The following is a 67,599-nucleotide window of genomic DNA, read 5'->3' as shown; positions in this document are numbered from 1 at the left end:
TTCCCCTGGGCCTAGGCCTCGGTTGAGGCCTCCTTGGAGAGGAGGTTGCTTGCAGGGGCTTTCTCCACACTGCAAGGAGCTGGAGCTCAGAGGGACTCGTCAGAGGGAAGGCACCAGCAAGGGGCTGGATGCTCAAGACCTCTTTAGCCCAGCAGCCTCAGGGCAGCAGGGAGAGCAAGAGCCCACTGTGCCCCTAGGTCGGCTCTTGCCCCTTCCCACAGAGGCGGCCAGCCCCGCATCTGCCTGACAGACTCTGGCTCCCCCGAGCTTTCTGCCGGTGCAGGGGGCGGGATCAGACCTGTGTATGTGGTTCTGCCTTGGCCTGGGAGTTTGGACCCCGGCCTGGCCCCCAGGCTCAGGGGCGAGGGACCGGAGAGAGCACCTCCCCGAAGCGCTTTTCTCCCGGGCTTGGGAGCATTGTGCGCGGCTGACGGGAAGAGCGGGCGAGAGTGCTTGCAAACCGGCCTTTGGAGGCAGCCGCGTAGGTCTTCCAGGGGGAGAGTGCCGTCTGTGCTCAGTGGCCCCACAGTCCAGGGGCAGGACCCAGCAGGGCCCCTGTCCCTGGCCAGCTTTGCCCAGACCTTCCTGTCCTCCGGGGGGGGTACTGCCCCACCAAGGGGCAGGCTGCGGGGACTGGGTCGAGACATGCCCAGGCGCCTCCCCAGGCTCATCCCCGCTGGTGCCTTTCCCCTGGGCCTAGGCCTCGGTTGAGGCCTCCTTCGAAAGGAGGTTGCTGGCAGGGGCTGTCTCCACACTACCAGCAGCTGGAGCTGAGAGGGCCTCGTCAGAGGGAAGGCACCAGCAAGGGGCTGGATGCCCAACCCCTCTTGGGCCCAGCAGCCTCAGGGCAGCAAGGAGAGCAAGAGGGCCTCTGTGACCCTAGGTCGGCTCTTGCCCCTTCCCACAGAGGCGACCAGCCAAGCAGCTGCCTGACAGACTCTGGCTCCCCCGAGCTCCCTGCCGGTGCAGGGGGCAGGAACAGACCTGTGCATGTGGTTCTGCCTTGGCCTGGTAGTGTGGACCCCCGCCCTGGCCCCCAGGCTCAGGGGCAAGGGACCGGAGAGAACACCACCCCGAAGCGCTTTTCTCCCGGGCTTGGGAGCATTGTGCGCGGCTGGCGGGAAGAGCGGGCGAGAGTGCTTGCAAACCGGCCTTTGGAGGCAGCCGGGGTGGTCTTCCAGCGGGAGAGGGCCGGTTTTGCTCAGAGGTGCCACAGGCCAGGGGCAGGACCCAGCATGGCCCCTGCCCCTGGACAGCCTTGCCCAGACCTTCCTGGCCTCCGTGGGGGGGGGAGTACTGCCCCGCCAAGGGTCAGGCTGCGGGGACTGGATACAGACATGCCCGGGCGCCCCCCCAGTCTCATCCTCGCTGGTGCCTTGCTCCTGGTCCTAGGCCTCGATTGAAGCCTCCTTGGAGAGGAGGTTGGTGGCGGGGGCTGTCTACCCACTGCAAGGAGCTGGAGCTCAGAGGGCCTCGTCAGAAGGAAGGCACCAGCAAGGGATTGGATGCCGAAGGCCTCTTGGGCCCAGCAGCCTCAGAGCAGCAGGTAGAACAAGAGGCCCACTGTGCCCCTAGGTCGGATCTTGCCCCTTACCACAGAGGCGGCCAGCAGAGCAGCTGCCTGACAGACTCTGGCTCCCCCGAGCTCTCTGCCGGTGCAGGGGGCAGGAACAGACCTGTGCATGTGGTTCTGCCTTGGCCTGGGAGTGTGGACGCCCGGCCTGGCCCCCAGGCTCAGGGGCAAGGGCCCGGAGAGAGCACCACCCCGAAGCGCTTTTCTCCCGGGCTTGGAAGCATTGTGCGCAGCTGGCAGGAACAGCAGGCGAGAGTGCTTGCAAACCGGCCTTTGGAGGCAGCCGGGGAGGTCTTCCAACGGGAGAGGGCCGGCTGTGCTCAGAGGCCCCACAGGCCAGGGGCAGGACCCAGCAGGGCCCCTGCCCCTGGCCAGCCTTGCCCAGACCTTCCTGGCCTCCGGGGTGGGGGAGTTACTGCCCCACCAAGGTGCAGGCTGCGGGGACTGGGTCAAGTCATGCCCAGTTGCCACCCCTGGCTCATCCACGCAGGTGCCTTTCCCCTGGGCCTAGGCCTCGGTTGAGGCCTCCTGGGAGAGGAGGTTGCTGGCAGGGGCTCTCTCCACACAGCAAGGAGCTGGAGCTCAGAGGGCCTCGTCAGAGGGAAGGCACCAGCAAGGGGCTGGATGCCCAAGATCTCTTGGGCCCAGCAGCCTCAGGGCAGCAAGGAGAGCAAGAGGGCCACTGTGACCCTAGGTCGGCTCTTGCCCCTTCCCACAGAGGCGGCCAGCCCAGCAGCTGCCTGACAGACTCTGGCTCCTCCGAGCTTTCAGCCGGTGTAGGTGGCATGAACAGACCTGTGCATGTGGTTCTGCCTTGGCCTGGGAGTTTGGACCCCGGCCTGGCCCCCAGGCTCAGGGGCAAGGGCCCGGAGAGAGCAAGACCCCGAAGTGCTTTTCTGCTGGGCTTGGGAACATTGTGCGCCGCTGGCGGGAACAGCGGACGAGAGGGCTTGCAAACTGGCCTTTGGAGGCAGCCGGGGAGGTCTTCCAGCGGGAGAGGGCCGGTTGTGCTCAGAGGACCCACAGGCCAGTGGCAGGACCAGCAGGGCCCCTGCCCCTGGCCAGCCGTGCCCAGATATTCCTGGCCTCCGGGGGGGAGGGGGGATACAGCCCCACCAAGGGGCAGGCTGCGGGGAATGGGTCCAGACATGACCAGGCACCTCCCCAGTCTCATCCCCGCTGGTGACTTTCCCCTGGGCCTAGGCCTCGGTTGAGGCCTCCTTGGAGAGGAGGTTGCTGGCAGGGGCTTTCTCCACACTGCAAGGAGCTAGAGCTCAGAGGGGTTCGTCTGAGGAAAGGCACCAGCAAGGGGCTGGATGCCCAAGACCTCTTGGGCCCAGCAGCCTCAGGGCAGCAGGGAGAGCAATAGGCCCACTGTGCCCCTAGGTTGGCTCTTGCCCTTTCCCAAAGAGGCGACCATCCCATCCACTGCCTGACAGACTCTGGCTCCCCCGAGTTCTCCGCCGGTGCAGGGGGCAGGAACAGACCTGTGCATGTGATTCTGCCTTGGCCTGGGAGTGTGGACCCCCGGCCTGGCCCCCAGGCTCAGGGGCAAGGGCCCGGAGAGAGCACCACCCCGAAGCGCTTTTCTCCCGGGTTTGGGAGCATTGTGCGTGGCTGGCGGGAACAGCGAGCGAGAGTGCTTACAAACTGGCCTTTGGAGGAAGCCGGGAGGTCTTCCAGCGGGAGAGTGCCGGCTGTGCTCAGAGGCCCCACAGTCCAGGGGCAGGACCGAGCAGGGCCCCTACTCCTGGCCAGCCTTGCCCAGGAGTTCCTGGCCTCCGGGGGAGTGGTACTGCCCCACCAAGTTGCAGGCTGCGGGGAGTGGGTCCAGACATGCCCGGGTGCCTCCCCAGGCTCATCCCCGCTGGTGCCTTTCCCCTGGGCCTAGGCCTCGGTTGAGGCCTCCTTGGAGAGGAGGATGCTGGCAGTGGCTGTCTCCACACTGCAAGGAGCTGGAGATCAGAGGGCCTCGTCAGAGGGAAGGCACCAGCAAGGGGCTGGATGCCCAAGACCTCTTGGTCCTAGCAGCCTCAAGGCAGCAGGGAGAGCAAGAGGCCCACTGTGACACTAGGTCGCCTCTTGCCCGGTCCCACAGAGGCGGCCAGCCCAGCAGCTGCCTGACAGTCTCTGGCTCCCCCAAGCTCCCTTCCGGTGCAGAGGGCAGGAACAGACATGTGCATGTGGTTCTGCAGTGGCCTGGGAGTGTGGACCCCCGGCCTGGTCCCCAGGCTCATGGGCAAGGGCCCGGAGAGAGCACCACCCAGAAGCACTTTTCTCCCGGGCTTGGGAGCATTGTGAGCGCTGGCGGGAACAGCGGGCGAGAGTGCTTGCAAACCGGCCTTTGGAGGCAGCCGGGGAGGTCTTCCAGCGGGAGAGGGCCGGCTGTGCTCAGAGGCTCCACAGGGTAGGGGCAGGACCCAGCAGGGCCCCTGCCCCTGGCCAGCCTCGCCCAGACCTTCCTGGCCTCCGGGGAGATGGTACTGCCCCACCAAGTGGCAGGCTGCTGGGACTGGGTCGAGACATGCCCTGGCGCCTCCCCAGGCTCATCATTGCTGGTGCCTTTCCCCTGGGCCTAGGCCTCGGTTGAGGCCTCCTTGGAGAGGAGGTTGCTTGCAGGGGCTTTCTCCACACTGCAAGGAGCTGGAGCTCAGAGGGACTCGTCAGAGGGAAGGCACCAGCAAGGGGCTGGATGCTCAAGACCTCTTTAGCCCAGCAGCCTCAGGGCAGCAGGGAGAGCAAGAGCCCACTGTGCCCCTAGGTCGGCTCTTGCCCCTTCCCACAGAGGCGGCCAGCCCCGCATCTGCCTGACAGACTCTGGCTCCCCCGAGCTTTCTGCCGGTGCAGGGGGCGGGATCAGACCTGTGTATGTGGTTCTGCCTTGGCCTGGGAGTTTGGACCCCGGCCTGGCCCCCAGGCTCAGGGGCGAGGGACCGGAGAGAGCACCTCCCCGAAGCGCTTTTCTCCCGGGCTTGGGAGCATTGTGCGCGGCTGACGGGAAGAGCGGGCGAGAGTGCTTGCAAACCGGCCTTTGGAGGCAGCCGCGTAGGTCTTCCAGGGGGAGAGTGCCGTCTGTGCTCAGTGGCCCCACAGTCCATGGGCAGGACCCAGCAGGGCCCCTGTCCCTGGCCAGCTTTGCCCAGACCTTCCTGTCCTCCGGGGGGGTACTGCCCCACCAAGGGGCAGGCTGCGGGGACTGGGTCGAGACATGCCCAGGCGCCTCCCCAGGCTCATCCCCGCTGGTGCCTTTCCCCTGGGCCTAGGCCTCGGTTGAGGCCTCCTTCGAAAGGAGGTTGCTGGCAGGGGCTGTCTCCACACTACCAGCAGCTGGAGCTGAGAGGGCCTCGTCAGAGGGAAGGCACCAGCAAGGGGCTGGATGCCCAACCCCTCTTGGGCCCAGCAGCCTCAGGGCAGCAAGGAGAGCAAGAGGGCCTCTGTGACCCTAGGTCGGCTCTTGCCCCTTCCCACAGAGGCGACCAGCCAAGCAGCTGCCTGACAGACTCTGGCTCCCCCGAGCTCCCTGCCGGTGCAGGGGGCAGGAACAGACCTGTGCATGTGGTTCTGCCTTGGCCTGGTAGTGTGGACCCCCGCCCTGGCCCCCAGGCTCAGGGGCAAGGGACCGGAGAGAACACCACCCCGAAGCGCTTTTCTCCCGGGCTTGGGAGCATTGTGCGCGGCTGGCGGGAAGAGCGGGCGAGAGTGCTTGCAAACCGGCCTTTGGAGGCAGCCGGGGTGGTCTTCCAGCGGGAGAGGGCCGGTTTTGCTCAGAGGTGCCACAAGCCAGGGGCAGGACCCAGCATGGCCCCTGCCCCTGGACAGCCTTGCCCAGACCTTCCTGGCCTCCGTGGGGGGGGGAGTACTGCCCCGCCAAGGGTCAGGCTGCGGGGACTGGATACAGACATGCCCGGGCGCCCCCCCAGTCTCATCCTCGCTGGTGCCTTTCTCCTGGTCCTAGGCCTCGATTGAAGCCTCCTTGGAGAGGAGGTTGGTGGCGGGGGCTGTCTACCCACTGCAAGGAGCTGGAGCTCAGAGGGCCTCGTCAGAAGGAAGGCACCAGCAAGGGATTGGATGCCGAAGGCCTCTTGGGCCCAGCAGCCTCAGAGCAGCAGGTAGAACAAGAGGCCCACTGTGCCCCTAGGTCGGATCTTGCCCCTTACCACAGAGGCGGCCAGCAGAGCAGCTGCCTGACAGACTCTGGCTCCCCCGAGCTCTCTGCCGGTGCAGGGGGCAGGAACAGACCTGTGCATGTGGTTCTGCCTTGGCCTGGGAGTGTGGACGCCCGGCCTGGCCCCCAGGCTCAGGGGCAAGGGCCCGGAGAGAGCACCACCCCGAAGCGCTTTTCTCCCGGGCTTGGAAGCATTGTGCGCAGCTGGCAGGAACAGCAGGCGAGAGTGCTTGCAAACCGGCCTTTGGAGGCAGCCGGGGAGGTCTTCCAACGGGAGAGGGCCGGCTGTGCTCAGAGGCCCCACAGGCCAGGGGCAGGACCCAGCAGGGCCCCTGCCCCTGGCCAGCCTTGCCCAGACCTTCCTGGCCTCCGGGGTGGGGGAGTTACTGCCCCACCAAGGTGCAGGCTGCGGGGACTGGGTCAAGTCATGCCCAGTTGCCACCCCTGGCTCATCCACGCAGGTGCCTTTCCCCTGGGCCTAGGCCTCGGTTGAGGCCTCCTGGGAGAGGAGGTTGCTGGCAGGGGCTCTCTCCACACAGCAAGGAGCTGGAGCTCAGAGGGCCTCGTCAGAGGGAAGGCACCAGCAAGGGGCTGGATGCCCAAGATCTCTTGGGCCCAGCAGCCTCAGGGCAGCAAGGAGAGCAAGAGGGCCACTGTGACCCTAGGTCGGCTCTTGCCCCTTCCCACAGAGGCGGCCAGCCCAGCAGCTGCCTGACAGACTCTGGCTCCTCCGAGCTTTCAGCCGGTGTAGGTGGCATGAACAGACCTGTGCATGTGGTTCTGCCTTGGCCTGGGAGTTTGGACCCCGGCCTGGCCCCCAGGCTCAGGGGCAAGGGCCCGGAGAGAGCAAGACCCCGAAGTGCTTTTCTGCTGGGCTTGGGAACATTGTGCGCCGCTGGCGGGAACAGCGGACGAGAGGGCTTGCAAACTGGCCTTTGGAGGCAGCCGGGGAGGTCTTCCAGCGGGAGAGGGCCGGTTGTGCTCAGAGGACCCACAGGCCAGTGGCAGGACCAGCAGGGCCCCTGCCCCTGGCCAGCCGTGCCCAGATATTCCTGGCCTCCGGGGGGGAGGGGGGATACAGCCCCACCAAGGGGCAGGCTGCGGGGAATGGGTCCAGACATGACCAGGCACCTCCCCAGTCTCATCCCCGCTGGTGACTTTCCCCTGGGCCTAGGCCTCGGTTGAGGCCTCCTTGGAGAGGAGGTTGCTGGCAGGGGCTTTCTCCACACTGCAAGGAGCTAGAGCTCAGAGGGGTTCGTCTGAGGAAAGGCACCAGCAAGGGGCTGGATGCCCAAGACCTCTTGGGCCCAGCAGCCTCAGGGCAGCAGGGAGAGCAATAGGCCCACTGTGCCCCTAGGTTGGCTCTTGCCCTTTCCCAAAGAGGCGACCATCCCATCCACTGCCTGACAGACTCTGGCTCCCCCGAGTTCTCCGCCGGTGCAGGGGGCAGGAACAGACCTGTGCATGTGATTCTGCCTTGGCCTGGGAGTGTGGACCCCCGGCCTGGCCCCCAGGCTCAGGGGCAAGGGCCCGGAGAGAGCACCACCCCGAAGCGCTTTTCTCCCGGGTTTGGGAGCATTGTGCGTGGCTGGCGGGAACAGCGAGCGAGAGTGCTTACAAACTGGCCTTTGGAGGAAGCCGGGAGGTCTTCCAGCGGGAGAGTGCCGGCTGTGCTCAGAGGCCCCACAGTCCAGGGGCAGGACCGAGCAGGGCCCCTACTCCTGGCCAGCCTTGCCCAGGAGTTCCTGGCCTCCGGGGGAGTGGTACTGCCCCACCAAGTTGCAGGCTGCGGGGAGTGGGTCCAGACATGCCCGGGTGCCTCCCCAGGCTCATCCCCGCTGGTGCCTTTCCCCTGGGCCTAGGCCTCGGTTGAGGCCTCCTTGGAGAGGAGGATGCTGGCAGGGGCTGTATCCACACTGCAAGGAGCTGGAGATCAGAGGGCCTCGTCAGAGGGAAGGCACCAGCAAGGGGCTGGATGCCCAAGACCTCTTGGTCCTAGCAGCCTCAAGGCAGCAGGGAGAGCAAGAGGCCCACTGTGACACTAGGTCGCCTCTTGCCCGGTCCCACAGAGGCGGCCAGCCCAGCAGCTGCCTGACAGTCTCTGGCTCCCCCAAGCTCCCTTCCGGTGCAGAGGGCAGGAACAGACATGTGCATGTGGTTCTGCAGTGGCCTGGGAGTGTGGACCCCCGGCCTGGTCCCCAGGCTCATGGGCAAGGGCCCGGAGAGAGCACCACCCAGAAGCACTTTTCTCCCGGGCTTGGGAGCATTGTGAGCGGCTGGCGGGAACAGCGGGCGAGAGTGCTTGCAAACCGGCCTTTGGAGGCAGCCGGGGAGGTCTTCCAGCGGGAGAGGGCCGGCTGTGCTCAGAGGCTCCACAGGGTAGGGGCAGGACCCAGCAGGGCCTCTGCCCCTGGCCAGCCTCGCCCAGACCTTCCTGGCCTCCGGGGAGATGGTACTGCCCCACCAAGTGGCAGGCTGCTGGGACTGGGTCGAGACATGCCCTGGCGCCTCCCCAGGCTCATCCTTGCTGGTGCCTTTCCCCTGGGCCTAGGCCTCGGTTGAGGCCTCCTTGGAGAGGAGGTTGCTTGCAGGGGCTTTCTCCACACTGCAAGGAGCTGGAGCTCAGAGGGACTCGTCAGAGGGAAGGCACCAGCAAGGGGCTGGATGCTCAAGACCTCTTTAGCCCAGCAGCCTCAGGGCAGCAGGGAGAGCAAGAGCCCACTGTGCCCCTAGGTCAGCTCTTGCCCCTTCCCACAGAGGCGGCCAGCCCCGCATCTGCCTGACAGACTCTGGCTCCCCCGAGCTTTCTGCCGGTGCAGGGGGCGGGATCAGACCTGTGTATGTGGTTCTGCCTTGGCCTGGGAGTTTGGACCCCGGCCTGGCCCCCAGGCTCAGGGGCGAGGGACCGGAGAGAGCACCTCCCCGAAGCGCTTTTCTCCCGGGCTTGGGAGCATTGTGCGCGGCTGACGGGAAGAGCGGGCGAGAGTGCTTGCAAACCGGCCTTTGGAGGCAGCCGCGTAGGTCTTCCAGGGGGAGAGTGCCGGCTGTGCTCAGTGGCCCCACAGTCCAGGGGCAGGACCCAGCAGGGCCCCTGTCCCTGGCCAGCTTTGCCCAGACCTTCCTGTCCTCCGGGGGGGTACTGCCCCACCAAGGGGCAGGCTGCGGGGACTGGGTCGAGACATGCCCAGGCGCCTCCCCAGGCTCATCCCCGCTGGTGCCTTTCCCCTGGGCCTAGGCCTCGGTTGAGGCCTCCTTCGAAAGGAGGTTGCTGGCAGGGGCTGTCTCCACACTACCAGCAGCTGGAGCTGAGAGGGCCTCGTCAGAGGGAAGGCACCAGCAAGGGGCTGGATGCCCAACCCCTCTTGGGCCCAGCAGCCTCAGGGCAGCAAGGAGAGCAAGAGGGCCTCTGTGACCCTAGGTCGGCTCTTGCCCCTTCCCACAGAGGCGACCAGCCAAGCAGCTGCCTGACAGACTCTGGCTCCCCCGAGCTCCCTGCCGGTGCAGGGGGCAGGAACAGACCTGTGCATGTGGTTCTGCCTTGGCCTGGTAGTGTGGACCCCCGCCCTGGCCCCCAGGCTCAGGGGCAAGGGACCGGAGAGAACACCACCCCGAAGCGCTTTTCTCCCGGGCTTGGGAGCATTGTGCGCGGCTGGCGGGAAGAGCGGGCGAGAGTGCTTGCAAACCGGCCTTTGGAGGCAGCCGGGGAGGTCTTCCAGCGGGAGAGGGCCGGTTTTGCTCAGAGGTCCCACAGGCCAGGGGCAGGACCCAGCATGGCCCCTGCCCCTGGACAGCCTTGCCCAGACCTTCCTGGCCTCCGTGGGGGGGGGGAGTACTGCCCCGCCAAGGGTCAGGCTGCGGGGACTGGATACAGACATGCCCGGGCGCCCCCCCAGTCTCATCCTCGCTGGTGCCTTTCTCCTGGGCCTAGGCCTCGATTGAAGCCTCCTTGGAGAGGAGGTTGGTGGCGGGGGCTGTCTACCCACTGCAAGGAGCTGGAGCTCAGAGGGCCTCGTCAGAAGGAAGGCACCAGCAAGGGATTGGATGCCGAAGGCCTCTTGGGCCCAGCAGCCTCAGAGCAGCAGGTAGAACAAGAGGCCCACTGTGCCCCTAGGTCGGATCTTGCCCCTTACCACAGAGGCGGCCAGCAGAGCAGCTGCCTGACAGACTCTGGCTCCCCCGAGCTCTCTGCCGGTGCAGGGGGCAGGAACAGACCTGTGCATGTGGTTCTGCCTTGGCCTGGGAGTGTGGACGCCCGGCCTGGCCCCCAGGCTCAGGGGCAAGGGCCCGGAGAGAGCACCACCCCGAAGCGCTTTTCTCCCGGGCTTGGAAGCATTGTGCGCAGCTGGCAGGAACAGCAGGCGAGAGTGCTTGCAAACCGGCCTTTGGAGGCAGCCGGGGAGGTCTTCCAACGGGAGAGGGCCGGCTGTGCTCAGAGGCCCCACAGGCCAGGGGCAGGACCCAGCAGGGCCCCTGCCCCTGGCCAGCCTTGCCCAGACCTTCCTGGCCTCCGGGGTGGGGGAGTTACTGCCCCACCAAGGTGCAGGCTGCGGGGACTGGGTCAAGACATGCCCAGTTGCCACCCCTGGCTCATCCACGCAGGTGCCTTTCCCCTGGGCCTAGGCCTCGGTTGAGGCCTCCTGGGAGAGGAGGTTGCTGGCAGGGGCTCTCTCCACACAGCAAGGAGCTGGAGCTCAGAGGGCCTCGTCAGAGGGAAGGCACCAGCAAGGGGCTGGATGCCCAAGATCTCTTGGGCCCAGCAGCCTCAGGGCAGCAAGGAGAGCAAGAGGGCCACTGTGACCCTAGGTCGGCTCTTGCCCCTTCCCACAGAGGCGGCCAGCCCAGCAGCTGCCTGACAGACTCTGGCTCCTCCGAGCTTTCAGCCGGTGTAGGTGGCATGAACAGACCTGTGCATGTGGTTCTGCCTTGGCCTGGGAGTTTGGACCCCGGCCTGGCCCCCAGGCTCAGGGGCAAGGGCCCGGAGAGAGCAAGACCCCGAAGTGCTTTTCTCCTGGGCTTGGGAACATTGTGCGCCGCTGGCGGGAACAGCGGACGAGAGGGCTTGCAAACTGGCCTTTGGAGGCAGCCGGGGAGGTCTTCCAGCGGGAGAGGGCCGGTTGTGCTCAGAGGACCCACAGGCCAGTGGCAGGACCAGCAGGGCCCCTGCCCCTGGCCAGCCGTGCCCAGATATTCCTGGCCTCCGGGGGGGAGGGGGGATACAGCCCCACCAAGGGGCAGGCTGCGGGGAATGGGTCCAGACATGACCAGGCACCTCCCCAGTCTCATCCCCGCTGGTGACTTTCCCCTGGGCCTAGGCCTCGGTTGAGGCCTCCTTGGAGAGGAGGTTGCTGGCAGGGGCTTTCTCCACACTGCAAGGAGCTAGAGCTCAGAGGGGTTCGTCTGAGGAAAGGCACCAGCAAGGGGCTGGATGCCCAAGACCTCTTGGGCCCAGCAGCCTCAGGGCAGCAGGGAGAGCAATAGGCCCACTGTGCCCCTAGGTCGGCTCTTGCCCTTTCCCAAAGAGGCGACCATCCCATCCACTGCCTGACAGACTCTGGCTCCCCCGAGTTCTCCGCCGGTGCAGGGGGCAGGAACAGACCTGTGCATGTGATTCTGCCTTGGCCTGGGAGTGTGGACCCCCGGCCTGGCCCCCAGGCTCAGGGGCAAGGGCCCGGAGAGAGCACCACCCCGAAGCGCTTTTCTCCCGGGTTTGGGAGCATTGTGCGCGGCTGGCGGGAACAGCGAGCGAGAGTGCTTACAAACTGGCCTTTGGAGGAAGCCGGGAGGTCTTCCAGCGGGAGAGTGCCGGCTGTGCTCAGAGGCCCCACAGTCCAGGGGCAGGACCGAGCAGGGCCCCTACTCCTGGCCAGCCTTGCCCAGGAGTTCCTGGCCTCCGGGGGAGTGGTACTGCCCCACCAAGTTGCAGGCTGCGGGGAGTGGGTCCAGACATGCCCGGGTGCCTCCCCAGGCTCATCCCCGCTGGTGCCTTTCCCCTGGGCCTAGGCCTCGGTTGAGGCCTCCTTGGAGAGGAGGATGCTGGCAGGGGCTGTCTCCACACTGCAAGGAGCTGGAGATCAGAGGGCCTCGTCAGAGGGAAGGCACCAGCAAGGGGCTGGATGCCCAAGACCTCTTGGTCCTAGCAGCCTCAAGGCAGCAGGGAGAGCAAGAGGCCCACTGTGACACTAGGTCGCCTCTTGCCCGGTCCCACAGAGGCGGCCAGCCCAGCAGCTGCCTGACAGTCTCTGGCTCCCCCAAGCTCCCTTCCGGTGCAGAGGGTAGGAACAGACATGTGCATGTGGTTCTGCAGTGGCCTGGGAGTGTGGACCCCCGGCCTGGTCCCCAGGCTCATGGGCAAGGGCCCGGAGAGAGCACCACCCAGAAGCACTTTTCTCCCGTGCTTGGGAGCATTGTGAGCGGCTGGCGGGAACAGCGGGCGAGAGTGCTTGCAAACCGGCCTTTGGAGGCAGCCGGGGAGGTCTTCCAGCGGGAGAGGGCCGGCTGTGCTCAGAGGCTCCACAGGGTAGGGGCAGGACTCAGCAGGGCCTCTGCCCCTGGCCAGCCTCGCCCAGACCTTCCTGGCCTCCGGGGAGATCGTACTGCCCCACCAAGTGGCAGGCTGCTGGGACTGGGTGGAGACATGCCCTGGCGCCTCCCCAGGCTCATCCTTGCTGGTGCCTTTCCCCAGGGCCTAGGCCTCGGTTGAGGCCTCCTTGGAGAGGAGGTTGCTTGCAGGGGCTTTCTCCACACTGCAAGGAGCTGGAGCTCAGAGGGACTCGTCAGAGGGAAGGCACCAGCAAGGGGCTGGATGCTCAAGACCTCTTTAGCCCAGCAGCCTCAGGGCAGCAGGGAGAGCAAGAGCCCACTGTGCCCCTAGGTCGGCTCTTGCCCCTTCCCACAGAGGCGGCCAGCCCCGCATCTGCCTGACAGACTCTGGCTCCCCCGAGCTTTCTGCCGGTGCAGGGGGCGGGATCAGACCTGTGTATGTGGTTCTGCCTTGGCCTGGGAGTTTGGACCCCGGCCTGGCCCCCAGGCTCAGGGGCGAGGGACCGGAGAGAGCACCTCCCCGAAGCGCTTTTCTCCCGGGCTTGGGAGCATTGTGCGCGGCTGACGGGAAGAGCGGGCGAGAGTGCTTGCAAACCGGCCTTTGGAGGCAGCCGCGTAGGTCTTCCAGGGGGAGAGTGCCGGCTGTGCTCAGTGGCCCCACAGTCCAGGGGCAGGACCCAGCAGGGCCCCTGTCCCTGGCCAGCTTTGCCCAGACCTTCCTGTCCTCCGGGGGGGTACTGCCCCACCAAGGGGCAGGCTGAGGGGACTGGGTCGAGACATGCCCAGGCGCCTCCCCAGGCTCATCCCCGCTGGTGCCTTTCCCCTGGGCCTAGGCCTCGGTTGAGGCCTCCTTCGAAAGGAGGTTGCTGGCAGGGGCTGTCTCCACACTACCAGCAGCTGGAGCTGAGAGGGCCTCGTCAGAGGGAAGGCACCAGCAAGGGGCTGGATGCCCAACCCCTCTTGGGCCCAGCAGCCTCAGGGCAGCAAGGAGAGCAAGAGGGCCTCTGTGACCCTAGGTCGGCTCTTGCCCCTTCCCACAGAGGCGACCAGCCAAGCAGCTGCCTGACAGACTCTGGCTCCCCCGAGCTCCCTGCCGGTGCAGGGGGCAGGAACAGACCTGTGCATGTGGTTCTGCCTTGGCCTGGTAGTGTGGACCCCCGCCCTGGCCCCCAGGCTCAGGGGCAAGGAACCGGAGAGAACACCACCCCGAAGCGCTTTTCTCCCGGGCTTGGGAGCATTGTGCGCGGCTGGCGGGAAGAGCGGGCGAGAGTGCTTGCAAACCGGCCTTTGGAGGCAGCCGGGGAGGTCTTCCAGCGGGAGAGGGCCGGTTTTGCTCAGAGGTCCCACAGGCCAGGGGCAGGACCCAGCATGGCCCCTGCCCCTGGACAGCCTTGCCCAGACCTTCCTGGCCTCCGTGGGGGGGGGAGTACTGCCCCGCCAAGGGTCAGGCTGCGGGGACTGGATACAGACATGCCCGGGCGCCCCCCCAGTCTCATCCTCGCTGGTGCCTTTCTCCTGGGCCTAGGCCTCGATTGAAGCCTCCTTGGAGAGGAGGTTGGTGGCGGGGGCTGTCTACCCACTGCAAGGAGCTGGAGCTCAGAGGGCCTCGTCAGAAGGAAGGCACCAGCAAGGGATTGGATGCCGAAGGCCTCTTGGGCCCAGCAGCCTCAGAGCAGCAGGTAGAACAAGAGGCCCACTGTGCCCCTAGGTCGGATCTTGCCCCTTACCACAGAGGCGGCCAGCAGAGCAGCTGCCTGACAGACTCTGGCTCCCCCGAGCTCTCTGCCGGTGCAGGGGGCAGGAACAGACCTGTGCATGTGGTTCTGCCTTGGCCTGGGAGTGTGGACGCCCGGCCTGGCCCCCAGGCTCAGGGGCAAGGGCCCGGAGAGAGCACCACCCCGAAGCGCTTTTCTCCCGGGCTTGGAAGCATTGTGCGCAGCTGGCAGGAACAGCAGGCGAGAGTGCTTGCAAACCGGCCTTTGGAGGCAGCCGGGGAGGTCTTCCAACGGGAGAGGGCCGGCTGTGCTCAGAGGCCCCACAGGCCAGGGGCAGGACCCAGCAGGGCCCCTGCCCCTGGCCAGCCTTGCCCAGACCTTCCTGGCCTCCGGGGTGGGGGAGTTACTGCCCCACCAAGGTGCAGGCTGCGGGGACTGGGTCAAGACATGCCCAGTTGCCACCCCTGGCTCATCCACGCAGGTGCCTTTCCCCTGGGCCTAGGCCTCGGTTGAGGCCTCCTGGGAGAGGAGGTTGCTGGCAGGGGCTCTCTCCACACAGCAAGGAGCTGGAGCTCAGAGGGCCTCGTCAGAGGGAAGGCACCAGCAAGGGGCTGGATGCCCAACCCCTCTTGGGCCCAGCAGCCTCAGGGCAGCAAGGAGAGCAAGAGGGCCACTGTGACCCTAGGTCGGCTCTTGCCCCTTCCCACAGAGGCGGCCAGCCCAGCAGCTGCCTGACAGACTCTGGCTCCTCCGAGCTTTCAGCCGGTGTAGGTGGCATGAACAGACCTGTGCATGTGGTTCTGCCTTGGCCTGGGAGTTTGGACCCCGGCCTGGCCCCCAGGCTCAGGGGCAAGGGCCCGGAGAGAGCAAGACCCCGAAGTGCTTTTCTCCTGGGCTTGGGAACATTGTGCGCCGCTGGCGGGAACAGCGGACGAGAGGGCTTGCAAACTGGCCTTTGGAGGCAGCCGGGGAGGTCTTCCAGCGGGAGAGGGCCGGTTGTGCTCAGAGGACCCACAGGCCATTGGCAGGACCAGCAGGGCCCCTGCCCCTGGCCAGCCGTGCCCAGATATTCCTGGCCTCCGGGGGGGAGGGGGGATACAGCCCCACCAAGGGGCAGGCTGCGGGGAATGGGTCCAGACATGACCAGGCACCTCCCCAGTCTCATCCCCGCTGGTGACTTTCCCCTGGGCCTAGGCCTCGGTTGAGCCCTCCTTGGAGAGGAGGTTGCTGGCAGGGGCTTTCTCCACACTGCAAGGAGCTAGAGCTCAGAGGGGTTCGTCTGAGGAAAGGCACCTGCAAGGGGCTGGATGCCCAAGACCTCTTGGGCCCAGCAGCCTCAGGGCAGCAGGGAGAGCAATAGGCCCACTGTGCCCCTAGGTCAGCTCTTGCCCTTTCCCAAAGAGGCGACCATCCCATCCACTGCCTGACAGACTCTGGCTCCCCCGAGTTCTCCGCCGGTGCAGGGGGCAGGAACAGACCTGTGCATGTGATTCTGCCTTGGCCTGGGAGTGTGGACCCCCGGCCTGGCCCCCAGGCTCAGGGGCAAGGGCCCGGAGAGAGCACCACCCCGAAGCGCTTTTCTCCCGGGTTTGGGAGCATTGTGCGCGGCTGGCGGGAACAGCGAGCGAGAGTGCTTACAAACTGGCCTTTGGAGGAAGCCGGGAGGTCTTCCAGCGGGAGAGTGCCGGCTGTGCTCAGAGGCCCCACAGTCCAGGGGCAGGACCGAGCAGGGCCCCTACTCCTGGCCAGCCTTGCCCAGGAGTTCCTGGCCTCTGGGGGAGTGGTACTGCCCCACCAAGTTGCAGGCTGCGGGGAGTGGGTCCAGACATGCCCGGGTGCCTCCCCAGGCTCATCCCCGCTGGTGCCTTTCCCCTGGGCCTAGGCCTCGGTTGAGGCCTCCTTGGAGAGGAGGATGCTGGCAGGGGCTGTCTCCACACTGCAAGGAGCTGGAGATCAGAGGGCCTCGTCAGAGGGAAGGCACCAGCAAGGGGCTGGATGCCCAAGACCTCTTGGTCCTAGCAGCCTCAAGGCAGCAGGGAGAGCAAGAGGCCCACTGTGACACTAGGTCGCCTCTTGCCCGGTCCCACAGAGGCGGCCAGCCCAGCAGCTGCCTGACAGTCTCTGGCTCCCCCAAGCTCCCTTCCGATGCAGAGGGCAGGAACAGACATGTGCATGTGGTTCTGCAGTGGCCTGGGAGTGTGGACCCCCGGCCTGGTCCCCAGGCTCAGGGGCAAGGGCCCGGAGAGAGCACCACCCCGAAGCAGTTTTCTCCCGGGCTTGGGAGCATTGTGAGCGGCTGGCGGGAACAGCGGGCGAGAGTGATTGCAAACCGGCCTTTGGAGGCCGCCGGGGAGGTCTTCCAGCGGGAGAGGGCCGGCTGTGCTGAGAGGCTCCACAGGGTAGGGGCAGGACCCAGCAGGGCCCCTGCCCCTGGCCAGCCTCGCCCAGACCTTCCTGGCCTCCGGGGAGATGGTACTGCCCCACCAAGTGGCAGGCTGCTGGGACTGGGTCGAGACATGCCCTGGCGCCTCCCCAGGCTCATCCTTGCTGGTGCCTTTCCCCTGGGCCTAGGCCTCGGTTGAGCTTGCAGGGGCTTTCTCCACACTGCAAGGAGCTGGAGCTCAGAGGGACTCGTCAGAGGGAAGGCACCAGCAAGGGGCTGGATGCTCAAGACCTCTTTAGCCCAGCAGCCTCAGGGCAGCAGGGAGAGCAAGAGCCCACTGTGCCCCTAGGTCGGCTCTTGCCCCTTCCCACAGAGGCGGCCAGCCCCGCATCTGCCTGACAGACTCTGGCTCCCCCGAGCTTTCTGCCGGTGCAGGGGGCGGGATCAGACCTGTGTATGTGGTTCTGCCTTGGCCTGGGAGTTTGGACCCCGGCCTGGCCCCCAGGCTCAGGGGCGAGGGACCGCAGAGAGCACCTCCCCGAAGCGCTTTTCTCCCGTGCTTGGGAGCATTGTGCGCGGCTGACGTGAAGAGCGTGCGAGAGTGCTTGCAAACCGGCCTTTGGAGGCAGCCGCGTAGGTCTTCCAGGGGGAGAGTGCCGGCTGTGCTCAGTGGCCCCACAGTCCAGGGGCAGGACCCAGCAGGGCCCCTGCCCCTGGCCAGCTTTGCCCAGACCTTCCTGTCCTCCGGGGGGGTACTGCCCCACCAAGGGGCAGGCTGCGGGGACTGGGTCGAGACATGCCCAGGCGCCTCCCCAGGCTCATCCCCGCTGGTGCCTTTCCCCTGGGCCTAGGCCTCGGTTGAGGCCTCCTTCGAAAGGAGGTTGCTGGCAGGGGCTGTCTCCACACTACCAGCAGCTGGAGCTGAGAGGGCCTCGTCAGAGGGAAGGCACCAGCAAGGGGCTGGATGCCCAACCCCTCTTGGGCCCAGCAGCCTCAGGGCAGCAAGGAGAGCAAGAGGGCCTCTGTGACCCTAGGTCGGCTCTTGCCCCTTCCCACAGAGGCGACCAGCCAAGCAGCTGCCTGACAGACTCTGGCTCCCCCGAGCTCCCTGCCGGTGCAGGGGGCAGGAACAGACCTGTGCATGTGGTTCTGCCTTGGCCTGGTAGTGTGGACCCCCGCCCTGGCCCCCAGGCTCAGGGGCAAGGGACCGGAGAGAACACCACCCCGAAGCGCTTTTCTCCCGGGCTTGGGAGCATTGTGCGCGGCTGGCGGGAAGAGCGGGCGAGAGTGCTTGCAAACCGGCCTTTGGAGGCAGCCGGGGAGGTCTTCCAGCGGGAGAGGGCCGGTTTTGCTCAGAGGTCCCACAGGCCAGGGGCAGGACCCAGCATGGCCCCTGCCCCTGGACAGCCTTGCCCAGACCTTCCTGGCCTCCGTGGGGGGGGGGGGAGTAATGCCCAACCAAGGGTCAGGCTGCGGGGACTGGATACAGACATGCCCGGGCGCCCCCCCAGTCTCATCCTCGCTGGTGCCTTTCCCCTGGGCCTAGGCCTCGATTGAAGCCTCCTTGGAGAGGAGGTTGGTGGCGGGGGCTGTCTACCCACTGCAAGGAGCTGGAGCTCAGAGGGCCTCGTCAGAAGGAAGGCACCAGCAAGGGGTTGGATGCCGAAGGCCTCTTGGGCCCAGCAGCCTCAGAGCAGCAGGTAGAACAAGAGGCCCACTGTGCCCCTAGGTCGGATCTTGCCCCTTACCACAGAGGCGGCCAGCAGAGCAGCTGCCTGACAGACTCTGGCTCCCCCGAGCTCTCTGCCGGTGCAGGGGGCAGGAACAGACCTGTGCATGTGGTTCTGCCTTGGCCTGGGAGTGTGGACGCCCGGCCTGGCCCCCAGGCTCAGGGGCAAGGGCCCGGAGAGAGCACCACCCCGAAGCGCTTTTCTCCCGGGCTTGGGAGCATTGTGAGCGCTGGCGGGAACAGCGGGCGAGAGTGCTTGCAAACCGGCCTTTGGAGGCAGCCGGGGAGGTCTTCCAGCGGGAGAGGGCCGGCTGTGCTCAGAGGCTCCACAGGGGAGGGGCAGGACCCAGCAGGGCCTCTGCCCCTGGCCAGCCTCGCCCAGACCTTCCTGGCCTCCGGGGAGATGGTACTGCCCCACCAAGTGGCAGGCTGCTGGGACTGGGTCGAGACATGCCCTGGCGCCTCCCCAGGCTCATCCTTGCTGGTGCCGTTCCCCTGGGCCTAGGCCTCGGCTGAGGCCTCCTTGGAGAGGAGGTTGCTTGCAGGGGCTTTCTCCACACTGCAAGGAGCTGGAGCTCAGAGGGACTCGTCAGAGGGAAGGCACCAGCAAGGGGCTGGATGCTCAAGACCTCTTTAGCCCAGCAGCCTCAGGGCAGCAGGGAGAGCAAGAGCCCACTGTGCCCCTAGGTCGGCTCTTGCCCCTTCCCACAGAGGCGGCCAGCCCCGCATCTGCCTGACAGACTCTGGCTCCCCCGAGCTTTCTGTCGGTGCAGGGGGCGGGATCAGACCTGTGTATGTGGTTCTGCCTTGGCCTGGGAGTTTGGACCCCGGCCTGGCCCCCAGGCTCAGGGGCGAGGGACCGGAGAGAGCACCTCCCTGAAGCGCTTTTCTCCCGGGCTTGGGAGCATTGTGCGCGGCTGACGGGAAGAGCGGGCGAGAGTGCTTGCAAACCGGCCTTTGGAGCCAGCCGCGTAGGTCTTCCAGTGGGAGAGTGCCGGCTGTGCTCAGTGGCCCCACAGTCCAGGGGCAGGACCCAGCAGGGCCCCTGCCCCTGGCCAGCTTTGCCCAGACCTTCCTGTCCTCCGGGGGGGTACTGCCCCACCAAGGGGCAGGCTGCGGGGACTGGGTCGAGACATGCCCAGGCGCCTCCCCAGGCTCATCCCCGCTGGTGCCTTTCCCCTGGGCCTAGGCCTCGGTTGAGGCCTCCTTCGAAAGGAGGTTGCTGGCAGGGGCTGTCTCCACACTACCAGCAGCTGGAGCTGAGAGGGCCTTGTCAGAGGGAAGGCACCAGCAAGGGGCTGGATGCCCAACCCCTCTTGGGCCCAGCAGCCTCAGGGCAGCAAGGAGAGCAAGAGGGCCTCTGTGACCCTAGGTCCGCTCTTGCCCCTTCCCACACAGGCGAACATCCCATCATCTGCCTGACAGACTCTGGCTCGCCCGAGTTCTCTGCGGCTGCAGGGGGCAGGAACAGTCCTGAGCATGTGATTCTGCTTTGGCCTGGGAGTGTGGACCCCCGGCCTGGTCCCCAGGCTCAGGGGCAAGGGCCCGGAGAGAGCACCACCCTGAAGCGGTTTTTTCCCGGGCTTGGAAGCATTGTGCGCGGCTGCCGGGAACAGCGGGCGAGAGTGCTTGCAAACTGGCCTTTGAGGCAGCTGGGAGGTCTTCCAGCGGGAGAGTGCCGGCTGTTCTCAGAGACCCCACAGTCCAGGGGCAGGACCAAGCAGGGCCCCTGCCCCTGGCCAGCCTTGACCAGACGTTCCTGGCCTCCGGGGGGGTACTGCCCCATCAAGGGGCATGCAGCGGGGACTGGGTCGAGACATGCCCGGGCGCCTCCCCAGGCTCATCCCCGCTGGTGCCTTTCCCCTGGGCCTAGGCCTCGGTTGAGGCCTCCTTGGAGAGGAGGTTGCTTGCAGGGGCTCTCTCCACACGACAAGCAGCTGGAGCTCAGAGGGCCTCGTCAGACAGAAGGCACCAGCAAGGGGCTGGATGCCCAGACCTCTTGGGCCCAGCAACCTCAGGGCAGCAAGACGAGCAAGACGGCCAGTGTAACCCTAGGTCGGCTCTTGCCCCTTCCCTCAGAGGCGACCAGCCAAGCAGTTGCCTGAGAGACTCTGGCTCCCCCGAGCTCCCTGCCGGTGCAGGGGGCAGGAACAGACCTGTGCATGTGGTTCTGCCTTGGCCTGGTAGTGTGGACCCCCGCCCTGGCCCCCAGGCTCAGGGGCAAGGGACCGGAGAGAACACCACCCCGAAGCGCTTTTCTCCCGGGCTTGGGAGCATTGTGCGCGGCTGGCGGGAAGAGCGGGCGAGAGTGCTTGCAAACCGGCCTTTGGAGGCAGCCGGGGAAGTCTTCCAGCGGGAGAGGGCCGGTTTTGCTCAGAGGTCCCACAGGCCAGGGGCAGGACCCAGCATGGCCCCTGCCCCTGGACAGCCTTGCCCAGACCTTCCTGGCCTCCGTGGGGGGGGGGAGTACTGCCCCGCCAAGGGTCAGGCTGCGGGGACTGGATACAGACATGCCCGGGCGCCCCCCCAGTCTCATCCTCGCTGGTGCCTTTCCCCTGGGCCTAGGCCTCGATTGAAGCCTCCTTGGAGAGGAGGTTGGTGGCGGGGGCTGTCTACCCACTGCAAGGAGCTGGAGCTCAGAGGGCCTCGTCAGAAGGAAGGCACCAGCAAGGGGTTGGATGCCGAAGGCCTCTTGGGCCCAGCAGCCTCAGAGCAGCAGGTAGAACAAGAGGCCCACTGTGCCCCTAGGTCGGATCTTGCCCTTACCACAGAGGCGGCCAGCAGAGCAGCTGCCTGACAGACTCTGGCTCCCCCGAGCTCTCTGCCGGTGCAGGGGGCAGGAACAGACCTGTGCATGTGGTTCTGCCTTGGCCTGGGAGTGTGGACGCCCGGCTTGGCCCCCAGGCTCAGGGGCAAGGGCCCGGAGAGAGCACCACCCCGAAGCGCTTTTCTCCCGGGCTTGGGAGCATTGTGAGCGCTGGCGGGAACAGCGGGCGAGAGTGCTTGCAAACCGGCCTTTGGAGGCAGCCGGGGAGGTCTTCCAGCGGGAGAGGGCCGGCTGTGCTCAGAGGCTCCACAGGGTAGGGGCAGGACCCAGCAGGGCCTCTGCCCCTGGCCAGCCTCGCCCAGACCTTCCTGGCCTCCGGGGAGATGGTACTGCCCCACCAAGTGGCAGGCTGCTGGGACTGGGTCGAGACATGCCCAGGCGCCTCCCCAGGCTCATCCCCGCTGGTGCCTTTCCCCTGGGCCTAGGCCTCGGTTGAGGCCTCCTTCGAAAGGAGGTTGCTGGCAGGGGCTGTCTCCACACTACCAGCAGCTGGAGCTGAGAGGGCCTCGTCAGAGGGAAGGCACCAGCAAGGGGCTGGATGCCCAACCCCTCTTGGGCCCAGCAGCCTCAGGGCAGCAAGGAGAGCAAGAGGGCCTCTGTGACCCTAGGTCCGCTCTTGCCCCTTCCCACACAGGCGAACATCCCATCATCTGCCTGACAGACTCTGGCTCGCCCGAGTTCTCTGCGGCTGCAGGGGGCAGGAACAGTCCTGAGCATGTGATTCTGCTTTGGCCTGGGAGTGTGGACCCCCGGCCTGGTCCCCAGGCTCAGGGGCAAGGGCCCGGAGAGAGCACCACCCTGAAGCGGTTTTTTCCCGGGCTTGGAAGCATTGTGCGCGGCTGCCGGGAACAGCGGGCGAGAGTGCTTGCAAACTGGCCTTTGAGGCAGCTGGGAGGTCTTCCAGCGGGAGAGTGCCGGCTGTTCTCAGAGACCCCACAGTCCAGGGGCAGGACCAAGCAGGGCCCCTGCCCCTGGCCAGCCTTGACCAGACGTTCCTGGCCTCCGGGGGGGTACTGCCCCATCAAGGGGCATGCAGCGGGGACTGGGTCGAGACATGCCCGGGCGCCTCCCCAGGCTCATCCCCGCTGGTGCCTTTCCCCTGGGCCTAGGCCTCGGTTGAGGCCTCCTTGGAGAGGAGGTTGCTTGCAGGGGCTCTCTCCACACGACAAGCAGCTGGAGCTCAGAGGGCCTCGTCAGACAGAAGGCACCAGCAAGGGGCTGGATGCCCAGACCTCTTGGGCCCAGCAACCTCAGGGCAGCAAGACGAGCAAGACGGCCAGTGTAACCCTAGGTCGGCTCTTGCCCCTTCCCTCAGAGGCGAGCAGCCAAGCAGCTGCCTGAGAGACTCTGGCTCCCCCGAGCTCCCTGCCGGTGCAGGGGGCAGGAACAGACCTGTGCATGTGGTTCTGCCTTGGCCTGGTAGTGTGGACCCCCGCCCTGGCCCCCAGGCTCAGGGGCAAGGGACCGGAGAGAACACCACCCCGAAGCGCTTTTCTCCCGGGCTTGGGAGCATTGTGCGCGGCTGGCGAGAAGAGCGGGCGAGAGTGCTTGCAAACCGGCCTTTGGAGGCAGCCGGGGAGGTCTTCCAGCGGGAGAGGGCCGGTTTTGCTCAGAGGTCCCACAGGCCAGGGGCAGGACCCAGCATGGCCCCTGCCCCTGGACAGCCTTGCCCAGACCTTCCTGGCCTCCGTGGGGGGGGGGAGTACTGCCCCGCCAAGGGTCAGGCTGCGGGGACTGGATACAGACATGCCCGGGCGCCCCCCCAGTCTCATCCTCGCTGGTGCCTTTCCCCTGGGCCTAGGCCTCGATTGAAGCCTCCTTGGAGAGGAGGTTGGTGGCGGGGGCTGTCTACCCACTGCAAGGAGCTGGAGCTCAGAGGGCCTCGTCAGAAGGAAGGCACCAGCAAGGGGTTGGATGCCGAAGGCCTCTTGGGCCCAGCAGCCTCAGAGCAGCAGGTAGAACAAGAGGCCCACTGTGCCCCTAGGTCGGATCTTGCCCTTACCACAGAGGCGGCCAGCAGAGCAGCTGCCTGACAGACTCTGGCTCCCCCGAGCTCTCTGCCGGTGCAGGGGGCAGGAACAGACCTGTGCATGTGGTTCTGCCTTGGCCTGGGAGTGTGGACGCCCGGCCTGGCCCCCAGGCTCAGGGGCAAGGGCCCGGAGAGAGCACCACCCCGAAGCGCTTTTCTCCCGGGCTTGGGAGCATTGTGAGCGCTGGCGGGAACAGCGGGCGAGAGTGCTTGCAAACCGGCCTTTGGAGGCAGCCGGGGAGGTCTTCCAGCGGGAGAGGGCCGGCTGTGCTCAGAGGCTCCACAGGGTAGGGGCAGGACCCAGCAGGGCCTCTGCCCCTGGCCAGCCTCGCCCAGACCTTCCTGGCCTCCGGGGAGATGGTACTGCCCCACCAAGTGGCAGGCTGCTGGGACTGGGTCGAGACATGCCCTGGCGCCTCCCCAGGCTCATCCTTGCTGTTGCCGTTCCCCTGGGCCTAGGCCTCGGCTGAGGCCTCCTTGGAGAGGAGGTTGCTTGCAGGGGCTTTCTCCACACTGCAAGGAGCTGGAGCTCAGAGGGACTCGTCAGAGGGAAGGCACCAGCAAGGGGCTGGATGCTCAAGACCTCTTTAGCCCAGCAGCCTCAGGGCAGCAGGGAGAGCAAGAGCCCACTGTGCCCCTAGGTCGGCTCTTGCCCCTTCCCACAGAGGCGGCCAGCCCCGCATCTGCCTGACAGACTCTGGCTCCCCCGAGCTTTCTGTCGGTGCAGGGGGCGGGATCAGACCTGTGTATGTGGTTCTGCCTTGGCCTGGGAGTTTGGACCCCGGCCTGGCCCCCAGGCTCAGGGGCGAGGGACCGGAGAGAGCACCTCCCTGAAGCGCTTTTCTCCCGGGCTTGGGAGCATTGTGCGCGGCTGACGGGAAGAGCGGGCGAGAGTGCTTGCAAACCGGCCTTTGGAGCCAGCCGCGTAGGTCTTCCAGTGGGAGAGTGCCGGCTGTGCTCAGTGGCCCCACAGTCCAGGGGCAGGACCCAGCAGGGCCCCTGTCCCTGGCCAGCTTTGCCCAGACCTTCCTGTCCTCCGGGGGGGTACTGCCCCACCAAGGGGCAGGCTGCGGGGACTGGGTCGAGACATGCCCAGGCGCCTCCCCAGGCTCATCCCCGCTGGTGCCTTTCCCCTGGGCCTAGGCCTCGGTTGAGGCCTCCTTCGAAAGGAGGTTGCTGGCAGGGGCTGTCTCCACACTACCAGCAGCTGGAGCTGAGAGGGCCTCGTCAGAGGGAAGGCACCAGCAAGGGGCTGGATGCCCAACCCCTCTTGGGCCCAGCAGCCTCAGGGCAGCAAGGAGAGCAAGAGGGCCTCTGTGACCCTAGGTCCGCTCTTGCCCCTTCCCACACAGGCGAACATCCCATCATCTGCCTGACAGACTCTGGCTCGCCCGAGTTCTCTGCGGCTGCAGGGGGCAGGAACAGACCTGAGCATGTGATTCTGCTTTGGCCTGGGAGTGTGGACCCCCGGCCTGGTCCCCAGGCTCAGGGGCAAGGGCCCGGAGAGAGCACCACCCTGAAGCGGTTTTTTCCCGGGCTTGGAAGCATTGTGCGCGGCTGCCGGGAACAGCGGGCGAGAGTGCTTGCAAACTGGCCTTTGAGGCAGCTGGGAGGTCTTCCAGCGGGAGAGTGCCGGCTGTTCTCAGAGACCCCACAGTCCAGGGGCAGGACCAAGCAGGGCCCCTGCCCCTGGCCAGCCTTGACCAGACCTTCCTGGCCTCCGGGGGGGTACTGCCCCATCAAGGGGCATGCAGCGGGGACTGGGTCGAGACATGCCCGGGCGCCTCCCCAGGCTCATCCCCGCTGGTGCCTTTCCCCTGGGCCTAGGCCTCGGTTGAGGCCTCCTTGGAGAGGAGGTTGCTTGCAGGGGCTCTCTCCACACTACAAGCAGCTGGAGCTCAGAGGGCCTCGTCAGACAGAAGGCACCAGCAAGGGGCTGGATGCCCAGACCTCTTGGGCCCAGCAACCTCAGGGCAGCAAGACGAGCAAGACGGCCAGTGTAACCCTAGGTCGGCTCTTGCCCCTTCCCTCAGAGGCGGCCTACCCAGCAGCTGCCTGACAGACTCTGGCTCCCCCGAGCTCTCTGCCATTGCAGGGGGCAGGAAAAGACCTGTGCATGTGGTTCTGCCTTCGCCTGGGAGTGTGGACCCCTGGCCTGGCCCCCAGGCTCAGGGGCAAGGGCCCGGAGAAAGCAACACCCCGAAGCGCTTTTCTCCCGGGCTTGGGAGCATTGTGCGCGGCTGACGGGAAGAGCGGGCGAGAGTGCTTGCAAACCGGCCTTTGGAGGCAGCCGGGTAGGTCTTCCAGTGGGAGAGTGCCAGCTGTGCTCAGTGGCCCCACAGTCCAGGGGCAGGACCCAGCAGGGCCCCTGCCCCTGGCCAGCTTTGCCCAGACCTTCCTGTCCTCCCGGGGGGTACTGACCCACCAAGGGGCAGGCTGCGGGGACTGGGTCGAGACATGCCCAGGCGCCTCCCCAGGCTCATCCCCGCTGGTGCCTTTCCCCTGGGCCTAGGCCTCGGTTGAGGCCTCCTTCGAAAGGAGGTTGCTGGCAGGGGCTGTCTCCACACTACCAGCAGCTGGAGCTGAGAGGGCCTCGTCAGAGGGAAGGCACCAGCAAGGGGCTGGATGCCCAACCCCTCTTGGGCCCAGCAGCCTCAGGGCAGCAAGGAGAGCAAGAGGGCCTCTGTGACCCTAGGTCCGCTCTTGCCCCTTCCCACACAGGCGAACATCCCATCATCTGCCTGACAGACTCTGGCTCGCCCGAGTTCTCTGCGGCTGCAGGGGGCAGGAACAGACCTGAGCATGTGATTCTGCTTTGGCCTGGGAGTGTGGACCCCCGGCCTGGTCCCCAGGCTCAGGGGCAAGGGCCCGGAGAGAGCACCACCCTGAAGTGGTTTTTTCCCGGGCTTGGGAGCATTGTGCGCGGCTGCCGGGAACAGCGGGCGAGAGTGCTTGCAAACTGGCCTTTGAGGCAGCTGGGAGGTCTTCCAGCGGGAGAGTGCCGGCTGTTCTCAGAGACCCCACAGTCCAGGGGCAGGACCAAGCAGGGCCCCTGCCCCTGGCCAGCCTTGACCAGACCTTCCTGGCCTCCGGGGGGGTACTGCCCCATCAAGGGGCATGCAGCGGGGACTGGGTCGAGACATGCCCGGGCGCCTCCCCAGGCTCATCCCCGCTGGTGCCTTTCCCCTGGGCCTAGGCCTCGGTTGAGGCCTCCTTGGAGAGGAGGTTGCTTGCAGGGGCTCTCTCCACACTACAAGCAGCTGGAGCTCAGAGGGCCTCGTCAGACAGAAGGCACCAGCAAGGGGCTGGATGCCCAGACCTCTTGGGCCCAGCAACCTCAGGGCAGCAAGACGAGCAAGACGGCCAGTGTAACCCTAGGTCGGCTCTTGCCCCTTCCCTCAGAGGCGGCCTACCCAGCAGCTGCCTGACAGACTCTGGCTCCCCCGAGCTCTCTGCCATTGCAGGGGGCAGGAAAAGACCTGTGCATGTGGTTCTGCCTTCGCCTGGGAGTGTGGACCCCTGGCCTGGCCCCCAGGCTCAGGGGCAAGGGCCCGGAGAAAGCAACACCCCGAAGCGCTTTTCTCCCGGGCTTGGGAGCATTGTGCGCGGCTGACGGGAAGAGCGGGCGAGAGTGCTTGCAAACCGGCCTTTGGAGGCAGCCGGGTAGGTCTTCCAGTGGGAGAGTGCCGGCTGTGCTCAGTGGCCCCACAGTCCAGGGGCAGGACCCAGCAGGGCCCCTGCCCCTGGCCAGCTTTGCCCAGACCTTCCTGTCCTCCCGGGGGGTACTGACCCACCAAGGGGCAGGCTGCGGGGACTGGGTCGAGACATGCCCAGGCGCCTCCCCAGGCTCATCCCCGCTGGTGCCTTTCCCCTGGGCCTAGGCCTCGGTTGAGGCCTCCTTCGAAAGGAGGTTGCTGGCAGGGGCTGTCTCCACACTACCAGCAGCTGGAGCTGAGAGGGCCTCGTCAGAGGGAAGGCACCAGAAAGGGGCTGGATGCCCAACCCCTCTTGGGCCCAGCAGCCTCAGGGCAGCAAGGAGAGCAAGAGGGCCTCTGTGACCCTAGGTCGGCTCTTGCCCCTTCCCACAGAGGCGACCAGCCAAGCAGCTGCCTGACAGACTCTGGCTCCCCCGAGCTCCCTGCCGGTGCAGGGGGCAGGAACAGACCTGTGCATGTGGTTCTGCCTTGGCCTGGTAGTGTGGACCCCCGCCCTGGCCCCCAGGCTCAGGGGCAAGGGACCGGAGAGAACACCACCCCGAAGCGCTTTTCTCCCGGGCTTGGGAGCATTGTGCGCGGCTGGCGGGAAGAGCGGGCGAGAGTGCTTGCAAACCGGCCTTTGGAGGCAGCCGGGGAGGTCTTCCAGCGGGAGAGGGCCGGTTTTGCTCAGAGGTCCCACAGGCCAGGGGCAGGACCCAGCATGGCCCCTGCCCCTGGACAGCCTTGCCCAGACCTTCCTGGCCTCCGTGGGGGGGGGAGTACTGCCCCGCCAAGGGTCAGGCTGCGGGGACTGGATACAGACATGCCCGGGCGCCCCCCCAGTCTCATCCTCGCTGGTGCCTTTCCCCTGGGCCTAGGCCTCGATTGAAGCCTCCTTGGAGAGGAGGTTGGTGGCGGGGGCTGTCTACCCACTGCAAGGAGCTGGAGCTCAGAGGGCCTCGTCAGAAGGAAGGCACCAGCAAGGGGTTGGATGCCGAAGGCCTCTTGGGCCCAGCAGCCTCAGAGCAGCAGGTAGAACAAGAGGCCCACTGTGCCCCTAGGTCGGATCTTGCCCCTTACCACAGAGGCGGCCAGCAGAGCAGCTGCCTGACAGACTCTGGCTCCCCCGAGCTCTCTGCCGGTGCAGGGGGCAGGAACAGACCTGTGCATGTGGTTCTGCCTTGGCCTGGGAGTGTGGACGCCCGGCCTGGCCCCCAGGCTCAGGGGCAAGGGCCCGGAGAGAGCACCACCCCGAAGCGCTTTTCTCCCGGGCTTGGAAGCATTGTGCGCAGCTGGCAGGAACAGCAGGCGAGAGTGCTTGCAAACCGGCCTTTGGAGGCAGCCGGGGAGGTCTTCCAACGGGAGAGGGCCGGCTGTGCTCAGAGGCCCCACAGGCCAGGGGCAGGACCCAGCAGGGCCCCTGCCCCTGGCCAGCCTTGCCCAGACCTTCCTGGCCTCCGGGGTGGGGGAGTTACTGCCCCACCAAGGTGCAGGCTGCGGGGACTGGGTCAAGACATGCCCAGTTGCCACCCCTGGCTCATCCACGCAGGTGCCTTTCCCCTGGGCCTAGGCCTCGGTTGAGGCCTCCTGGGAGAGGAGGTTGCTGGCAGGGGCTCTCTCCACACAGCAAGGAGCTGGAGCTCAGAGGGCCTCGTCAGAGGGAAGGCACCAGCAAGGGGCTGGATGCCCAAGATCTCTTGGGCCCAGCAGCCTCAGGGCAGCAAGGAGAGCAAGAGGGCCACTGTGACCCTAGGTCGGCTCTTGCCCCTTCCCACAGAGGCGGCCAGCCCAGCAGCTGCCTGACAGACTCTGGCTCCTCCGAGCTTTCAGCCGGTGTAGGTGGCATGAACAGACCTGTGCATGTGGTTCTGCCTTGGCCTGGGAGTTTGGACCCCGGCCTGGCCCCCAGGCTCAGGGGCAAGGGCCCGGAGAGAGCAAGACCCCGAAGTGCTTTTCTCCTGGGCTTGGGAACATTGTGCGCCGCTGGCGGGAACAGCGGACGAGAGGGCTTGCAAACTGGCCTTTGGAGGCAGCCGGGGAGGTCTTCCAGCGGGAGAGGGCCGGTTGTGCTCAGAGGACCCACAGGCCAGTGGCAGGACCAGCAGGGCCCCTGCCCCTGGCCAGCCGTGCCCAGATATTCCTGGCCTCCGGGGGGGAGGGGGGATACAGCCCCACCAAGGGGCAGGCTGCGGGGAATGGGTCCAGACATGACCAGGCACCTCCCCAGTCTCATCCCCGCTGGTGACTTTCCCCTGGGCCTAGGCCTCGGTTGAGGCCTCCTTGGAGAGGAGGTTGCTGGCAGGGGCTTTCTCCACACTGCAAGGAGCTAGAGCTCAGAGGGGTTCGTCTGAGGAAAGGCACCAGCAAGGGGCTGGATGCCCAAGACCTCTTGGGCCCAGCAGCCGCAGGGCAGCAGGGAGAGCAATAGGCCCACTGTGCCCCTAGGTCGGCTCTTGCCCTTTCCCAAAGTAGCGACCATCCCATCCACTGCCTGACAGACTCTGGCTCCCCCGAGTTCTCCGCCGGTGCAGGGGGCAGGAACAGACCTGTGCATGTGATTCTGCCTTGGCCTGGGAGTGTGGACCCCCGGCCTGGCCCCCAGGCTCAGGGGCAAGGGCCCGGAGAGAGCACCACCCCGAAGCGCTTTTCTCCCGGGTTTGGGAGCATTGTGCGCGGCTGGCGGGAACAGCGAGCGAGAGTGCTTACAAACTGGCCTTTGGAGGAAGCCGGGAGGTCTTCCAGCGGGAGAGTGCCGGCTGTGCTCAGAGGCCCCACAGTCCAGGGGCAGGACCGAGCAGGGCCCCTACTCCTGGCCAGCCTTGCCCAGGAGTTCCTGGCCTCCGGGGGAGTGGTACTGCCCCACCAAGTTGCAGGCTGCGGGGAGTGGGTCCAGACATGCCCGGGTGCCTCCCCAGGCTCATCCCCGCTGGTGCCTTTCCCCTGGGCCTAGGCCTCGGTTGAGGCCTCCTTGGAGAGGAGGATGCTGGCAGGGGCTGTCTCCACACTGCAAGGAGCTGGAGATCAGAGGGCCTCGTCAGAGGGAAAGCACCAGCAAGGGGCTGGATGCCCAAGACCTCTTGGTCCTAGCAGCCTCAAGGCAGCAGGGAAAGCAAGAGGCCCACTGTGACACTAGGTCGCCTCTTGCCCGGTCCCACAGAGGCGGCCAGCCCAGCAGCTGCCTGACAGTCTCTGGCTCCCCCAAGCTCCCTTCCGGTGCAGAGGGCAGGAACAGACATGTGCATGTGGTTCTGCAGTGGCCTGGGAGTGTGGACCCCCGGCCTGGTCCCCAGGCTCAGGGGCAAGGGCCCGGAGAGAGCACCACCCCGAAGCACTTTTCTCCCGGGCTTGGGAGCATTGTGAGCGGCTGGCGGGAACAGCGGGCGAGAGTGCTTGCAAACCGGCCTTTGGAGGCAGCCGGGGAGGTCTTCCAGCGGGAGAGGCCCGGCTGTGCTCAGAGGCTCCACAGGGTAGGGGCAGGACCCAGCAGGGCCTCTGCCCCTGGCCAGCCTCGCCCAGACCTTCCTGGCCTCCGGGGAGATGGTACTGCCCCACCAAGTGGCAGGCTGCTGGGACTGGGTCGAGACATGCCCTGGCGCCTCCCCAGGCTCATCCTTGCTGGTGCCTTTCCCCTGGGCCTAGGCCTCGGTTGAGGCCTCCTTGGAGAGGAGGTTGCTTGCAGGGGCTTTCTCCACACTGCAAGGAGCTGGAGCTCAGAGGGACTCGTCAGAGGGAAGGCACCAGCAAGGGGCTGGATGCTCAAGACCTCTTTAGCCCAGCAGCCTCAGGGCAGCAGGGAGAGCAAGAGCCCATTGTGCCACTAGGTCGGCTCTTGCCCTTCCCACAGAGGCGGCCAGCCCCGCATCTGCCTGACAGACTCTGGCTCCCCCGAGCTTTCTGCCGGTGCAGGGGACGGGATCAGACCTGTGTATGTGGTTCTGCCTTGGCCTGGGAGTTTGGACCCCGGCCTGGCCCCCAGGCTCAGGGGCGAGGGACCGGAGAGAGCACCTCCCCGAAGCGCTTTTCTCCCGGGCTTGGGAGCATTGTGCGCGGCTGACGGGAAGAGCGGGCGAGAGTGCTTGCAAACCGGCCTTTGGAGGCAGCCGCGTAGGTCTTCCAGTGGGAGAGTGCCGGCTGTGCTCTGAGACCCCACAGGCCAGGGGCAGGACCCAGCAGGGCCCCTGCCCCTGGCCAGCCTTGCCCAGACCTTCCTGGCCTCCGGGGGGGTACTGCCCCTCCAAGGGGCAGGCTGCGGGGACTGGGTCGAGACATGCCCAGGCGCCTCCCCAGGCTCATCCCCGCTGGTGCCTTTCCCCTGGGCCTAGGCCTCGGTTGAGGCCTCCTTCGAAAGGAGGTTGCTGGCAGAGGCTGTCTCCACACTACCAGCAGCTGGAGCTGAGAGGGCCTCGTCAGAGGGAAGGCACCAGCAAGGGGCTGGATGCCCAACCCCTCTTGGGTCCAGCAGCCTCAGGGCAGCAAGGAGAGCAAGAGGGCCTCTGTGACCCTAGGTCGGCTCTTACCCCTTCCCACAGAGGCGACCAACCAAGCAGCTGCCTGACAGACTCTGGCTCCCCCGAGCTCCCTGCCGGTGCAGGGGGCAGGAACAGACCTGTGCATGTGGTTCTGCCTTGGCCTGGTAGTGTGGACCCCCGCCCTGGCCCCCAGGCTCAGGGGCAAGGGACCGGAGAGAACACCACCCCGAAGCGCTTTTCTCCCGGGCTTGGGAGCATTGTGCGCGGCTGGCGGGAAGAGCGGGCGAGAGTGCTTGCAAACCGGCCTTTGCAGGCAGCCGGGGAGGTCTTCCAGCGGGAGAGGGCCGGTTTTGCTCAGAGGTCCCACAGGCCAGGGGCAGGACCCAGCATGGCCCCTGCCCCTGGACAGCCTTGCCCAGACCTTCCTGGCCTCCGTGGGGGGGGGAGGACTGCCCCGCCAAGGGTCAGGCTGCGGGGACTGGATACAGACATGCCCGGGCGCCCCCCCAGTCTCATCCTCGCTGGTGCCTTTCCCCTGGGCCTAGGCCTCGATTGAAGCCTCCTTGGAGAGGAGGTTGGTGGCGGGGGCTGTCTACCCACTGCAATGAGCTGGAGCTCAGAGGGCCTCGTCAGAAGGAAGGCACCAGCAGGGGTTTGGATGCCGAAGGCCTCTTGGGCCCAGCAGCCTCAGAGCAGCAGGTAGAACAAGAGGCCCACTGTGCCCATAGGTCAGGTCTTGCCCCTTACCACAGAGGCGGCCAGCAGAGCAGCTGCCTGACAGACTCTGGCTCCCCCGAGCTCTCTGCCGGTGCAGGGGGCAGGAACAGACCTGTGCATGTGGTTCTGCCTTGGCCTGGGAGTGTGGACGCCCGGCCTGGCCCCCAGGCTCAGGGGCAAGGGCCCGGAGAGAGCACCACCCCGAAGCGCTTTTCTCCCGGGCTTGGAAGCATTGTGCGCAGCTGGCAGGAACAGCAGGCGAGAGTGCTTGCAAACCGGCCTTTGGAGGCAGCCGGGGAGGTCTTCCAACGGGAGAGGGCCGGCTGTGCTCAGAGGCCCCACAGGCCAGGGGCAGGACCCAGCAGGGCCCCTGCCCCTGGCCAGCCTTGCCCAGACCTTCCTGGCCTCCGGGGTGGGGGAGTTACTGCCCCACCAAGGTGCAGGCTGCGGGGACTGGGTCAAGACATGCCCAGTTGCCACCCCTGGCTCATCCACGCAGGTGCCTTTCCCCTGGGCCTAGGCCTCGGTTGAGGCCTCCTGGGAGAGGAGGTTGTTGGCAGGGGCTCTCTCCACACAGCAAGGAGCTGGAGCTCAGAGGGCCTCGTCAGAGGGAAGGCACCAGCAAGGGGCTGGATGCCCAAGATCTCTTGGGCCCAGCAGCCTCAGGGCAGCAAGGAGAGCAAGAGGGCCACTGTGACCCTAGGTCGGCTCTTGCCCCTTCCCACAGAGGCGGCCAGCCCAGCAGCTGCCTGACAGACTCTGGCTCCTCCGAGCTTTCAGCCGGTGTAGGTGGCATGAACAGACCTGTGCATGTGGTTCTGCCTTGGCCTGGGAGTTTGGACCCCGGCCTGGCCCCCAGGCTCAGGGGCAAGGGCCCGGAGAGAGCAAGACCCCAAAGTGCTTTTCTCCTGGGCTTGGGAACATTGTGCGCCGCTGGCGGGAACAGCGGACGAGAGGGCTTGCAAACTGGCCTTTGGAGGCAGCCGGGGAGGTCTTCCAGCGGGAGAGGGCCGGTTGTGCTCAGAGGACCCACAGGCCATTGGCAGGACCAGCAGGGCCCCTGCCCCTGGGCAGCCGTGCCCAGATATTCCTGGCCTCCGGGGGGGAGGGGGGATACAGCCCCACCAAGGGGCAGGCTGCGGGGAATGGGTCCAGACATGACCAGGCACCTCCCCAGTCTCATCCCCGCTGGTGACTTTCCCCTGGGCCTAGGCCTCGGTTGAGGCCTCCTTGGAGAGGTGGTTGCTGGCAGGGGCTTTCTCCACACTGCAAGGAGCTAGAGCTCAGAGGGGTTCGTCTGAGGAAAGGCACCAGCAAGGGGCTGGATGCCCAAGACCTCTTGGGCCCAGCAGCCTCAGGGCAGCAGGGAGAGCAATAGGCCCACTGTGCCCCTAGGTCGGCTCTTGCCCTTTCCCAAAGAGGCGACCATCCCATCCACTGCCTGACAGACTCTGGCTCCCCCGAGTTCTCCGCCGGTGCAGGGGGCAGGAACAGACCTGTGCATGTGATTCTGCCTTGGCCTGGGAGTGTGGACCCCCGGCCTGGCCCCCAGGCTCAGGGGCAAGGGCCCGGAGAGAGCACCACCCCGAAGCGCTTTTCTCCCGGGTTTGGGAGCATTGTGCGCGGCTGGCGGGAACAGCGAGCGAGAGTGCTTACAAACTGGCCTTTGGAGGAAGCTGGGAGGTTTTCCAGCGGGAGAGTGCCGGCTGTGCTCAGAGGCCCCACAGTCCAGGGGCAGGACCGAGCAGGGCCCCTACTCCTGGCCAGCCTTGGCCAGGAGTTCCTGGCCTCCGGGGGAGTGGTACTGCCCCACCAAGTTGCAGGCTGCGGGGAGTGGGTCCAGACATGCCCGGGTGCCTCCCCAGGCTCATCCCCGCTGGTGCCTTTCCCCTGGGCCTAGGCCTCGGTTGAGGCCTCCTTGGAGAGGAGGATGCTGGCAGGGGCTGTCTCCACACTGCAAGGAGCTGGAGATCAGAGGGCCTCGTCAGAGGGAAGGCACCAGCAAGGGGCTGGATGCCCAAGACCTCTTGGTCCTAGCAGCCTCAAGGCAGCAGGGAGAGCAAGAGCCCACTGTGCCCCTAGGTCGGCTCTTGCCCCTTCCCACAGAGGCGGCCAGCCCCGCATCTGCCTGACAGACTCTGGCTCCCCCGAGCATCTGCCGGTGCAGGGGGCGGGATCAGACCTGTGTATGTGGTTCTGCCTTGGCCTGGGAGTTTGGAACCCGGCCTGGCCCCCAGGCTCAGGGGCGAGGGACCGGAGAGAGCACCTCCCTGAAGCGCTTTTCTCCCGGGCTTGGGAGCATTGTGCGCGGCTGACGGGAAGAGCGGGCGAGAGTGCTTGCAAACCGGCCTTTGGAGGCAGCCGCGTAGGTCTTCCAGTGGGAGAGTGCCGGCTGTGCTCAGTGGCCCCACAGTCCAGGGGCAGGACCCAGCAGGGCCCCTGTCCCTGGCCAGCTTTGCCCAGACCTTCCTGTCCTCCGGGGGGGTACTGCCCCACCAAGGGGCAGGCTGCGGGGACTGGGTCGAGACATGCCCAGGCGCCTCCCCAGGCTCATCCCCGCTGGTGCCTTTCCCCTGGGCCTAGGCCTCGGTTGAGGCCTCCTTCGAAAGGAGGTTGCTGGCAGGGGCTGTCTCCACACTACCAGCAGCTGGAGCTGAGAGGGCCTCGTCAGAGGGAAGGCACCAGCAAGGGGCTGGATGCCCAACCCCTCTTGGGCCCAGCAGCCTCAGGGCAGCAAGGAGAGCAAGAGGGCCTCTGTGACCCTAGGTCGGCTCTTGCCCCTTCCCACAGAGGCGACCAGCCAAGCAGCTGCCTGACAGACTCTGGCTCCCCCGAGCTCTCTGCCGGTGCAGGGGGCAGGAACAAACCTGTGCATGTGGTTCTGCCTTGGCCTGGTAGTGTGGACCCCCGCCCTGGCCCCCAGGCTCAGGGGCAAGGGCCCGGAGAGAGCACCACCCCGAAGCGCTTTTCTCCCGGGCTTGGAAGCATTGTGCGCAGCTGGCAGGAACAGCAGGCGAGAGTGCTTGCAAACCGGCCTTTGGAGGCAGCCGGGGAGGTCTTCCAACGGGAGAGGGCCGGCTGTGCTCAGAGGCCCCACAGGCCAGGGACAGGACCCAGCAGGGCCCCTGCCCCTGGCCAGCCTTGCCCAGACCTTCCTGGCCTCCGGGGTGGGGGAGTTACTGCCCCACCAAAGTGCAGGCTGCGGGGACTGGGTCAAGACATGCCCAGTTGCCACCCCTGGCTCATCCACGCAGGTGCCTTTCCCCTGGGCCTAGGCCTCGGTTGAGGCCTCCTGGGAGAGGAGGTTGCTGGCAGGGGCTCTCTCCACACAGCAAGGAGCTGGAGCTCAGAGGGCCTCGTCAGAGGGAAGGCACCAGCAAGGGGCTGGATGCCCAAGATCTCTTGGGCCCAGCAGCCTCAGGGCAGCAAGGAGAGCAAGAGGGCCACTGTGACCCTAGGTCGGCTCTTGCCCCTTCCCACAGAGGCGGCCAGCCCAGCAGCTGCCTGACAGACTCTGGCTCCTCCGAGCTTTCAGCCGGTGTAGGTGGCATGAACAGACCTGTGCATGTGGTTCTGCCTTGGCCTGTGAGTTTCGACCCCGGCCTGGCCCCCAGGCTCAGGGGCAAGGGCCCGGAGAGAGCAAGACCCCGAAGTGCTTTTCTCCTGGGCTTGGGAACATTGTGCGCCGCTGGCGGGAACAGCGGACGAGAGGGCTTGCAAACTGGCCTTTGGAGGCAGCCGGGGAGGTCTTCCAGCGGGAGAGGGCCGGTTGTGCTCAGAGGACCCACAGGCCAGTGGCAGGACCAGCAGGGCCCCTGCCCCTGGGCAGCCGTGCCCAGATATTCCTGGCCTCCGGGGGGGAGGGGGGATACAGCCCCACCAAGGGGCAGGCTGCGGGGAATGGGTCCAGACATGACCAGGCACCTCCCCAGTCTCATCCCCGCTGGTGACTTTCCCCTGGGCCTAGGCCTCGGTTGAGCCCTCCTTGGAGAGGAGGTTGCTGGCAGGGGCTTTCTCCACACTGCAAGGAGCTAGAGCTCAGAGGGGTTCGTCTGAGGAAAGGCACCAGCAAGGGGCTAGATGCCCAAGACCTCTTGGGCCCAGCAGCCTCAGGGCAGCAGGGAGAGCAATAGGCCCACTGTGCCCCTAGGTCGGCTCTTGCCCTTTCCCAAAGAGGCGACCATCCCATCCACTGCCTGACAGACTCTGGCTCCCCCGAGTTCTCCGCCGGTGCAGGGGGCAGGAACAGACCTGTGCATGTGATTCTGCCTTGGCCTGGGAGTGTGGACCCCCGGCCTTGCCCCCAGGCTCAGGGACAAGGGCCCGGAGAGAGAACCACCCCGAAGCGCTTTTCTCCCGGGTTTGGGAGCATTGTGCGCGGCTGGCGGGAACAGCGAGCGAGAGTGCTTACAAACTGGCCTTTGGAGGAAGCCGGGAGGTCTTCCAGCGGGAGAGTGCCGGCTGTGCTCAGAGGCCCCACAGTCCAGGGGCAGGACCGAGCAGGGCCCCTACTCCTGGCCAGCCTTGGCCAGGAGTTCCTGGCCTCCGGGGGAGTGGTACTGCCCCACCAAGTTGCAGGCTGCGGGGAGTGGGTCCAGACATGCCCGGGTGCCTCCCCAGGCTCATCCCCGCTGGTGCCTTTCCCCTGGGCCTAGGCCTCGGTTGAGGCCTCCTTGGAGAGGAGGATGCTGGCAGGGGCTGTCTCCACACTGCAAGGAGCTGGAGATCAGAGGGCCTCGTCAGAGGGAAGGCACCAGCAAGGGGCTGGATGCCCAAGACCTCTTGGTCCTAGCAGCCTCAAGGCAGCAGGGAGAGCAAGAGGCCCACTGTGACACTAGGTCGCCTCTTGCCCGGTCCCACAGAGGCGGCCAGCCCAGCAGCTGCCTGACAGTCTCTGGCTCCCCCAAGCTCCCTTCCGGTGCAGAGGGCAGGAACAGACATGTGCATGTGGTTCTGCAGTGGCCTGGGAGTGTGGACCCCCGGCCTGGTCCCCAGGCTCATGGGCAAGGGCCCGGAGAGAGCACCACCCCGAAGCACTTTTCTCCCGGGCTTGGGAGCATTGTGAGCGGCTGGCGGGAACAGCGGGCGAGAGTGCTTGCAAACCGGCCTTTGGAGGCAGCCGGGGAGGTCTTCCAGCGGGAGAGTGCCGGCTGTTCTCAGAGAACCCACAGTCCAGGGGCAGGACCCAGCAGGGCCCCTGCCCCTGGCCAGCCTTGACCAGACCTTCCTGGCCTCCGGGGGGGTACTGCCCCATCAAGGGGCATGCAGCGGGGACGGGGTCGAGACATGCCCGGGCGCCTCCCCAGGCTCATCCCCGCTGGTGCCTTTCCCCTGGGCCTAGGCCTTGGTTGAGGCCTCCTTGGAGAGGAGGTTGCTTGCAGGGGCTCTCTCCACACTACAAGCAGCTGGAGCTCAGAGGGCCTCTTCAGACGGAAGGCACCAGCAAGGGGCTGGATGCTCAAGACCTCTTGGGCCCAGCAACCTCAGGGCAGCAAGAAGAGCAAGACGGCCAGTGTGACCCTAGGTCGGCTCTTGCCCCTTCCCACAGAGGCGGCCAGCCCAGCAGCTGCCTGACAGACTCTGGCTCCCCCGAGCTCTCTGCCATTGCAGGGGGCAGGAAAAGACCTGTGCATGTGCTTCTGCCTTCGCCTGGGAGTGTGGACCCCCGGCCTGGCCCCCAGGCTCAGGGGCAAGGGCCCGGAGAAAGCAACACCCCGAAGCGCTTTTCTCCCGGGCTTGGGAGCATTGTGCGCGGCTGACGGGAAGAGCGGGCGAGAGTCCTTGCAAACTGGCCTTTGGAGGCAGCTGGGTAGGTCTTCCAGTGGGAGAGTGCCGGCTGTGCTCAGTGGCCCCACAGTCCAGGGGCAGGACCCAGCAGGGCCCCTGCCCCTGGCCAGCTTTGCCCAGACCTTCCTGTCCTCCGGGGGGGTACTGCCCCACCAAGGGGCAGGCTGCGGGGAATGGGTCGAGACATGCCCAGGCGCCTCCCCAGGCTCATCCCCGATGGTGCCTTTCCCCTGGGCCTAGGCCTCGGTTGAGGCCTCCTTCGAAAGGAGTTTGCTGGCAGGGGCTGTCTCCACACTACCAGCAGCTGGAGCTGAGAGGGCCTCGTCACAGGGAAGGCACCAGCAAGGGGCTGTATGCCCAACCCCTCTTGGGCCCAGCAGCCTCAGGGCAGCAAGGAGAGCAAGAGGGCCTCTGTGACCCTAGGTCGGCTCTTGCCCCTTCCCACAGAGGCGACCAGCCAAGCAGCTGCCTGACAGACTCTGGCTCCCCCGAGCTCCCTGCCGGTGCAGGGGGCAGGAACAGACCTGTGCATGTGGTTCTGCCTTGGCCTGGGAGTGTGGACCCCCGCCATGGCCCCCAGGCTCAGGGGCAAGGGACCGGAGAGAACACCACCCCGAAGCGCTTTTCTCCCGGGCTTGGGAGCATTGTGCGCGGCTGGCGGGAAGAGCGGGCGAGAGTGCTTGCAAACCGGCCTTTGGAGGCAGCCGGGGAGGTCTTCCAACGCGAGAGGGCCGGTTTTGCTCAGAGGCCCCACAGGCCAGGGGCAGGACCCAGCAGGGCCCCTGCCCCTGGCCAGCCTTGCCCAGACCTTCCTGGCCTCCGGGGTGGGGGAGTTACTGCCCCACCAAGGTGCAGGCTGCGGGGACTGGGTCAAGACATGCCCAGTTGCCACCGCTGGCTCATCCACGCAGGTGCCTTTCCCCTGGGCCTAGGCCTCGGTTGAGGCCTCCTGGGAGAGGAGGTTGCTGGCAGGGGCTCTCTCCACACAGCAAGGAGCTGGAGCTCAGAGGGCCTCGTCAGAGGGAAGGCACCAGCAAGGGGCTGGATGCCCAAGACCTCTTGGGCCCAGCAGCCTCAAGGCAGCAGGGAGAGCAAGAGCCCACTGTGCCCCTAGGTCGGCTCTTGCCCCTTCCCACAGAGGCGGCCAGCCCAGCAGCTGCCTGACAGACTCTGGCTCCCCCGAGTTCTCTGCAGGTGCAGGGGGCAGGCACAGACTTTTGCATGTGATTCTGCCTTGGCCTGGAGTGTGGACGCCCGGCCTGGCCCCCTGGCTCAGATGTAAGGGCCCGGAGAGAGCACCACCCCGAAGCGCTTTTCTCCCGGGCTTGGGAGCATTGTGCGCGGCTGGAGGGAACAGCGGGCGAGAGTGCTTACAAACCGGCCTTTTAAGGCAGCCGGGGATATTTTCCAGCGGGAGAGGGCCGGTTGTGCTGAGGCCCCACAGGCCAGTGGCAGGACCTAGCACGGCCTCTGCTCCTGGCCAGCCTTGCCCAGAGGTTCCTGGCCTCCGGGGGTGTGGTACTGCCCCACCAAGATGCAGGCTGCGGGGAGTGGGTCCAGACACGCCCGGGTGCCTCCACAGGCTTATCCCCACTGGTGCCTTTCCCCTAGGCCTAGGCCTCGGTTGAGGCCAACTTGGAGAGGAGGATGCTGGCAGGGGCTCTCTCCACACAGCAAGGAGCTGGAGCTCAGAGGGCCTCGTCAGAGGGAAGGCACCAGCAAGGGGCTGGATGCCCAAGACCTCTTGGGTCCAGCAGCCTCAAGGCAGCAGGGAGAGCAAGAGGCCCACTGTGCCCCTAGGTCGCCTCTTGCCCGGTCCCACAGAGGCGGCCAGCCCAGCAGCTGCCTGACAGACTCTGGCTCCCCCGAGCTTTCTGCCACTGCAGGGGGCAGGATCAGACCTGTGCATGTGGTTCTGCCTTGGCCTGGGAGTTTGGAACCCCGGCCTGGCCCCCAGGCTCAGGGGCAAGGGTGTGGAGAGAGCACCACCCGAAGCGCTTTTCTCCCGAGCTTGGGAACATTGTGATCGGCTGGCGGGAACAGGGGGCGAGAGTGCTTGTAAACCAGCCTTTGGAGGCAGCCCGGGAGGTCTTCCAGAGGGAGAGGGCCGGCTGTGCTCAGAGGTCCCACAGGCCAGGGGCAGGACCCAGCAGGGCCCCTACCCCTGGCCAGCCTTGCCCAGACCTTGCTGGCCTCCGGGGGGGTGGTACTGCCCTACCAAGTGGCAGGCTGCTGGGACTGGCTTCAGACATGCCCGGGCGCCTGCCCAGGCTCATCCTTGCTGGTGCCTTTCCCCTGGGCATAGGCCTCGGTTGAGGCCTCCTTGGAGAGGAGGTTGCTGGCAGGGGCTTTCTCCACACTGCAAGGAGGTGGAGCTCAGAGGTGTTCGTCAGAGGAAAGGCACCAGCAAGGGGTTGGATGCCCAAGACCTCTTGGGCCCAGCAGCCTTAGGGCAGCAGGGAGAGCAAGAGGCCCACTCTGCCCCTAGGTCGGCTCTTACCCTTTCCCAAAGAGGCGAACATCCCATCATCTGCCTGACAGACTCTGGCTCGCCCGAGTTCTCTGCGGCTGCAGGGGGCAGGAACAGACCTGTGCATGTGATTCTGCTTTGGCCTGGGAGTGTGGACCCCCGGCCTGGCCCCCAGGCTCAGGGGCAAGTGCCCGGAGAGAGCACCACCCCGAAGCGCTTTTCTCCCGGGTTTGGGAGCATTGTGCGCGGCTGACGGGAACAGCGAGCGAGAGTGCTTACAAACTGGCCTTTGGAGGAAGCCGGGAGGTCTTCCAGCGGGAGAGTGCCGGCTGTGCTCAGAGGCCCCACAGTCCAGGGGCAGGACCGAGCAGGGCCCGTACTCCTGGCCAGCCTTGGCCAGGAGTTCCTGGCCTCCGGGGGAGTGGTACTGCCCCACCAAGTTGCAGGCTGCGGGGAGTGGGTCCAGACATGCCCGGGTGCCTCCCCAGGCTCATCCCCGCTGGTGCCTTTCCCCTGGGCCTAGGCCTCGGTTGAGGCCTCCTTGGAGAGGAGGATGCTGGCAGGGGCTGTCTCCACACTGCAAGGAGCTGGAGCTGAGAGGGCCTCGTCAGAGGGAAGGCACCAGCAAGGGGCTGGATGCCCAACCCCTCTTGGGCCCAGCAGCCTCAGGGCAGCAAGGAGAGCAAGAGGGCCTCTGTGACCCTAGGTCGGCTCTTGCCCCTTCCCACAGAGGCGACCAGCCAAGCAGCTGCCTGACAGACTCTGGCTCCCCCGAGCTCCCTGCCGGTGCAGGGGGCAGGAACAGACCTGTGCATGTGGTTCTGCCTTGGCCTGGTAGTGTGGACCCCCGCCCTGGCCCCCAGGCTCAGGGGCAAGGGACCGGAGAGAACACCACCCCGAAGCGCTTTTCTCCCGGGCTTGGGAGCATTGTGCGCGGCTGGCGGGAAGAGCGGGCGAGAGTGCTTGCAAACCGGCCTTTGGAGGCAGCCGGGGAGGTCTTCCAGCGGGAGAGGGCCGGTTTTGCTCAGAGGTCCCACAGGCCAGGGGCAGGACCCTGCATGGCCCCTGCCCCTGGACAGCCTTGCCCAGACCTTCCTGGCCTCCGTGGGGGGGGGGGAGTACTGCCCCGCCAAGGGTCAGGCTGCGGGGACTGGATACAGACATGCCCGGGCGCCCCCCCAGTCTCATCCTCGCTGGTGCCTTTCCCCTGGGCCTAGGCCTCGATTGAAGCCTCCTTGGAGAGGAGGTTGGTGGCGGGGGCTGTCTACCCACTGCAAGGAGCTGGAGCTCAGAGGGCCTCGTCAGAAGGAATGCACCAGCAAGGGGTAGGATGCCGAAGGCCTCTTGGGCCCAGCAGCCTCAGAGCAGCAGGTAGAACAAGAGGCCCACTGTGCCCCTAGGTCGGATCTTGCCCCTTAAAACAGAGGCGGCCAGCAGAGCAGCTGCCTGACAGACTCTGGCTCCCCTGAGCTCTCTGCCGGTGCAGGGGGCAGGAACAGACCTGTGCATGTGGTTCTGCCTTGGCCTGGGAGTGTGGACGCCCGGCCTGGCCCCCAGGCTCAGGGGCAAGGGCCCGGAGAGAACACCACCCCGAAGCGCTTTTCTCCCGGGCTTGGAAGCATTGTGCGCAGCTGGCAGGAACAGCAGGCGAGAGTGCTTGCAAACCGGCCTTTGGAGGCAGCCGGGGAGGTCTTCCAACGGGAGAGGGCCGGCTGTGCTCAGAGGCCCCACAGGCCAGGGGCAGGACCCAGCAGGGCCCCTGCCCCTGGCCAGCCTTGCCCAGACCTTCCTGGCCTCCGGGGTGGGGGAGTTACTGCCCCACCAAGGTGCAGGCTGCGGGGACTGGGTCAAGACATGCCCAGTTGCCACCCCTGGCTCATCCACGCAGGTGCCTTTCCCCTGGGCCTAGGCCTCGGTTGAGGCCTCCTGGGAGAGGAGGTTGCTGGCAGGGGCTCTCTCCACACAGCAAGGAGCTGGAGCTCAGAGGGCCTCGTCAGAGGGAAGGCACCAGCAAGGGGCTGGATGCCCAAGATCTCTTGGGCCCAGCAGCCTCAGGGCAGCAAGGAGAGCAAGAGGGCCACTGTGACCCTAGGTCGGCTCTTGCCCCTTCCCACAGAGGCGGCCAGCCCAGCAGCTGCCTGACAGACTCTGGCTCCTCCGAGCTTTCAGCCGGTGTAGGTGGCATGAACAGACCTGTGCATGTGGTTCTGCCTTGGCCTGGGAGTTTCGACCCCGGCCTGGCCCCCAGGCTCAGGGGCAAGGGCCCGGAGAGAGCAAGACCCCGAAGTGCTTTCCTCCTGGGCTTGGGAACATTGTGCGCCGCTGGTGGGAACAGCGGACGAGAGGGCTTGCAAACTGGCCTTTGGAGGCAGCCGGGGAGGTCTTCCAGCGGGAGAGGGCAGGTTGTGCTCAGAGGACCCACAGGCCAGTGGCAGGACCAGCAGGGCCCCTGCCCCTGGCCAGCCGTGCCCAGATATTCCTGGCCTCCGGCGGGGAGGGGGGATACAGCCCCACCAAGGGGCAGGCTGCGGGGAATGGGTCCAGACATGACCAGGCACCTCCCCAGTCTCATCCCCGCTGGTGACTTTCCCCTGGGCCTAGGCCTCGGTTGAGGCCTCCTTGGAGAGGAGGTTGCTGGCAGGGGCTTTCTCCACACTGCAAGCAGCTAGAGCTCAGAGGGGTTCGTCTGAGGAAAGGCACCAGCAAGGAGCTGGATGCCCAAGACCTCTTGGGCCCAGCAGCCTCAGGGCAGCAGGGAGAGCAATAGGCCCACTGTGCCCCTAGGTCGGCTCTTGCCCTTTCCCAAAGAGGCGACCATCCCATCCACTGCCTGACAGACACTGGCTCCCCCGAGTTCTCCGCCGGTGCAGGGGGCAGGAAAAGACCTGTGCATGTGATTCTGCCTTGGCCTGGGAGTGTGGACCCCCGGCCTGGCCCCCAGGCTCAGGGGCAAGGGCCCGGAGAGAGCACCACCCCGAAGCGCTTTTCTCCCGGGTTTGGGAGCATTGTGCGCGGCTGGCGGGAACAGCGAGCGAGAGTGCTTACAAACTGGCCTTTGGAGGAAGCCGGGAGGTCTTCCAGCGGGAGAGTGCCGGCTGTGCTCAGAGGCCCCACAGTCCAGGGGCAGGACCGAGCAGGGCCCCTACTCCTGGCCAGCCTTGCCCAGGAGTTCCTGGCCTCCGGGGGAGTGGTACTGCCCCACCAAGTTGCAGGCTGCGGGGAGTGGGTCCAGACATGCCCGGGTGCCTCCCCAGGCTCATCCCCGCTGGTGCCTTTCCCCTGGGCCTAGGCCTCGGTTGAGGCCTCCTTGGAGAGGAGGATGCTGGCAGGGGCTGTCTCCACACTGCAAGGAGCTAGAGATCAGAGGGCCTCGTCAGAGGGAAGGCACCAGCAAGGGGCTGGATGCCCAAGACCTCTTGGTCCTAGCAGCCTCAAGGCAGCAGGGAGAGCAAGAGGCCCACTGTGACACTAGGTCGCCTCTTGCCCGGTCCCACAGAGGCGGCCAGCCCAGCAGCTGCCTGACAGTCTCTGGCTCCCCCAAGCTCCCTTCCGGTGCAGAGGGCAGGAACAGACATGTGCATGTGGTTCTGCAGTGGCCTGGGAGTGTGGACCCCCGGCCTGGTCCCCAGGCTCAGGGGCAAGGGCCCGGAGAGAGCACCACCCCGAAGCACTTTTCTCCCGGGCTTGGGAGCATTGTGAGCGGCTGGCGGGAACAGCGGGCGAGAGTGCTTGCAAACCGGCCTTTGGAGGCAGCCGGGGAGGTCTTCCAGCGGGAGAGGGCCGGCTGTGCTCAGAGGCTCCACAGGGTAGGGGCAGGACCCAGCAGGGCCCCTGCCCCTGGCCAGCCTCGCCCAGACCTTCCTGGCCTCCGGGGAGATGGTACTGCCCCACCAAGTGGCAGGCTGCTGGGACTGGGTCGAGACATGCCCTGGCGCCTCCCCAGGCTCATCCTTGCTGGTGCCTTTCCCCTGGGCCTAGGCCTCGGTTGAGGCCTCCTTGGAGAGGAGGTTGCTTGCAGGGGCTTTCTCCACACTGCAAGGAGCTGGAGCTCAGAGGGACTCGTCAGAGGGAAGGCACCAGCAAGGGGCTGGATGCTCAAGACCTCTTTAGCCCAGCAGCCTCAGGGCAGCAGGGAGAGCAAGAGCCCACTGTGCCCCTAGGTCGGCTCTTGCCCCTTCCCACAGAGGCGGCCAGCCCCGCATCTGCCTGACAGACTCTGGCTCCCCCGAGCTTTCTGCCGGTGCAGGGGGCGGGATCAGACCTGTGTATGTGGTTCTGCCTTGGCCTGGGAGTTTGGACCCCGGCCTGGCCCCCAGGCTCAGGGGCGAGGGACCGGAGAGAGCACCTCCCCGAAGCGCTTTTCTCCCGGGCTTGGGAGCATTGTGCGCGGCTGACGGGAAGAGCGGGCGAGAGTGCTTGCAAACCGGCCTTTGGAGGCAGCCGCGTAGGTCTTCCAGTGGGAGAGTGCCGGCTGTGCTCAGTGGCCCCACAGTCCAGGGGCAGGACCCAGCAGGGCCCCTGCCCCTGGCCAGCTTCGCCCAGACCTTCCTGTCCTCCGGGGGGGTACTGCCCCACCAAGGGGCAGGCTGCGGGGACTGGGTCGAGACATGCCCAGGCGCCTCCCCAGGCTCATCCCCGCTGGTGCCTTTCCCCTGGGCCTAGGCCTCGGTTGAGGCCTCCTTCGAAAGGAGGATGCTGGCAGGGGCTCTCTCCACACAGCAAGGAGCTGGAGCTCAGAGGGCCTCGTCAGAGGGAAGGCACCAGCAAGGGGCTGGATGCCCAAGACCTCTTGGGCCCAGCAACCTCAGGGCAGCAAGAAGAGCAAGACGGCCAGTGTGACCCTAGGTCGGCTCTTGCCCCTTCCCACAGAGGCGGCCAGCCCAGCAGCTGCCTGACAGACTCTGGCTCCCCCGAGCTTTCTGCCGGTGCAGGGGGCAAGAACAGACATGTGCATGTGGTTCTGCAGTGGCCTGGGAGTGTGGACCCCCGGCCTGGCCCCCAGGCTCAGGGGCAAGGAACCGGAGAGAGCACCTCCCCGAAGCGCTTTTCTCCCCGGCTTGGGAGCATTGTTCGCGGCTGGCGGGAACAGCGGGCGAGAGTCATTGCAAACCGGCCTTTGGAGGCAGCCGGGGATGTCTTCCAGTGGGAGAGTGCCGGCTGTGCTCAGAGGCCCCACAGGCCAGGGGCAGGACCCAGCAGGGCCCCTACCCCTGCCCAGCCTTGCCCAGACCTTCCTGGCCTCCGGGGTGGGGGAGTTACTGCTCCACCAAGGGGCAGGCTGCGGGTACTGGGTCAAGACATGCCCAGTTGCCTCCCCTGGCTCATCCTCGCAGATGCCTTTCCCCTGGGCCTAGGCCTAGGTTGAGGCCTCCTTGGAGAGGAGGTTGCTGGCAGGGGCTTTCTCCACACTGCAAGGAGCTGGAGCTAAGAGGGCCTCGTCAGAGGGAAGGCACCAGCAAGGGGTTGGAAGCCCACGACCACTTTGGCCCAGCAGCCTCAGGGCAGCAGGGAGAGCAAGACCCAACTGTGCTCCTAGGTTGGCTCTTGCCCCTTCCCACAGAGGCTGCCAGCCCAGCAGCTGCCTGACAGACTCTGGCTCCCCCGAGCTCCCTGCCGGTGCAGGGGACAGGAACAGACCTGTGCATGTGGTTCTGCCTTGGCCTGGGAGTGTGGACGCCCGGCCTGGCCCCCAGGCTCAGGGGCAAGGGCCCGGAGAGAGCACCACCCCGAAGCGCTTTTCTCCCGGGCTTGGAAGCATTGTGCGCAGCTGGCAGGAACAGCAGGCGAGAGTGCTTGCAAACCGGCCTTTGGAGGCAGCCGGGGTGGTCTTCCAACGGGAGAGGGCCGGCTGTGCTCAGAGGCTCCACAGGGTAGGGGCAGGACCCAGCATGGCCCCTGCCCCTGGACAGCCTTGCCCAGACCTTCCTGGCCTCCGTGGGGGGGGGGGAGTACTGCCCCGCCAAGGGTCCGGCTGCGGGGACTGGATACAGACATGCCCGGGCGCCCCCCCAGTCTCATCCTCGCTGGTGCCTTTCCCCTGGGCCTAGGCCTCGATTGAAGCCTCCTTGGAGAGGAGGTTGTTGGCGGGGGCTGTCTACCCACTGCAAGGAGCTGGAGCTCAGAGGGCCTCGTCAGAAGGAAGGCACCAGCAAGGGGTTGGATGCCGAAGGCCTCTTGGGCCCAGCAGCCTCAGAGCAGCAGGTAGAACAAGAGGCCCACTGTGCCCCTAGGTCGGATCTTGCCCCTTACCACAGAGGCGGCCAGCAGAGCAGCTGCCTGACAGACTCTGGCTCCCCCGAGCTCTCTGCCGGTGCAGGGGGCAGGAACAGACCTGTGCATGTGGTTCTGCCTTGGCCTGGGAGTGTGGACGCCCGGCCTGGCCCCCAGGCTCAGGGGCAAGGGCCCGGAGAGAGCACCACCCCGAAGCGCTTTTCTCCCGGGCTTGGAAGCATTGTGCGCAGCTGGCAGGAACAGCAGGCGAGAGTGCTTGCAAACCGGCCTTTGGAGGCAGCCGGGGAGGTCTTCCAATGGGAGAGGGCCGGCTGTGCTCAGAGGCCCCACAGGCCAGGGGCAGGACCCAGCAGGGCCCCTGCCCCTGGCCAGCCTTGCCCAGACCTTCCTGGCCTCCGGGGTGGGGGAGTTACTGCCCCACCAAGGTGCAGGCTGCGGGGACTGGGTCAAGACATGCCCAGTTGCCACCCCTGGCTCATCCACGCAGGTGCCTTTCCCCTGGGCCTAGGCCTCGGTTGAGGCCTCCTGGGAGAGGAGGTTGCTGGCAGGGGCTCTCTCCACACAGCAAGGAGCTGGAGCTCAGAGGGCCTCGTCAGAGGGAAGGCACCAGCAAGGGGCTGGATGCCCAAGATCTCTTGGGCCCAGCAGCCTCAGGGCAGCAAGGAGAGCAAGAGGGCCACTGTGACCCTAGGTCGGCTCTTGCCCCTTCCCACAGAGGCGGCCAGCCCAGCAGCTGCCTGACAGACTCTGGCTCCTCCGAGCTTTCAGCCGGTGTAGGTGGCATGAACAGACCTGTGCATGTGGTTCTGCCTTGGCCTGGGAGTTTCGACCCCGGCCTGGCCCCCAGGCTCAGGGGCAAGGGCCCGGAGAGAGCAAGACCCCGAAGTGCTTTCCTTCTGGGCTTGGGAACATTGTGCGCCGCTGGCGGGAACAGCGGACGAGAGGGCTTGCAAACTGGCCTTTGGAGGCAGCCGGGGAGGTCTTCCAGCGGGAGAGGGCAGGTTGTGCTCAGAGGACCCACAGGCCAGTGGCAGGACCAGCAGTGCCCCTGCCCCTGGCCAGCCGTGCCCAGATATTCCTGGCCTCCGGGGGGGAGGGGGGATACAGCCCCACCAAGGGGCAGGCTGCGGGGAATGGGTCCAGACATGACCAGGCACCTCCCCAGTCTCATCCCCGCTGGTGACTTTCCCCTGGGCCTAGGCCTCGGTTGAGGCCTCCTTGGAGAGGAGGTTGCTGGCAGGGGCTTTCTCCACACTGCAAGCAGCTAGAGCTCAGAGGGGTTCGTCTGAGGAAAGGCACCAGCAAGGAGCTGGATGCCCAAGACCTCTTGGGCCCAGCAGCCTCAGGGCAGCAGGGAGAGCAATAGGCCCACTGTGCCCCTAGGTCGGCTCTTGCCCTTTCCCAAAGAGGCGACCATCCCATCCACTGCCTGACAGACTCTGGCTCCCCCGAGTTCTCCGCCGGTGCAGGGGGCAGGAAAAGACCTGTGCATGTGATTCTGCCTTGGCCTGGGAGTGTGGACCCCCGGCCTGGCCCCCAGGCTCAGGGGCAAGGGCCCGGAGAGAGCACCACCCCGAAGCGCTTTTCTCCCGGGTTTGGGAGCATTGTGCGCGGCTGGCGGGAACAGCGAGCGATAGTGCTTACAAACTGGCCTTTGGAGGAAGCCGGGAGGTCTTCCAGCGGGAGAGTGCCGGCTGTGCTCAGAGGCCCCACAGTCCAGGGGCAGGACCGAGCAGGGCCCCTACTCCTGGCCAGCCTTGCCCAGGAGTTCCTGGCCTCCGGGGGAGTGGTACTGCCCCAGCAAGTTGCAGGCTGCGGGGAGTGGGTCCAGACATGCCCGGGTGCCTCCCCAGGCTCATCCCCGCTGGTGCCTTTCCCCTGGGCCTAGGCCTCGGTTGAGGCCTCCTTGGAGAGGAGGATGCTGGCAGGGGCTGTCTCCACACTGCAAGGAGCTGGAGATCAGAGGGCCTCGTCAGAGGGAAGGCACCAGCAAGGGGCTGGAGGCCCAAGACCTCTTGGTCCTAGCAGCCTCAAGGCAGCAGGGAGAGCAAGAGGCCCACTGTGACACTAGGTCGCCTCTTGCCCGGTCCCACAGAGGCGGCCAGCCCAGCAGCTGCCTGACAGTCTCTGGCTCCCCCAAGCTCCCTTCCGGTGCAGAGGGCAGGAACAGACATGTGCATGTGGTTCTGCAGTGGCCTGGGAGTGTGGACCCCCGGCCTGGTCCCCAGGCTCAGGGGCAAGGGCCCGGAGAGAGCACCACCCTGAAGCACTTTTCTCCCGGGCTTGGGAGCATTGTGAGCGGCTGGCGGGAACAGCGGGCGAGAGTGCTTGCAAACCGGCCTTTGGAGGCAGCCGCGTAGGTCTTCCAGTGGGAGAGTGCCGGCTGTGCTCAGTGGCCCCACAGTCCAGGGGCAGGACCCAGCAGGGCCCCTGCCCCTGGCCAGCTTCGCCCAGACCTTCCTGTCCTCCGGGGGGGTACTGCCCCACCAAGGGGCAGGCTGCGGGGACTGGGTCGAGACATGCCCAGGCGCCTCCCCAGGCTCATCCCCGCTGGTGCCTTTCCCCTGGGCCTAGGCCTCGGTTGAGGCCTCCTTCGAAAGGAGGATGCTGGCAGGGGCTCTCTCCACACAGCAAGGAGCTGGAGCTCAGAGGGCCTCGTCAGAGGGAAGGCACCAGCAAGGGGCTGGATGCCCAAGACCTCTTGGGCCCAGCAACCTCAGGGCAGCAAGAAGAGCAAGACGGCCAGTGTGACCCTAGGTCGGCTCTTGCCCCTTCCCACAGAGGCGGCCAGCCCAGCAGCTGCCTGACAGACTCTGGCTCCCCCGAGCTTTCTGCCGGTGCAGGGGGCAAGAACAGACATGTGCATGTGGTTCTGCAGTGGCCTGGGAGTGTGGACCCCCGGCCTGGCCCCCAGGCTCAGGGGCAAGGAACCGGAGAGAGCACCTCCCCGAAGCGCTTTTCTCCCCGGCTTGGGAGCATTGTTCGCGGCTGGCGGGAACAGCGGGCGAGAGTCATTGCAAACCGGCCTTTGGAGGCAGCCGGGGATGTCTTCCAGTGGGAGAGTGCCGGCTGTGCTCAGAGGCCCCACAGGCCAGGGGCAGGACCCAGCAGGGCCCCTACCCCTGCCCAGCCTTGCCCAGACCTTCCTGGCCTCCAGGGTGGGGGAGTTACTGCTCCACCAAGGAGCAGGCTGCGGGTACTGGGTCAAGACATGCCCAGTTGCCTCCCCTGGCTCATCCTCGCAGATGCCTTTCCCCTGGGCCTAGGCCTAGGTTGAGGCCTCCTTGGAGAGGAGGTTGCTGGCAGGGGCTTTCTCCACACTGCAAGGAGCTGGAGCTAAGAGGGCCTCGTCAGAGGGAAGGCACCAGCAAGGGGTTGGAAGCCCACGACCACTTTGGCCCAGCAGCCTCAGGGCAGCAGGGAGAGCAAGACCCAACTGTGCTCCTAGGTTGGCTCTTGCCCCTTCCCACAGAGGCTGCCAGCCCAGCAGCTGCCTGACAGACTCTGGCTCCCCCGAGCTCCCTGCCGGTGCAGGGGACAGGAACAGACCTGTGCATGTGGTTCTGCCTTGGCCTGGGAGTGTGGACGCCCGGCCTGCCCCCCAGGCTCAGGGGCAAGGGCCCGGAGAGAGCACCACCCCGAAGCGCTTTTCTCCCGGGCTTGGAAGCATTGTGCGCAGCTGGAGGGAACAGCGGGCGAGAGTGCTTACAAACCGGCCTTTTAAGGCAGCTGGGGAGGTCTTCCAGCTGGAGAGGGCCGGTTGTGCTGAGGCCCCACAGGCCAGTGGCAGGACCCAGCACGGCCTCTGCTCCTGGCCAGCCTTGCCCAGAGGTTCCTGGCCTCCGGGGGTGTGGTACTGCCCCACCAAGATGCAGGCTGCGGGGAGTGGGTCCAGACACGCCCGGGCGCCTCCACAGGCTCATCCCCACTGGTGCCTTTCCCCTAGGCCTAGGCCTCGGTTGAGGCCAACTTGGAGAGGAGGATGCTGGCAGGGGCTCTCTCCACACAGCAAGGAGCTGGAGCTCAGAGGGCCTCGTCAGAGGGAAGGCACCAGCAAGGGGCTGGATGCCCAAGACCTCTTGGGCCCAGCAGCCTCAAGGCAGCAGGGAGAGCAAGAGGGCCACTGTGCCCCTAGGTCGCCTCTTGCCCGGTCCCACAGAGGCGGCCAGCCCAGCAGCTGCCTGACAGACTCTGGCTCCCCTGAGCTTTCTGCCGGTGCAGGGGGCAGGATCAGACCTGTGCATGTGGTTCTGCCTTGGCCTGGGAGTGTGGACCCCCGGCCTGGCCCCCAGGCTCAGGGGCAAGGGTGTGGAGAGAGCACCACCCGAAGCACTTTTCTCCCGGGCTTGGGAACATTGTGAGCGGCTGGCGGGAACAGCGGGCGAGAGTGCTTGTAAACCAGCCTTTGGAGGCAGCCCGGGAGGTCTTCCAGAGGGAGAGGGCCGGCTGTGCTCAGAGGTCCCACAGGCCAGGGGCAGGACCCAGCAGGGCCCCTACCCCTGGCCAGCCTTGCCCAGACCTTCCTGGCCTCCGGGGGGGTGGTACTGCCCCACCAAGGGGCAGGCTGCTGGGACTGGCTTCAGACATGCCCGGGCGCCTGCCCAGGCTCATCCTTGCTGGTGCCTTTCCCCTGGGCCTAGGCCTCGGTTGAGGCCTCCTTGGAGAGGAGGTTGCTGGCAGGGGCTTTCTCCACACTGCAAGGAGGTGGAGCTCAGAGGTGTTCGTCAGAGGGAAGGCACCAGCAAGGGGCTGGATGCCCAAGACCTCTTGGGCCCAGCAGCCTTAGGGCAGCAGGGAGAGCAAGAGGCCCACTCTGCCCCTAGGTCGGCTCTTGCCCTTTCCCAAAGAGGCGAACATCCCATCATCTGCCTGACAGACTCTGGCTCGCCCGAGTTCTCTGCGGCTGCAGGGGGCAGGAACAGACCTGTGCATGTGATTCTGCTTTGGCCTGGGAGTGTGGACCCCCGGCCTGGTCCCCAGGCTCAGGGGCAAGGGCCCGGAGAGAGCACCACCCTGAAGCGGTTTTTTCCCGGGCTTGGGAGCATTGTGTGCGGCTGCCGGGAATAGCGGGCGAGAGTGCTTGCAAACTGGCCTTTGAGGCAGCTGGGAGGTCTTCCAGCGGGAGAGTGCCGGCTGTTCTCAGAGACCCCACAGTCCAGGGCCAGGACCCAGCAGGGCCCCTGCCCCTGGCCAGCCTTGCCCAGACCTTCCTGGCCTCCGGGGGGGTACTGCCCCATCAAGGGGCATGCAGCGGGGACTGGGTCGAGACATGCCCGGGCGCCTCCCCAGGCTCATCCCCGCTGGTGCCTTTCCCCTGGGCCTAGGCCTCGGTTGAGGCCTCCTTGGAGCGGAGGTTGCTTGCAGGGGCTCTCTCCACACTACAAGCAGCTGGAGCTCAGAGGGCCTCGTCAGACAGAAGGCACCAGCAAGGGGCTGGATGCCCAAGACCTCTTGGGCCCAGCAACCTCAGGGCAGCAAGAAGAGCAAGACGGCCAGTGTGACCCTAGGTCGGCTCTTGCCCCTTCCCACAGAGGCGGCCAGCCCAGCAGCTGCCTGACAGACTCTGGCTCCCCCGAGCTTTCTGCCGGTGCAGGGGGCAAGAACAGACATGTGCATGTGGTTCTGCAGTGGCCTGGGAGTGTGGACCCCCGGCCTGGCCCCCAGGCTCAGGGGCAAGGAACCGGAGAGAGCACCTCCCCGAAGCGCTTTTCTCCCCGGCTTGGGAGCATTGTTCGCGGCTGGCGGGAACAGCGGGCGAGAGTCATTGCAAACCGGCCTTTGGAGGCAGCCGGGGAGGTCTTCCAGTGGGAGAGCGCCGGCTGTGCTCAGAGGCCCCACAGGCCAGGGGCAGGACCCAGCAGGGCCCTTACCCCTGCCCAGACTTGCCCAGACCTTCCTGGCCTCCGGGGTGGGGGAGTTACTGCTCCACCAAGGGGCAGGCTGCGGGGACTGGGTCAAGACATGCCCAGTTGCCTCCCCTGGCTCATCCACGCAGATGCCTTTCCCCTGGGCCTAGGCCTAGGTTGAGGCCTCCTTGGAGAGGAGGTTGCTGGCAGGGGCTGTCTCCACACTGCAAGGAGCTGGAGCTAAGAGGGCCTCGTCAGAGGGAAGGCACCAGCAAGGGGTTGGAAGCCCACGACCTCTTTGGCCCAGCAGCCTCAGGGCAGCAGGGAGAGCAAGACCCAACTGTGCTCCTAGGTTGGCTCTTGCCCCTTCCCACAGAGGCTGCCAGCCCAGCAGCTGCCTGACAGACTCTGGCTCCCCCGAGCTCCCTGCCGGTGCAGGGGGCAGGAACAGACCTGTGCATGTGGTTCTGCCTTGGCCTGGTAGTGTGGACCCCCGCCCTGGCCCCCAGGCTCAGGGGCAAGGGACCGGAGAGAACACCACCCCGAAGCGCTTTTCTCCCGGGCTTGGGAGCATTGTGCGCGGCTGGCGGGAAGAGCGGGCGAGAGTGCTTGCAAACCGGCCTTTGGAGGCAGCCGGGGAGGTCTTCCAGCGGGAGAGGGCCGGTTTTGCTCAGAGGTCCCACAGGCCAGGGGCAGGACCCAGCATGGCCCCTGCCCCTGGACAGCCTTGCCCAGACCTTCCTGGCCTCCGTGGGGGGGGGGGGGAGTACTGCCCCGCCAAGGGTCAGGCTGCGGGGACTGGATACAGACATGCCCGGGCGCCCCCCCAGTCTCATCCTCGCTGGTGCCTTTCCCCTGGGCCTAGGCCTCGATTGAAGCCTCCTTGGAGAGGAGGTTGGTGGCGGGGGCTGTCTACCCACTGCAAGGAGCTGGAGCTCAGAGGGCCTCGTCAGAAGGAATGCACCAGCAAGGGTTTGGATGCCGAAGGCCTCTTGGGCCCAGCAGCCTCAGAGCAGCAGGTAGAACAAGAGGCCCACTGTGCCCCTAGGTCGGATCTTGCCCCTTACCACAGAGGCGGCCAGCAGAGCAGCTGCCTGACAGACTCTGGCTCCCCCGAGCTCTCTGCCGGTGCAGGGGGCAGGAACAGACCTGTGCATGTGGTTCTGCCTTGGCCTGGGAGTGTGGATGCCCGGCCTGGCCCCCAGGCTCAGGGGCAAGGGCCCGGAGAGAGCACCACCCCGAAGCGCTTTTCTCCCGGGCTTGGAAGCATTGTGCGCAGCTGGCAGGAACAGCAGGCGAGAGTGCTTGCAAACCGGCCTTTGGAGGCAGCCGGGGAGGTCTTCCAACGGGAGAGGGCCGGCTGTGCTCAGAGGCCCCACAGGCCAGGGGCAGGACCCAGCAGGGCCCCTGCCCCTGGCCAGCCTTGCCCAGACCTTCCTGGCCTCCGGGGTGGGGGAGTTACTGCCCCACCAAGGTGCAGGCTGCGGGGACTGGGTCAAGACATGCCCAGTTGCCACCCCTGGCTCATCCACGCAGGTGCCTTTCCCCTGGGCCTAGGCCTCGGTTGAGGCCTCCTGGGAGAGGAGGTTGCTGGCAGGGGCTCTCTCCACACAGCAAGGAGCTGGAGCTCAGAGGGCCTCGTCAGAGGGAAGGCACCAGCAAGGGGCTGGATGCCCAAGACCTCTTGGGCCCAGCAGCTTCAGGGCAGCAGGGAGAGCAAGAGCCCACTGTGCCCCTAGGTCGGCTCTTGCCCCTTCCCACAGAGGCGGCCAGCCCAGCAGCTGCCTGACAGACTCTGGCTCCCCCGAGTTCTCTGCAGGTGCAGGGGGCAGGCACAGACTTGTGCATGTGATTCTGCCTTGGCCTGGAGTGTGGACGCCCGGCCTGGCCCCCTGGCTCAGATGTAAGGGCCCGGAGAGAGCACCACCCCGAAGCGCTTTTCTCCCGGGCTTGGGAGCATTGTGCGCGGCTGGAGGGAACAGCGGGCGAGAGTGCTTACAAACCGGCCTTTTAAGGCAGCCGGGGAGGTCTTCCAGCTGGAGAGGGCCGGTTGTGCTGAGGCCCCACAGGCCAGTGGCAGGACCCAGCACGGCCTCTGCTCCTGGCCAGCCTTGCCCAGAGGTTCCTGGCCTCCGGGGGTGTGGTACTGCCCCACCAAGATGCAGGCTGCGGGGAGTGGGTCAAGACACGCCTGGGCGCCTCCACAGGCTCATCCCCACTGGTGCCTTTCCCCTAGGCCTAGGCCTCGGTTGAGGCCAACTTGGAGAGGAGGATGCTGGCAGGGGCTCTCTCCACACAGCAAGGAGCTGGAGCTCAGAGGGCCTCGTCAGAGGGAAGGCACCAGCAAGGGGCTGGATGCCCAAGACCTCTTGGGCCCAGCAGCCTCAAGGCAGCAGGGAGAGCAAGACCCAACTGTGCCCCTAGGTCGCCTCTTGCCCGGTCCCACAGAGGTGGCCAGCCCAGCAGCTGCCTGACAGACTCTGGCTCCCCCGAGCTTTCTGCCGGTGCAGGGGGCAGGATCAGACCTGTGCATGTGGTTCTGCCTTGGCCTGGGAGTGTGGACCCCCGGCCTGGCCCCCAGGCTCAGGGGCAAGGGTGTGGAGAGAGCACCACCCGAAGCACTTTTCTCCCGGGCTTGGGAACATTGTGAGCGGCTGGCGGGAACAGCGGGCGAGAGTGCTTGTAAACCAGCCTTTGGAGGCAGCCCGGGAGGTCTTCCAGAGGGAGAGGGCCGGCTGTGCTCAGAGGTCCCACAGGCCAGGGGCAGGACCCAGCAGGGCCCCTACCCCTGGCCAGCCTTGCCTAGACCTTCCTGGCCTCCGGGGGGGTACTGCCCCATCAAGGGGCATGCAGCGGGGACTGGGTCGAGACATGCCCGGGCGCCTCCCCAGGCTCATCCCCGTTGGTGCCTTTCCCCTGGGCCTAGGCCTCGGTTGAGGCCTCCTTGGAGAGGAGGTTGCTTGCAGGGGCTCTCTCCACACTACAAGCAGCTGGAGCTCAGAGGGCCTCGTCAGACAGAAGGCACCAGCAAGGGGCTGGATGCCCAAGACCTCTTGGGCCCAGCAACCTCAGGGCAGCAAGAAGAGCAAGACGGCCAGTGTGACCCTAGGTCGGCTCTTGCCCCTTCCCACAGAGGCGGCCAGCCCAGCAGCTGCCTGACAGACTCTGGCTCCCCCGAGCTTTCTGCCGGTGCAGGGGGCAAGAACAGACATGTGCATGTGGTTCTGCAGTGGCCTGGGAGTGTGGACCCCCGGCCTGGCCCCCAGGCTCAGGGGCAAGGAACCGGAGAGAGCACCTCCCCGAAGCGCTTTTCTCCCCGGCTTGGGAGCATTGTTCGCGGCTGGCGGGAACAGCGGGCGAGAGTCATTGCAAACCGGCCTTTGGAGGCAGCCGGGGAGGTCTTCCAGTGGGAGAGCGCCGGCTGTGCTCAGAGGCCCCACAGGCCAGGGGCAGGACCCAGCAGGGCCCCTACCCCTGCCCAGACTTGCCCAGACCTTCCTGGCCTCCGGGGTGGGGGAGTTACTGCTCCACCAAGGGGCAGGCTGCGGGGACTGGGTCAAGACATGCCCAGTTGCCTCCCCTGGCTCATCCACGCAGATGCCTTTCCCCTGGGCCTAGGCCTAGGTTGAGGCCTCCTTGGAGAGGAGGTTGCTGGCAGGGGCTGTCTCCACACTGCAAGGAGCTGGAGCTAAGAGGGCCTCGTCAGAGGGAAGGCACCAGCAAGGGGTTGGAAGCCCACGACCTCTTTGGCCCAGCAGCCTCAGGGCAGCAGGGAGAGCAAGACCCAACTGTGCTCCTAGGTTGGCTCTTGCCCCTTCCCACAGAGGCTGCCAGCCCAGCAGCTGCCTGACAGACTCTGGCTCCCCCGAGCTATCTGCCGGTGCAGGGGACAGGAACAGACCTGTGCATGTGGTTCTGCCTTGGCCTGGGAGTGTGGACCCCCGACCTGGCCCCCAGGCTCAGGGGCGAGGGACCGGAGAAAGCAACACCCCGAAGCGCTTTTCTCCCGGGCTTGGGAGCATTGTGCGCGGCTGACGGGAAGAGCGGGCGAGAGTGCTTGCAAACCGGCCTTTGGAGGCAGCCGGGTAGGTCTTCCAGTGGGAGAGTGCCGGCTGTGCTCAGTGGCCCCACAGTCCAGGGGCAGGACCCAGCAGGGCCCCTGCCCCTGGCCAGCTTTGCCCAGACCTTCCTGTCCTCCGGGGGGGTACTGCCCCACCAAGGGGCAGGCTGCGGTGACTGGGTCGAGACATGCCCTGGCGCCTCCCCAGGCTCATCCCCGCTGGTGCCTTTCCCCTGGGCCTAGGCCTCGGTTGAGGCCTCCTTCGAAAGGAGGTTGCTGGCAGGGGCTGTCTCCACACTACCAGCAGCTGGAGCTGAGAGGGCCTCGTCAGAGGGAAGGCACCAGCAAGGGGCTGGATGCCCAACCCCTCTTGGGCCCAGCAGCCTCAGGGCAGCAAGGAGAGCAAGAGGGCCTCTGTGACCCTAGGTCGGCTCTTGCCCCTTCCCACAGAGGCGACCAGCCAAGCAGCTGCCTGACAGACTCTGGCTCCCCCGAGCTCCCTGCCGGTGCAGGGGGCAGGAACAGACCTGTGCATGTGGTTCTGCCTTGGCCTGGTAGTGTGGACCCCCGCCCTGGCCCCCAGGCTCAGGGGCAAGGGACCGGAGAGAACACCACCCCGAAGCGCTTTTCTCCCGGGCTTGGGAGCATTGTGCGCGGCTGGCGGGAAGAGCGGGCGAGAGTGCTTGCAAACCGGCCTTTGGAGGCAGCCGGGGAGGTCTTCCAGCGGGAGAGGGCCGGTTTTGCTCAGAGGTCCCACAGGCCAGGGGCAGGACCCAGCATGGCCCCTGCCCCTGGACAGCCTTGCCCAGACCTTCCTGGCCTCCGTGGGGGGGGGAGTACTGCCCCGCCAAGGGTCAGGCTGCGGGGACTGGATACAGACATGCCCGGGCGCCCCCCCAGTCTCATCCTCGCTGGTGCCTTTCCCCGGGGCCTAGGCCTCGATTGAAGCCTCCTTGGAGAGGAGGTTGGTGGCGGGGGCTGTCTACCCACTGCAAGGAGCTGGAGCTCAGAGGGCCTCGTCAGAAGGAATGCACCAGCAAGGGTTTGGATGCCGAAGGCCTCTTGGGCCCAGCAGCCTCAGAGCAGCAGGTAGAACAAGAGGCCCACTGTGCCCCTAGGTCGGATCTTGCCCCTTTCCACAGAGGCGGCCAGCAGAGCAGCTGCCTGACAGACTCTGGCTCCCCCGAGCTCTCTGCCGGTGCAGGGAGCAGGAACAGACCTGTGCATGTGGTTCTGCCTTGGCCTGGGAGTGTGGATGCCCGGCCTGGCCCCCAGGCTCAGGGGCAAGGGCCCGGAGAGAGCACCACCCCGAAGCGCTTTTCTCCCGGGCTTGGAAGCATTGTGCGCAGCTGGCAGGAACAGCAGGCGAGAGTGCTTGCAAACCGGCCTTTGGAGGCAGCCGGGGAGGTCTTCCAACGGGAGAGGGCCGGCTGTGCTCAGAGGCCCCACAGGCTAGGGACACGACCCAGCAGGGCCCCTGCCCCTGGCCAGCCTTGCCCAGACCTTCCTGGCCTCCGGGGTGGGGGAGTTACTGCCCCACCAAGGTGCAGGCTGCAGGGACTGGGTCAAGACATGCCCAGTTGCCACCCCTGGCTCATCCACGCAGGTGCCTTTCCCCTGGGCCTAGGCCTCGGTTGAGGCCTCCTGGGAGAGGAGGTTGCTGGCAGGGGCTCTCTCCACACAGCAAGGAGCTGGAGCTCAGAGGGCCTCGTCAGAGGGAAGGCACCAGCAAGGGGCTGGATGCCCAAGACCTCTTGGGCCCAGCAGCCTCAGGGCAGCAGGGAGAGCAAGAGCCCACTGTGCCCCTAGGTCGGCTCTTGCCCCTTCCCACAGAGGCGGCCAGCCCAGCAGCTGCCTGACAGACTCTGGCTCCCCCGAGTTCTCTGCAGGTGCAGGGGGCAGGCACAGACTTGTGCATGTGATTCTGCCTTGGCCTGGAGTGTGGACGCCCGGCCTGGCCCCCTGGCTCAGATGTAAGGGCCCGGAGAGAGCACCACCCCGAAGCGCTTTTCTCCCGGGCTTGGGAGCATTGTGCGCGGCTGGAGGGAACAGCGGGCGAGAGTGCTTACAAACCGGCCTTTTAAGGCAGCCGGGGAGGTCTTCCAGCTGGAGAGGGCCGGTTGTGCTGAGGCCCCACAGGCCAGTGGCAGGACCCAGCACGGCCTCTGCTCCTGGCCAGCCTTGCCCAGAGGTTCCTGGCCTCCGGGGGTGTGGTACTGCCCCACCAAGATGCAGGCTGCGGGGAGTGGGTCCAGACATGCCCGGGCGCCTCCAAAGGCTCATCCCCACTGGTGCCTTTCCCCTAGGCCTAGGCCTCGGTTGAGGCCAACTTGGAGAGGAGGATGCTGGCAGGGGCTCTCTCCACACAGCAAGGAGCTGGAGCTCAGAGGGCCTCGTCAGAGGGAAGGCACCAGCAAGGGGCGGGATGCCCAAGACCTCTTGGGCCCAGCAGCCTCAAGCCAGCAGGGAGAGCAAGAGGGCCACTGTGCCCCTAGGTCGCCTCTTGCCCGGTCCCACAGAGGCGGCCAGCCCAGCAGCTGCCTGACAGACTCTGGCTCCCCCGAGCTTTCTGCCGGTGCAGGGGGCAGGATCAGACCTGTGCATGTGGTTCTGCCTTGGCCTGGGAGTGTGGACCCCCGGCCTGGCCCCCAGGCTCAGGGGCAAGGGTGTGGAGAGAGCACCACCCGAAGCACTTTTCTCCCGGGCTTGGGAACATTGTGAGCGGCTGGCGGGAACAGCGGGCGAGAGTGCTTGTAAACCAGCCTTTGGAGGCAGCCCGGGAGGTCTTCCAGAGGGAGAGGGCCGGCTGTGCTCAGAGGTCCCACAGGCCAGGGGCAGGACCCAGCAGGGCCCCTACCCCTGGCCAGCCTTGCCCAGACCTTCCTGGCCTCCGGGGGGGTGGTACTGCCCCACCAAGTGGCAGGCTGCTGGGACTGGCTTCAGACATGCCCGGGCGCCTGCCCAGGCTCATCCTTGCTGGTGCCTTTCCCCTGGGCCTAGGCCTCGGTTGAGGTCTCCTTGGAGAGGAGGTTGCTGGCAGGGGCTTTCTCCACACTGCAAGGAGGTGGAGCTCAGAGGTGTTCGTCAGAGGGAAGGCACCAGCAAGGGGCTGGATGCCCAACACCTCTTGGGCCCAGCAGCCTTAGGGCAGCAGGGAGAGCAAGAGGCCCACTCTGCCCCTAGGTCGGGTCTTGCCCTTTCCCAAAGAGGCGAACATCCCATCATCTGCCTGACAGACTCTGGCTCGCCCGAGTTCTCTGCGGCTGCAGGGGGCAGGAACAGACCTGTGCATGTGATTCTGCTTTGGCCTGGGAGTGTGGACCCCCGGCCTGGTCCCCAGGCTCAGGGGCAAGGGCCCGGAGAGAGCACCACCCTGAAGTGGTTTTTTCCCGGGCTTGGGAGCATTGTGCGCGGCTGCCGGGAACTGCGGGCGAGAGTGCTTGCAAACTGGCCTTTGAGGCAGCTGGGAGGTCTTCCAGCGAGAGAGTGCCGGCTGTTCTCAGAGACCCCACAGTCCAGGGCCAGGACCTAGCAGGGCCCCTGCCCCTGGCCAGCCTTGCCCAGACCTCCTGGACTCCGGGGGGGTACTGCCCCATCAAGGGGCATGCAGCGGGGACTGGGTCGAGACATGCCCGGGCGCCTCCCCAGGCTCATCCCCGCTGGTGCCTTTCCCCTGGGCCTAGGCCTCGGTTGAGGCCTCCTTGGAGAGGAGGTTGCTTGCAGGGGCTCTCTCCACACTACAAGCAGCTGGAGCTCAGAGGGCCTCGTCAGACAGAAGGCACCAGCAAGGGGCTGGATGCCCAAGACCTCTTGGGCCCAGCAACCTCAGGGCAGCAAGAAGAGCAAGACGGCCAGTGTGACCCTAGGTCGGCTCTTGCCCCTTCCCACAGAGGCGGCCAGCCCAGCAGCTGCCTGACAGACTCTGGCTCCCCCGAGCTTTCTGCCGGTGCAGGGGGCAAGAACAGACATGTGCATGTGGTTCTGCAGTGGCCTGGGAGTGTGGACCCCCGGCCTGGCCCCCAGGCTCAGGGGCAAGGAACCGGAGAGAGCACCTCCCCGAAGCGCTTTTCTCCCCAGCTTGGGAGCATTGTTCGCGGCTGGCGGGAACAGCGGGCGAGAGTCATTGCAAACCGGCCTTTGGAGGCAGCCGGGGAGGTCTTCCAGTGGGAGAGCGCCGGCTGTGCTCAGAGGCCCCACAGGCCAGGGGCAGGACGCAGCAGGGCCCCTACCCCTGCCCAGACTTGCCCAGACCTTCCTGGCCTCCGGGGTGGGGGAGTTACTGCTCCACCAAGGGGCAGGCTGCGGGGACTGGGTCAAGACATGCCCAGTTGCCTCCCCTGGCTCATCCACGCAGATGCCTTTCCCCTGGGCCTAGGCCTAGGTTGAGGCCTCCTTGGAGAGGAGGTTGCTGGCAGGGGCTGTCTCCACACTGCAAGGAGCTGGAGCTAAGAGGGCCTCGTCAGAGGGAAGGCACCAGCAAGGGGTTGGAAGCCCACGACCTCTTTGGCCCAGCAGCCTCAGGGCAGCAGGGAGAGCAAGACCCAACTGTGCTCCTAGGTTGGCTCTTGCCCCTTCCCACAGAGGCTGCCAGCCCAGCAGCTGCCTGACAGACTCTGGCTCCCCCGAGCTATCTGCCGGTGCAGGGGACAGGAACAGACCTGTGCATGTGGTTCTGCCTTGGCCTGGGAGTGTGGACCCCCGGCCTGGCCCCCAGGCTCAGGGGCAAGGGCCCGGAGAAAGCAACACCACGAAGCGCTTTTCTCCCGGGCTTGGGAGCATTGTGCGCGGCTGACGGGAAGAGCGGGCGAGAGTGCTTGCAAACCGGCCTTTGGAGGCAGCCGGGTAGGTCTTCCAGTGGGAGAGTGCCGGCTGTGCTCAGTGGCCCCACAGTCCAGGGGCAGGACCCAGCAGGGCCCCTGCCCCTGGCCAGCTTTGCCCAGACCTTCCTGTCCTCCGGGGGGGTACTGCCCCACCAAGGGGCAGGCTGCGGGGACTGGGTCGAGACATGCCCAGGCGCCTCCCCAGGCTCATCCCCGCTGGTGCCTTTCCCCTGGGCCTAGGCCTCGGTTGAGGCCTCCTTCGAAAGGAGGTTGCTGGCAGGGGCTGTCTCCACACTACCAGCAGCTGGAGCTGAGAGGGCCTCGTCAGAGGGAAGGCACCAGCAAGGGGCTGGATGCCCAACCCCTCTTGGGCCCAGCAACCTCAGGGCAGCAAGGAGAGCAAGAGGGCCTCTGTGACCCTAGGTCGGCTCTTGCCGCTTCCCACAGAGGCGACCAGCCAAGCAGCTGCCTGACAGACTCTGGCTCCCCCGAGCTCCCTGCCGGTGCAGGGGGCAGGAACAGACCTGTGCATGTGGTTCTGCCTTGGCCTGGTAGTGTGGACCCCCGCCCTGGCCCCCAGGCTCAGGGGCAAGGGACCGGAGAGAACACCACCCCGAAGCGCTTTTCTCCCGGGCTTGGGAGCATTGTGCGCGGCTGGCGGGAAGAGCGGGCGAGAGTGCTTGCAAACCGGCCTTTGGAGGCAGCCGGGGAGGTCTTCCAGCGGGAGAGGGCCGGTTTTGCTCAGAGGTCCCACAGGCCAGGGGCAGGACCCAGCATGGCCCCTGCCCCTGGACAGCCTTGCCCAGACCTTCCTGGCCTCCGTGGGGGGGGGAGTACTGCCCCGCCAAGGGTCAGGCTGCGGGGACTGGATACAGACATGCCCGGGCGCCCCCCCAGTCTCATCCTCGCTGGTGCCTTTCCCCGGGGCCTAGGCCTCGATTGAAGCCTCCTTGGAGAGGAGGTTGGTGGCGGGGGCTGTCTACCCACTGCAAGGAGCTGGAGCTCAGAGGGCCTCGTCAGAAGGAATGCACCAGCAAGGGTTTGGATGCCGAAGGCCTCTTGGGCCCAGCAGCCTCAGAGCAGCAGGTAGAACAAGAGGCCCACTGTGCCCCTAGGTCGGATCTTGCCCCTTACCACAGAGGCGGCCAGCAGAGCAGCTGCCTGACAGACTCTGGCTCCCCCGAGTTCTCTGCCGGTGCAGGGGGCAGGAACAGACCTGTGCATGTGGTTCTGCCTTGGCCTGGGAGTGTGGATGCCCGGCCTGGCCCCCAGGCTCAGGGGCAAGGGCCCGGAGAGAGCACCACCCCGAAGCGCTTTTCTCCCGGGCTTGGAAGCATTGTGCGCAGCTGGCAGGAACATCAGGCGAGAGTGCTTGCAAACTGGCCTTTGGAGGCAGCCGGGGAGGTCTTCCAACGGGAGAGGGCCGGCTGTGCTCAGAGGCCCCACAGGCCAGGGACAGGACCCAGCAGGGCCCCTGCCCCTGGCCAGCCTTGCCCAGACCTTCCTGGCCTCCGGGGTGGGGGAGTTACTGCCCCACCAAGGTGCAGGCTGCGGGGACTGGGTCAAGACATGCCCAGTTGCCACCCCTGGCTCATCCACGCAGGTGCCTTTCCCCTGGGCCTAGGCCTCGGTTGAGGCCTCCTGGGAGAGGAGGTTGCTGGCAGGGGCTCTCTCCACACAGCAAGGAGCTGGAGCTCAGAGGGCCTCGTCAGAGGGAAGGCACCAGCAAGGGGCTGGATGCCCAAGACCTCTTGGGCCCAGCAGCCTCAGGGCAGCAGGGAGAGCAAGAGCCCACTGTGCCCCTAGGTCGGCTCTTGCCCCTTCCCACAGAGGCGGCCAGCCCAGCAGCTGCCTGACAGACTCTGGCTCCCCCGAGTTCTCTGCAGGTGCAGGGGGCAGGCACAGACTTGTGCATGTGATTCTGCCTTGGCCTGGAGTGTGGACGCCCGGCCTGGCCCCCTGGCTCAGATGTAAGGGCCCGGAGAGAGCACCACCCCGAAGCGCTTTTCTCCCGGGCTTGGGAGCATTGTGCGCGGCTGGAGGGAACAGCGGGCGAGAGTGCTTACAAACCGGCCTTTTAAGGCAGCCGGGGAGGTCTTCCAGCTGGAGAGGGCCGGTTGTGCTGAGGCCCCACAGGCCAGTGGCAGGACCCAGCACGGCCTCTGCTCCTGGCCAGCCTTGCCCAGAGGTTCCTGGCCTCCGGGGGTGTGGTACTGCCCCACCAAGATGCAGGCTGCGGGGAGTGGGTCCAGACACGCCCGGGCGCCTCCACAGGCTCATCCCCACTGGTGCCTTTCCCCTAGGCCTAGGCCTCGGTTGAGGCCAACTTGGAGAGGAGGATGCTGGCAGGGGCTCTCTCCACACAGCAAGGAGCTGGAGCTCAGAGGGCCTCGTCAGAGGGAAGGCACCAGCAAGGGGCTGGATGCCCAAGACCTCTTGGGCCCAGCAGCCTCAAGGCAGCAGGGAGAGCAAGAGGGCCACTGTGCCCCTAGGTCGCCTCTTGCCCGGTCCCACAGAGGCGGCCAGCCCAGCAGCTGCCTGACAGACTCTGGCTCCCCCGAGCTTTCTGCCGGTGCAGGGGGCAGGATCAGACCTGTGCATGTGGTTCTGCCTTGGCCTGGGAGTGTGGACCCCCGGCCTGGCCCCCAGGCTCAGGGGCAAGGGTGTGGAGAGAGCACCACCCGAAGCACTTTTCTCCCGGGCTTGGGAACATTGTGAGCGGCTGGCGGGAACAGCGGGCGAGAGTGCTTGTAAACCAGCCTTTGGAGGCAGCCCGGGAGGTCTTCCAGAGGGAGAGGGCCGGCTGTGCTCAGAGGTCCCACAGGCCAGGGGCAGGACCCAGCAGGGCCCCTACCCCTGGCCAGCCTTGCCCAGACCTTCCTGGCCTCCGGGGGGGTGGTACTGCCCCACCAAGGGGCAGGCTGCTGGGACTGGCTTCAGACATGCCCGGGCGCCTGCCCAGGCTCATCCTTGCTGGTGCCTTTCCCCTGGGCCTAGGCCTCGGGTGAGGCCTCCTTGGAGAGGAGGTTGCTGGCAGGGGCTTTCTCCACACTGCAAGGAGGTGGAGCTCAGAGGTGTTCGTCAGAGGGAAGGCACCAGCAAGGGGCTGGATGCCCAAGACCTCTTGGGCCCAGCAGCCTTAGGGCAGCAGGGAGAGCAAGAGGCCCACTCTGCCCCTAGGTCGGCTCTTGCCCTTTCCCAAAGAGGCGAACATCCCATCATCTGCCTGACAGACTCTGGCTCGCCCGAGTTCTCTGCGGCTGCAGGGGGCAGGAACAGACCTGTGCATGTGATTCTGCTTTGGCCTGGGAGTGTGGACCCCCGGCCTGGTCCCCAGGCTCAGGGGCAAGGGCCCGGAGAGAGCACCACCCTGAAGCGGTTTTTTCCCGGGCTTGGGAGCATTGTGTGCGGCTGCCGGGAATAGCGGGCGAGAGTGCTTGCAAACTGGCCTTTGAGGCAGCTGGGAGGTCTTCCAGCGGGAGAGTGCCGGCTGTTCTCAGAGACCCCACAGTCCAGGGCCAGGACCCAGCAGGGCCCCTGCCCCTGGCCAGCCTTGCCCAGACCTTCCTGGCCTCCGGGGGGTACTGCCCCATCAAGGGGCATGCAGCGGGGACTGGGTCGAGACATGCCCGGGCGCCTCCCCAGGCTCATCCCCGCTGGTGCCTTTCCCCTGGGCCTAGGCCTCGGTTGAGGCCTCCTTGGAGCGGAGGTTGCTTGCAGGGGCTCTCTCCACACTACAAGCAGCTGGAGCTCAGAGGGCCTCGTCAGACAGAAGGCACCAGCAAGGGGCTGGATGCCCAAGACCTCTTGGGCCCAGCAACCTCAGGGCAGCAAGAAGAGCAAGACGGCCAGTGTGACCCTAGGTCGGCTCTTGCCCCTTCCCACAGAGGCGGCCAGCCCAGCAGCTGCCTGACAGACTCTGGCTCCCCCGAGCTTTCTGCCGGTGCAGGGGGCAAGAACAGACATGTGCATGTGGTTCTGCAGTGGCCTGGGAGTGTGGACCCCCGGCCTGGCCCCCAGGCTCAGGGGCAAGGAACCGGAGAGAGCACCTCCCCGAAGCGCTTTTCTCCCCGGCTTGGGAGCATTGTTCGCGGCTGGCGGGAACAGCGGGCGAGAGTCATTGCAAACCGGCCTTTGGAGGCAGCCGGGGAGGTCTTCCAGTGGGAGAGCGCCGGCTGTGCTCAGAGGCCCCACAGGCCAGGGGCAGGACCCAGCAGGGCCCCTACCCCTGCCCAGACTTGCCCAGACCTTCCTGGCCTCCGGGGTGGGGGAGTTACTGCTCCACCAAGGGGCAGGCTGCGGGGACTGGGTCAAGACATGCCCAGTTGCCTCCCCTGGCTCATCCACGCAGATGCCTTTCCCCTGGGCCTAGGCCTAGGTTGAGGCCTCCTTGGAGAGGAGGTTGCTGGCAGGGGCTGTCTCCACACTGCAAGGAGGTGGAGCTAAGAGGGCCTCGTCAGAGGGAAGGCACCAGCAAGGGGTTGGAAGCCCACGACCTCTTTGGCCCAGCAGCCTCAGGGCAGCAGGGAGAGCAAGACCCAACTGTGCTCCTAGGTTGGCTCTTGCCCCTTCCCACAGAGGCTGCCAGCCCAGCAGCTGCCTGACAGACTCTGGCTCCCCCGAGCTATCTGCCGGTGCAGGGGACAGGAACAGACCTGTGCATGTGGTTCTGCCTTGGCCTGGGAGTGTGGACCCCCGGCCTGGCCCCCAGGCTCAGGGGCAAGGGCCCGGAGAAAGCAACACCCCGAAGCGCTTTTCTCCCGGGCTTGGGAGCATTGTGCGCGGCTGGAGGGAACAGCAGACGAGAGTGCTTGCAAACCGGCCTTTGGAGGCAGCCGGGTAGGTCTTCCAGTGGGAGAGTGCCGGCTGTGCTCAGTGGCCCCACAGTCCAGGGGCAGGACCCAGCAGGGCCCCTGCCCCTGGCTAGCTTTGCCCAGACCTTCCTGTCCTCCGAGGGGGTACTGCCCCACCAAGGGGCAGGCTGCGGTGACTGGGTCGAGACATGCCCTGGCGCCTCCCCAGGCTCATCCCCGCTGGTGCCTTTCCCCTGGGCCTAGGCCTCGGTTGAGGCCTCCTTCGAAAGTAGGTTGCTGGCAGGGGCTGTCTCCACACTACCAGCAGCTGGAGCTGAGAGGGCCTCGTCAGAGGGAAGGCACCAGCAAGGGGCTGGATGCGCAACCCCTCTTGGTCCCAGCAGCCTCAGGGCAGCAAGGAGAGCAAGAGGGCCTCTGTGACCCTAGGTCGGCTCTTGCCCCTTCCCACAGAGGCGACCAGCCAAGCAGCTGCCTGACAGACTCTGGCTCCCCCGAGCTCCCTGCCGGTGCAGGGGGCAGGAACAGACCTGTGCATGTGGTTCTGCCTTGGCCTGGTAGTGTGGACCCCCGCCCTGGCCCCCAGGCTCAGGGGTAAGGGACCGGAGAGAACACCACCCCGAAGCGCTTTTCTCCCGGGCTTGGGAGCATTGTGCGCGGCTGGCGGGAAGAGCGGGCGAGAGTGCTTGCAAACCGGCCTTTGGAGGCAGCCGGGGAGGTCTTCCAGCGGGAGAGGGCCGGTTTTGCTCAGAGGTCCCACAGGCCAGGGGCAGGACCCAGCATGGCCCCTGCCCCTGGACAGCCTTGCCCAGACCTTCCTGGCCTCCGTGGGGGGGGGAGTACTGCCCCGCCAAGGGTCAGGCTGCGGGGACTGGATACAGACATGCCCGGGCGCCCCCCCAGTCTCATCCTCGCTGGTGCCTTTCCCCGGGGCCTAGGCCCCGATTGAAGCCTCCTTGGAGAGGAGGTTGGTGGCGGGGGCTGTCTACCCACTGCAAGGAGCTGGAGCTCAGAGGGCCTCGTCAGAAGGAATGCACCAGCAAGGGTTTGGATGCCGAAGGCCTCTTGGGCCCAGCAGCCTCAGAGCAGCAGGTAGAACAAGAGGCCCACTGTGCCCCTAGGTCGGATCTTGCCCCTTACCACAGAGGCGGCCAGCAGAGCAGCTGCCTGACAGACTCTGGCTCCCCCGAGCTCTCTGCCGGTGCAGGGGGCAGGAACAGACCTGTGCATGTGGTTCTGCCTTGGCCTGGGAGTGTGGATGCCCGGCCTGGCCCCCAGGCTCAGGGGCAAGGGCCCGGAGAGAGCACCACCCCGAAGCGCTTTTCTCCCGGGCTTGGAAGCATTGTGCGCAGCTGGCAGGAACAGCAGGCGAGAGTGCTTGCAAACCGGCCTTTGGAGGCAGCCGGGGAGGTCTTCCAACGGGAGAGGGCCGGCTGTGCTCAGAGGCCCCACAGGCCAGGGACAGGACCCAGCAGGGCCCCTGCCCCTGGCCAGCCTTGCCCAGACCTTCCTGGCCTCCGGGGTGGGGGAGTTACTGCCCCACCAAGGTGCAGGCTGCGGGAACTGGGTCAAGACATGCCCAGTTGCCACCCCTGGCTCATCCACGCAGGTGCCTTTCCCCTGGGCCTAGGCCTCGGTTGAGGCCTCCTGGGAGAGGAGGTTGCTGGCAGGGGCTCTCTCCACACAGCAAGGAGCTGGAGCTCAGAGGGCCTCGTCAGAGGGAAGGCACCAG

This window comes from Dama dama, chromosome 5 (assembly GCF_033118175.1).
Source record: "Dama dama isolate Ldn47 chromosome 5, ASM3311817v1, whole genome shotgun sequence".
Taxonomy (NCBI): Eukaryota; Metazoa; Chordata; class Mammalia; order Artiodactyla; family Cervidae; genus Dama; species Dama dama.
This window is presented reverse-complemented; position numbering follows the sequence as displayed.